Raw genomic sequence first — 70,264 nt, 5'->3', positions numbered from 1 at the left:
TGCTGTATAATCAAATTTGGCACATCTTTATGGGATTTTTATTGGTAGAAAACTTTTACCAGTTCTGTTCTCTCACACAGGGGGCCTTGTATAACCTGGGCTCTGTGGAGGCTCCATTATGGACCGGCTGTGCTGGGCGGTGTGGACAGCAGAGCACAGGCCTGTTCACGCATGGCCTTTATTTGAGGGTTTTACTGCCGGCTTTGCCAGTTTTTAAGGGTATCCATCTGGGTAATATCGACTAACAACCTCAACCCCACTGTCGCCACTACCCCTAAACCACCACCACCACCACCACCATCACACCCACCCCTGTCACCACCACCACCACCACCACCACCACCACCACCACCACCGCCATCACACCCACCCCTGCCACCACCACCGCCATCACACCCACCCCTGCCACCACCACCACCACCACCACCATCACACCCACCCCTGCCACCACCACCGCCATCACACCCACCCCTGCCACCACCACCACCACCACCACCACCACCACCACCACCACCACCACCACCACCGCCATCACACCCACCCCTGCCACCACCACCACCATCACACCCACCCCTGCCACCACCACCACCACCACCACCACCGCCGCCATCACACCCACCCCTGCCACCACCACCACCACCACCACCACCACCGCCACCACCACCACCACCACCACCACCACCGCCATCACACCCACCCCTGCCACCACCACCACCACCACCACCACCACCACCGCCATCACACCCACCCCTGCCACCACCACCGCCATCACACCCACCCCTGCCACCACCACCACCATCACACCCACCCCTGCCACCACCACCACCACCACCACCACCACCACCGCCATCACACCCACCCCTGCCACCACCACCACCATCACACCCACCCCTGCCACCACCACCACCACCACCACCACCACCACCGCCATCACACCCACCCCTGCCACCACCACCACCATCACACCCACCCCTGTCACCACCACCACCACCACCACCACCACCATCACCACCACCATCACACCCACCCCTGCCACCACCACCACCATCATCACCACCACCACCACACCCACCCCTGTCACCACCACCACCACCACCATCACCACCACCATCACACCCACCCCTGCCACCACCACCACCATCATCACCACCACCACCATCACCACCACCATCATCACCACCACCACCATCACCACCACCACCACCATCACACCCACCCCTGCCACCACCACCACTACCACCATCACACCCACCAAACTTCTTCTCAGATCAATCAATCAGTCCAGTCTTCAGCAGCGCAGTCCTGAGAGAAGCAGACATCTCAGGTCAATGGGGAATCGATCAAAAGTGCCCGAGCCCCACATCAGGGTTAACTTACGGCAGCACCGCCGACGGCTCGGGACTGCGCCGGGCTCAGGCGGGTCGCCCTCCCGAAGATGTAAATTCTGGGAGGTGCTGAACTCAGAGTCCAAACCCATTGGTTTTTACTTGACGTTAGCTTACAATAAATTCAAGTAGTATGGTGGGTGCTGTAAATGTCTGAGGTTCTTTTTGGTCCATGCAGATGGTCTGGCAAAGAGACAAAGCAAACTGGGCCAGGGCCCAAACTCAAACCTCTATTTCATGGCGGCTTAGCACATTCTCTGCTCTAGTGTACAGTGATAGGGCCTTAAAAGCATCGGGCCTTGATGAACTCATTCACAAAGTCCCATCCGCCACACTGACATTAATTCAAGTGCGATGAAAATCACAATCGTCGCCATGTAGAATAGCAGCAGGGAGCTGGAATTTGATTGGACGTGACTGCGATTGATAGTGAGCTGTGGTGTTAATACTGTGAACGATCAGGTGATTAGAACCATAAGTGCTTTAAGAGTGTGTGTGTGAGCGTGTGAGAGTTTGAGTGTGTGAGAAACGTAACACGAGGAGCGGGATCGTCCCTGAGGCTTTATGTGCTGCCTGGTCTGGAGATCATACACAGAAACGCATGCAATCACACTCACACACACATACACACACATATGCACAGACAGAAACATATATATATATATATGTATATATGATCTGAGTGGAATATTCTGGAGAGTGGGTACTGCACATATATATTAGGCACTAGGCCAAGTTCATCTTGGGGATTTGTTACTGGAAAGGGTAAGGGTCTAACAGACAAAGTAACATTATTTAAAACGGTTTAAAAAAGAAAGACTTATGGTGAATGCAGATGTTTAACACGACATGTACTTCTAAATATGTATTTACTGAAGTCAAGGGATGCAGATAGATTCATACTGATTCAGAGTGGGCATGTGGGCACGGGCATCCGAAGATGAATAAACCGCAAAGGCAGCAAGTATATATATATATATATATATATATATATATATATATATATATATATATATATATATATATATATATATATATATAAAAGAAGAGAAGACAACTGGGAGCAGGAAACGTGAATTTGTCTAAGTCTAAAATGCTTCTGATTGTCCAGCCCCCCCCTCTCTCCTCTCCCCTCTCTCTTCCCTCTCTCCTCTCCCCTCTCTCCTCTCCCCTCTCTCTTCCCTCTCTCCTCTCCCCTCTCTCCTCTCCCCTCTCTCTTCCCTCTCTCCTCTCCCCTCTCTCCTCTCCCCTCTCTCCTCTCTCCCCTCCCCCCTCTCCCCTCTCACCTTCCTGTGCTCCACAGCCCTGAGTCTCTGAGCTCCACAGGGACCTAAACTTCAGCTCCTCAGCCCAGCAGGAGGTGCCTGCATGTGGGGAAAGGCCCCGTGGCCAGAGCCCGCACAGCCCGCCACCACCGTGCTCCACTTTCACCAGAGATCGAGTGGGGTGCTGCACAGAAGGAGCCATTGTTGATTACTCATTACTTAACCTGTAATGCGTTCCGCCCCCTCTGTCTGCATGTCATGCTCCCCCCCCCCACACCCCCACCACCCACCACCCCCACCCCCCACCCTTTTGCCTCTTGACTCTCTCCCTCTCTTCCTAAATAAATGGAAAAATATTCCCAGCCCCGGGCTAGAACTGAACTTCTCACTCTCTGGATCCAATCTGGAGTCACTGCTCGCTATGATGTAACCCGACAGTCCAGCACAGGGGAGAGGCCACTGAGAGAGAGAGAGAGAGAGAGAGAGAGAGAGAGAGAGAGAGAGAGAGAGAGAGAGAGAGAGAGAGAGAGAGAGACTGGTGGTGGGGGGTGTAGACGAATAGAGTAAGTCAGAAGGTGCACTCCAGACCTCCAAGGTTGCATTTCTTAACCTTGCTATTTAAAATCCAATAACACTTTATGAATGTTCCAGTTTAGAGTCATTAATGCTGGCCAGCATCTGGTTCTAGAAGAACGCTAATGAGAGGTCCGTCTCAGGACTTCCCAAGCCACACCAGCCCCTCCAAAAGAAGACTTCTTCATATACTCCTCCTATTTGTCATATGTGTCTTTCATCCTTTATATTATCTTACAATTGGCATCTAAGGGGTGAACATTTATCACCCCTTGGTCCAAAATAGCCTGGACACCCATGATCAAAAACATGAAATTACCTGAAGAAAAAAAAACTCTAATCACATCAACACTGTAAACCTTAGGCAATCTCACCGAATACACTCCTCATGAAGCAAATGTCAGTAAACGTACTGTACATGCATTAAACATCTCAGTAATCTTATGGTGTAATGATCATCAGTGTCAAGGTCAGTGCGCAAAGACACCACCTTAAGCTCCATCTGCCGTGGCCCAGGCGCCCTTTACGGGCCAGGGGCGTCTGTTGGGTTCCGAGTCGTGGCGATTGAAACGGTCCACTTCTCGCAGGCCAATCTCAAGCATGACTTCATGGAGGGCTGTCGCCCGCCACTGGCTGGGCGCTCGCGTGGAATTGGAACCAGCGCGGTGGACACGATGCAGACAGAAACCACCGCTGTGGTTGAAAATGACTGCAAGCTGCGTACGGTTTGACATAATCAAGGGAGGGAGGCATGCGAGGTTCCTATCGGTGCGTTATTTCATTTCAGCCAGGAGTGGAACTCAATCACACTCTCTGGTGGAAGGGGGACGGGGAGGCCTGGGAACGCTGGCGATGTTTAGCGTGATGGCGGCGGCGAGGATGACGATGATGATGGAGTGTCCACGTGCATGACTGAAAGCAGACCCACTTCATTTGGCCAGCAGGTTTGGGAGGGAGGGACGCTTTGTTTGTTAGCTTCTGACCTCCCGTGTACAAGTGTGTGTGTGTGTGTGTGTGTGCTTGTGTGTGTGTGTGTGTGTGTGTGTGTGTGTCTGTGCAGTGTCAGGCCCATTATGTGCTGATAAAAACTCCCGGGCCAGGTCCATCCATCATGTCCCGCCTCTAATCAGCATGTTTGTCACTGTAACTAAACAGAGCCCTGAGCCGCGCTGCCACGCGATTGGCTGTGACAGGGCGAAATAAATCTGCCTCCAGCCAATCGGGGGCAGGCAGTGGAGCGTTGCAACAGAGGTGACAGGCGGTTGAGGTCTCAACCGGCGAAAGATTAGGAGAGCCGGGTCCAACCCCAGCCTCAGAGGAAACGGCAAACAGCCACCACACTGCCTCACGTTCAGACGCCGGGCTGCTGAACGAAGACACAGTTCTACCTAATACATGTTAGTGGAACCGAGGTCTCTCTGTAGTACTACAAATGTTTGTCGTGTTCACTTTTCCAGCTTGTGAGATACACTGATTCGACCTTGGTTCACAAATCCTATATTGTCAAGGGAATGTTTGTGCCTTCTGAATTAGTATAACAAACACTCTCTAAACACTGATGACTAAGACTAAGATGAACTATTTCAGCTGAACAACCAGTAACCACTCTCTACCGGGACCAGAGTCTGAGTCCTGCTCTCCATCTAAACCAGAGTCTGAGTCCTGCTCTCTACCTGGACCAGAGTCTGAGTCCTGCTGTCTACCTGAACCAGAGTCTAAGTCTTGCTCTCTACCTGAAAGAGTCTGAGTCCTGCTGTCTACCTGAACCAGAGTCTGAGTCCTGCTCTCTACCTGGACCAGAGTCTAAGTCTTGCTCTCTACCTGAAAGAGTCTGAGTCCTGCTGTCTACCTGAACCAGAGTCTGAGTCCTGCTCTCTACCTGGACCAGAGTCTGAGTCCTGCTGTCTACCTGAACCAGAGTCTGAGTCCTGCTCTCTACCTGAACCAGAGTCTGAGTCCTGTTCTCTACCTGGACCAGAGTCTGAGTCCTGTTCTCTACCTGGACCAGTCTGAGTCCTGCTCTCTGCCTGAACAAGAGTCTGAGTCCTGCTCTCTGCCTGATCCAGAGTCTGAGTCCTGCTCTCTGCCTGAACCAGAGTCTGAGTCCTGCTCTCTACCTGGACCAGAGTCTAAGTCCTGCTCTCTACCTGAAAGAGTCTGAGTCCTGCTCTCTACCTGAACCAGTGTCTGAGTCCTGCTCTCTGCCTGAACCAGAGTCTGAGTCCTGCTCTCTACCTGAACCAGAGTCTGAATCCTGCTCTCTAGCTGAAAGGGTCTGAGTCCTGCTCTCTACCGGGACCAGAGTCTGAGTCCTGCTCTCTACCTGAAGGAGTCTGAGTCCTGCTCTCTACCTGAAAGAGTCTGAGTGCTGCTCTCTACCTGAAGGAGTCTGAGTCCTGCTCTCTACCTGAACCAGAGTCTGAGTCCTGCTCTCTACCTGAAGGAGTCTGAGTCCTGCTCTCTACCTGAAAGAGTCTGAGTCCTGCTCTCTACCTGAAAGAGTCTGAGTGCTGCTCTCTACCTGAAAGAGTCTGAGTCCTGCTCTCTACCTGAAGGAGTCTGAGTCCTGTTCTCTATCTGAAGGAGTCTGAGTGCTGCTCTCTATCTGAAAGAGTCTGAGTCCTGCTCTCTATCTGAAGGAGTCTGAGTCCTGCTCTCTACCTGGAAGAGTCTGAGTGCTGCTCTCTGGCCTCTCTGTGGCCCTTTAATGATTTTGTTTACTTCTGTTTCCTCACGCACCACACAGGAGCTCTGGTGTCGATGACCACACACACGCACACACACACACTCACACACACACACACACACACACACACGCACACACACGCACACACACATAACATACAATAAGCCTTCTTTGTTATTTGTTTCGACTGGACAGTGTGTTTACCACCAAACCTAAGGGAACACCTTGTCAGTGGTTACAGTAGAGAAACTTGCCGTAAACATCAGGTGGCACTGTTATTCTGCACAATTGAACAATACATTACATCACACCATTATACACACCACACACACACACACACACACACACACACACACACACACACACACACACATATATATAGTGCCTGCAAATATATACACATACACTGCACATGTGCACTGATCATTTTTAGGCTTACACTCTTGCACACGGTTAGCCCTGTTTGTTCCCTCCTCCAACATGCCGTTAATGGTTTAATAACACGTCTGTTTTTTATTTTTAACACTGGTAGTTAGCTGGATCACATTTCTCACTCTACCGGTTAGGGAGCGAGGAAAAACGACCGAAAAAAAAAGACATGCACTCATTTCTGCAATGTAAAATGACACTATATCAAATCAAGCATTTCCATATGTTGGCTGTTGCCTGAGTGGCCGTCTGTGTGTGTGTGTGTGTGTGTGTGTGTGTGTGTGTGTGTATGTGTGTGTGTGTCACCATGCTATCAGGGACATGGGAAAGAAGGAGGCAGGATGTGCTGTGTTTGGGAGCCACCTACTGTGAAGAGTGGAGCGTGGCTTCCACAGTGCATGCTGGGACTGCAGAAACACACTTCGAGCCCACCGTCATCTCCGACTCACCCCAGCTCTGAGATCTGCAGCACACTCAGCTGATAAGAAACGCTCCCTTTAAAACGACATGTAGAAGCCCAGGTTTGGCCTTCATTTGTCACCACAATGAGTCACTAAAAGGTTTGAAATATAGGCTACATTAAATCTGCATGAATTGCCATTTAGGTCAGTGACTGGATGTACAGTATCTGAGCCATGAAAAACCACGAACCATTGTCTGGTGACACTTCGCGACAGAGCCACAAACTAAAACATAAACCGCTTAAATTTGTGGTAACCGGATCACCTTTCTGTTCACCAAAGGACTTTAAAAAACCAGTATGATTAAATGATAAACGACCACCACATCAACATCTCTGTGGGAGCAGTAGGATTTGAATACTAGTGTGAGTGTTTTTTCACCAACACGACAGGACAAAACCTGGCTCACCGACGTGTGATCCCCCGTCAGATGGGTCAATAGATGTGGTTAGAAACATTTGTGTAAGAAGACGTTCCCCTAAGAAGGGGGGGGGGGGGGGGCACACGGTAAAATGAATCGCAGTGAAAACACACCTTCCTCTCTTTAGGCAGAGAAATTAGGCAGAGAAGAAGAAAGACTAGCAGGGACCATCACTACCAGCTGTCCTGACCAAGCCTGTTTCTGCAGACGTCCACGCCAGGGGTTAAATGAAGAGTGAACGATGGAGCCGGGGAGACGAAGGTCTATAGGGAAAGATGGGTCAACCCCAACACACACTCACACACACACACACGGTGAATCCATACATTCAGCTGGCACAAGGGAAGTCCGGAGGTGCAGGAGACCCGTCCCTCCCGCGAGTGTAACCCAAAACCAGTGACACAACCAATACATGTCATATTCCCTGCGTCTACGTGAAAAGTTTATTTTTCAGGGAGGAATTTTAACTTAAAACCTGCCCCTCATAATTATCCTGATTTGCTCAAAACCGAGGCGGACGACCCTTGCCCAGTCACCTAAAAGAGACTGCTGTTATTCCAGCAAGAGATAAAAAAACAAGGAAAAACGAGACGAATGTTCACCAACTCTGCTCATGGCTCCAGCCGCGGTGGGATCTTCTCTGCTGGAGATTGGACCTGCTCCAGCCATGGTGGGATCTTCTCTGCTGGAGATTGGACCTGCTCCAGGTGTGGTGGGATCTTCTCTGCTGGAGATTGGACCTGCTCCAGGTGTGGTGACTAGTCAAAATCAGACAAGAAGATGATGAGCCCCGTTAAATCCCCAAGATCTGAGCTCCTGCAGCTCTAGAACCATAAGAATGACCTTCCTGAAACTGGAATATATCCCAGCGCTGTGGTGAAATAAATTGTAGGAAACACACTGAAACCAGTACAACTGGAAGGTTTAAAACGGTTATAAACTCTCATTTGTTTTTGTGTTGGGACAAACAAACAAAACAAAAAAAAACCTTTATCTGCCAAGACAAAAACCTTTGCAGATACAAGTAAGGCAAGAACACTGTTTATGGTAGTCATGAAAATGTGTGTCTCTCAGTAAGGAAAGTTGTCTGTCACTATTTCCCATCAGTCGCTCTCATTTTTTAGCAGTTACACTAAGTCTAATTAGAAAAGTCATTAGGCATTTATGAAGCTACGTGAGGGTTCATTCTGAACATTCATTATCTGCAGAAATGAGGTCAGCCATTGGCTACTTTTCCTGCTTTTGCTGTACTATCTAAATTACATATTCATGAGCTCATGAATTGTAATTAGAGCACATCATTATACAAGGTTATGAAATTAAGAATATACATCCAAAGAAAATAGCGTGTCTGCACCTTTAAAGGGTTCAGCGCGTGACTGATACCAACTTAGTGAGGCTTTGGATGAAAGAAAGAGAAAAAAAAAACATTTTTCGGTGTTTGTTCTGTGTAAAAACCCTGAGGTATTAGGGTGCACTAATCTTTAAAAGGTTAATTTATTCATAGAGATTTTGACAGAGATGTATGGCCCAGCCAACATCTCAGGCCCCTCTACCCACAGGGAGAAGCTTGATGTGAAGGAGGGAGAGGAGAGAGGGAGGGAAAGGACAGAGGGAGGTGGGAGGAGGAGAGAGGGAGAGAGGGAGGGAGGGAGGGAGGGAGGGCAGTCAGCTTGCAATAAACACAAAGACATAATTACCTCATTGAGCCAAGCAAAGAGAATGACCTTTAACCCTACACATTTTAAACTTCCTATTAACCTCATTTAGACTCCGAGCAAAGAGCATTCAGTAGGCTCCAGTCTACAAATGACTGTAAACAAAAGCAGTACTCAACCCTAATCAGGAAGATGTTTTTGTTTTCTTATGAATTTTAATTGAGCAAATGACCAAAAGCATAATCAATTCTAATCTATCTCTCCAGGTACACACACACACACACACACACACACACACACACACACACACACACGCCTGTGTGTATCTTCACACTTTAGCAAGCCAATTCATAAAGCAGATTGACCCAGCCATGGGTTACAAGGTGCGTGTCTGCATTACAGCGCACAGTTTAAACTCAATGATGAAGAAAGATAAACAGAAGTCTGGTGTCCCCATATTTTTTTATGAAGAGTTATGAAAAAATATCAACGTTTGTAAAAACAAACCGTGAAATCTAAACAGTCACGTCTTGGCGTGGCCCGTCAGAGCAGGGAAGCGTGCTGAGAGGCCGCGTTGGCGGCGTGGCCCCTGCGTGATGGCGGGGACCGTGTGAAACGACCCTTTGTGTGGTATTGTATACAACATCCATAGGAGGGTCCGATCTGCATCAATCACAGCTGTCAGACACTGTAAGCATGTATCCGTCACTGTTAGGTGAGAGATGATTTCATTGGCCTGACGTTGTGAATGGCCATGCATCGGTGATCAGGATCCGGGGAGGGGGCGGGGGCAGGGGTGGGAGGGGGCGGGAGGGTGAGGGAGGGGGTGGGAGGGCGAGGGAGGGGGCGGGGGCAGGGGAGGGAGGGGGTGGGAGGGCGAGGGAGGGCGAGGGAGGGGGCGGGAGGGCGAGGGAGGGGGTGGGAGGGGGCGGGGGCAGGGGTGGGGGGGGGGCGGGAGGGCGAGGGAGGGGGCGGGGGGCAGGGGTGGGAGGGGGCGGGGGCAGGGGTGGGGGGGGGCGGGAGGGCGAGGGAGGGGGGGCGGGGGCAGGGGTGGGAGGGGGGCGGGAGGGATTGTGCCAGCTATTAACCTTTTAAAATAAAACCTTCAACTTTTTAATTACCAATGAAACAACCCAATGGGTCCTTAGTTTTTATATGGCAAAGTTGGGACTGCCTCTTTAACGGGGACTTCCTGTGCAGAGCTGTGGCGATCTGCTGGGCACACGCCAGAGAGACGGGGCCATAACGCACAGCTATTAGTGGCGTGTGAACGGGGCGACTCTCCGCCATCTGTTCCCCAGTGGAGCTGGAAGTGGCCGCAGAGCCAGGAGAGTAGCACCCTGCTGCCAGCTTAGCTGCTAACTGTCCTCCTATCCACCCCAGGGAGGCGGGCCCCAGGGAGGCGGGCCCCAGGGAGGCGGACGCCAGGGAGGCGGGCCCCAGGGAGGCGGGCCCCAGGGAGGCGGGCCCCAGGGAGGCGGACGCCAGGGAGGCGGGCCCCAGGCCGCAGCCTGAACCAGGGCCGGCACTGTGGCACTGACAGGACCTCGCGGGCCTTGACGGGCCCGGCTCCCCCGCGTCCGTGTAACTAAATGCATTTCTTTCGGACCTTTGCCTCGCTGTAATATAAACACATACTTCTCCTTTTCAGTTTGTCATAAGTAACGATTTGTGGCAGCTTGGCTGAGGTGCATTAAGGAGGCAGTGGTGGAGTGATTTAGAGCGGCCGTCGCACGCTCAAACGGTTCTTGTTTTCTTGACAGGCTGCACGGGCTGATAAGATTGACATGGAGAGGCAGAAATTATGCACGTGCCATTTTTTATTATGCCCAAGCTGTAAAGAACGCTCTCACCCCTACCAGAGAGAGTGCTTCGTTACGACCCACTTCTTCCCATCCTGCCCAAGAGAGGAGGTTCTTTATGCGGCCCGTCAGATGAAACCAAGCGCCAGCGACATCCTCCGCCCGCAAGGCTCAGCCTGTTGCCTTCTATTAGCACCACTCAGTCGTGACCCCGAGGAAACACACCCCCCAACCCCCCCCCCCGCCCCCGCCCCACCCCCGGCCCGGTCCGGGGCTTTTCTCTGCGCACTCCCTCTCTACCTGCCCCACGTCTCTCCGCGGGTCGCCCCGGCTGCCTCGCCCAGGGCGCGTCTAATTGAAAGTTCCGCCGCTCCCCTAATCCCGCGCCGGGCCGCGCTCACATGGTCCCAATTACGGGCCCACACCGATCCCTGCGCCCCTCTCTCCGCTCTCTCCGCACGCTTGGCCGGGCCTTTGCGGGAGTTTATGTTATTAAGCGTGCGCTGCACGGTTCCTGCCCGTCACGGGGGCCGGGAGATGTTATCGCCGCCACCCGACGTATACTGTTACCTTGAAAATATTCCATAAATTAGATTGGGATTGGCAATTCAGGAATATGGAAGTGGAGACAAGGAGGAAAAGAGGGAAGGCTGGCCGTTAGGAGCGGGACAATAGAACCTCCCGCTGTTTGTTTTGGACAGAGGGGCATTAACAGAAAAGTCATGGACAAGCAGGAAAGTGAGACCTGCAGAGAAAAAAAAAGCGCTCAGGGGTCTTTTGGAGTTTTTTCAATGCCAAAACAGAGGAGACAAAATAGTGTTGTTTCAGAGATTCTTTGGGTCCAGCCCTAAATGCAGGGGACTCAGTTTGGACTGTGTTTCTGTCCTATGATAGGCGTACATCCTCCTTGTAATCAAATAAGGCTGTGTTCAGGCTGGGAACTTTTCACCTCCGAGACTCTGCTCCCAGCTGCAGCATCGTGCTGAACCTTCCTCGATACATTCATCAAGCTTGAAATGCAATTCTGTAAGGCACCGATCCAAAGAATCTGACAAGCGAGTGCAAAAATCCAAGTTTCGCAATTTCCTTTTTTCGTACTTTCAAAAGTGGGAATGTTCCTGAAATATGTTAACAATTAAAGATTAAAATCTCAAGATGAAGTTCAAATCTGACTGTTTGATCCTCAATACAGTGATATCAAAGCATATCTGATACCGTTGATCATCTAACGTTTCAAAACACGTCAAAAAAAAAAAAAGGTTAAATGGTGGAAATTTGTCCCAGGTCATATGATCTAATCAATCCATTACTTACGGCATAGCTACACTGGATCAGTACCTAAATACATAAATACATACTTAGAATTTTAATTGGTTAAAATACTTATGACTAAAGTTGATTTTTCATGTGTCTGCTGGTGTTTTTATGCAGCATGTGTATCCAGAAAGTCACTGCTGTCTTGTTACAAGGTGCAATATAGAAATCCACAACCCTGTAACTTCCTAAAGAAATCTATAAATCTATGTTTACATCTCATAGACTATGAAAATATATGTGGATTGCACTACTTGTAAATTATATATGTCAAAATAGAATTTGTAAAGTGAATCTGTGAATTATTCAGAAAGTGCAATTTGATCGGATTACGTTGAGCTAGTAGTTTCAGGTTCACTTCCTGTTTCAGAGAAGAGAAAGCGTTTTCTTTCTTTTGTTCAAAGTTAGACAATCACCATGTAATGCAACCATGGTCAGTCAGCTGTGTCCATCCCAGTGGGGTCTGACTGCACCATGTCTCAGCGTGGACACCTGGACACAACTCGACTCCATGTCCATGTTGGACAATATACAAGATTGCCCCAAATCACAATTTAGGGTCTACAATTTTAGACCCTTTTTAGACCCTAAAATTATAGGGTCTACAAAGATCCTTGTGGCTTTTATATAGTTGCACTATGGATTCAACAGTAATTAACTGTTCTAAGTCACTGTCAGGTCAGAATGGGAATGTGGTCTATGGGAACTTTCTCAGAGAACTGCTATGAATTGCTAGTACCTCCAGCTCTTCTCCACACACACACACACACACACACACACACACACACACACACACACACACACACACACACACACACACACACACACACGCTTACAGTCACAGCCAAAGCTGGGCAACTGAAAGGTCAGGGGTTCAAGTCTGGCTAAGGGCAACTTATGCAAATGCTAGTACCTGTTTGGCTGTGTCTCCACACACAGTTGGCAGGCGCACTGTAAGCACCTCACACACACACCCTCCTGCTTGAGTCAGGACTGTAATTGAGTCTTGAAAGCTTGCCACATTTGAGAGGCCTCTCTGCTACATGCTGTGCAAACCTATGAGGGATAATTGCGCTAGCACTTAAAGGCATCTTTAAACAAAAGCAGAGAAACGGATTCAGCACCAACCTACTTTCACCGTTTCCTGTTTTATTTTGTATTTTCTGCACACCAACACCCAGGTCCCGTTACTGTAGATGGAACACATTAGCTACTTTCCCCCCTGGTTTTAGTTAAGGAAGCACTAATGCTATTGCACCTGGTAAGACAATCGCTAAAGTCTGCCCCATTGTACCGGATGCAATGTGTAGATTTACAGATGTGCTCTATAATGCCCTAAATCAATTCACGAGCTTTAAGAATGAATTGGCATCGAATGTATGTAACAGAAGTATGATAGTCTATAACACAAAATCAACACGTCGAGAGTGGACAACCATATGAAGCCATCTGCAAATAAATATTTTGCAGCTGTAAAGACAAACAAGAACATGCACTGGGGGGAAATTTGCGTAAGTCGCTGTGCTTTAAGTTACATCACTTAACGTGACACGGTGAGTTGTGAGCGTGTCAGAGGAGTCCGCAGAAAGTGGCGCGTGTAATTGTGCTTCAAATATCTGCCCATTCCCCTCTCTCCCTCCATCTCTCCCTCTCACTATCCCTCCCTCCCTCTCTCCCTACCATTATCTCTCCCTCCCTTTCTCACTACCACTATCTCTCCATCCGTCCGTCCGCCCCCCCGTCCCCCCCCCCCCCCCCGTTGTCCAAGCAGCACGCCTGTAATGGCGTCTGATAGGAGAGCGAGTCTGTGGCACGCCCCCTCCTCACTAACCCCGCCCACCCACTAGTGATGGGATTTTCGGCTCTATTTTGAGATGCGGCTCTAATGGCTCTTCTTACTGTGGAGAGCCGGCTCTTTCGGCTCCCAAACGGCTCCCCATATATATTTTTTACATTATTAATTAATAGCTTAAACCTTAATTTTTTAACATTTTGTTTCATTATTGACATTGTTAAGCACTTCACTTGTGATGAGTAAAAATGCTGCATAACAATGCTTTATAAATAAAACTTTTATTATAACCAATTATTAAATTATCACAAAATAGAACGCAATACAGCTTGGCCAATTGCCTGCCGTTTCCACAAAAAAAGTGGAGACTTTTTTTTTTCTTCAGTGTTTCCCCACCACATTATTAACTGAAAGATGTGTGATTGGTCAGATGTGTGGAGCACACGTTTGACATGCGGGCAGTGGAGACATTCTTTGCAGTGTTGTCCGAAACGATATGTGGTAGTGTAAAGAAACACCCCTCAAAACAGGGGAAGGAACATTTACCTGACGAAAATTAATGTTGCATTGTGTTCCAGGTTTGGAAAGTGCTAAAGTAGGCTAAAGTACTTGAAAATGTAACTGTATTTTGTTTCACAACAAATAGATGTCTGACTGAATCGATGTGATAAAAAAGCGAATTATTTCGAATAATTTCGAGTATATGTATAAATATTTAAGTTTAAGGTGCTGGGAAATATTGAAAATGGCCTTTTTCAATAATGAAAAGTGACGTACAAGTGCTTGAATTCCACCTTGTAAAGGTGTATGAACCCGGCATACATAACTTTGTTCATTGCGCTGAAGATGTGCACGACCTCGCTTCGCACGGGGATCCTCACGCAGGGGCGGAGCCACCGCGATTGCGTCATTTTCGGCGCACGGACCCTCACGCTGAGGAAATAAACTCTCCGCTCTATACCACTGGCAGAAGCAGAGGAGGGAGAGGGAGAGACAGCGAGGCACCGAAGGACAAATAAAAACGATGTTGGAAAAAAACTGTGGCACTTGCAGAGCACAAGCGCAATACTGAAGGAAAAGGCGGCTCCCAAATAGGATCCTAAAACGGCTCCCATTGCGGAGCCGGTTCCAATCGTTCACTTCAAAGAGCCGGCTCTTAGAACCGGATCGTTCGCGAACGACACATCACTACCACCCACACACCCCCAGCGTGAGTAACTACACACTACGACACGCGCCCTGTACTTCGCAACATGTGGTTTTGGTTTCAGAATATTTTACTGCCGAACAATGTTTTTGCCTTGGAGCGCAGCAGCACCACTCATAAAGACTATATTGTCCCTTCATGCCCACACAACACACACACACACACACACACACACACACACACACACACACACACACACTGTATGACATCAGCAGTACTCGGGCTGGTACAGTCAGCTCACATCAATAAATAAGCTATGGTGTTAATAAATCAGAGTGGATTACTGCTGCAAATCTATCTATCTATCTATCTATCTATCTATCTATCTATCTATCTATCTATCTATCTATCTATCTATCTATCTATCTATCTATCTATCTATCTATCTATAAACAGGGCACACACAGCTACCACAAGCCAACTCTCAAATTAAAGTAATACGCGATATATCCACTAGGTGGCGTCATATTCGTTCAAATGAACTCGAGCCCCATTCCCATGTCTCCTGAATTAACCAGTGGATGTTGCTACACAACCAATAAAGTGAGATTTAGTGGATCTGGAGGGCACATCTACAACAGGTACTTGTTGACGTACAACGGACTAGTAGATTTTAATATAAATGTATGCCTGGTTACACTATATACTTGATAATATACAGACTATTACGGCACCTCATTAGGTCTGGTCAAGGGATTTATGTTTAAATATACCTTAGTCAAGATTGAAGAAACACCACGGCTAGTGGTCAGGTGAAAACAACACTCGGCCTATAGAGTCCAGAAGGTTTATTAATAACACTGGTAGACCAGAAACATACAGCATTATGATAGACTTCAGCGTTTATTTGTAATGAGCATTTGCATTTGTGTGAAATACAATGAGAAATGCAATTATGATGTGCACAAGTGACAAGATGTGGAGATTGAATGAAACAGTTTTGAGAATTTCAATTCTGATCTGAGAAATGAACCAAATCGACTGAGAAAAACTTTAATACCCGTTTCAAAAAGACTTAAATGAAAATGCTGCCCTACTGTAACACAACTCTACACTGAACGAGTGAGGTGAGTGAGGTAAGAGGACTAAACCAGTCAAACCTCTTTCTAACAAAACCGCACAGCAACTTTCTTTAATTCTTTTGGGTTTTTCTGATATTTCAAGCCTACAACAAGTAATTGAGATGAGCAACACCACGAGACATCATGAAGGCACCCCAGGGAGTGTGTTAAATACGGATCACCCCAAAGTGTGTGTTTACCAACAAAGTGTCATGTGTTATTGTGTCACATCAAACAGCACACAGAAAGGTCCACCTGTGCAGATTCATCCATGCTTTTCTATATCTAGTAATGTCTTTTGTTGGGAAAAGCAATTTAATCCATGATGATTGGACTTCTACTTCCAATGTTTAGATGTAGTCTGTTGTAAATTTAATTATGTTTTTACTGATTCTTCAGGTATATAAACATTTGGAACTCAAGATGATTGAGATGCTAATTTCATTTTTATCATCACTTTTACTGCTAATGATAATTAACATGCAAATGAGCTCATGGAATGGTGAGTATTAATTCTCCATTCATTTACACTTTAATTATTATGTGAATATGAATTTTATGAATATTATGAAAGTTATGAATCACATTGCTGCTCTACTTAAGGTACAGGACCCAGTTATACTTGTACATTGGCTTAGGTCTTTTGACCAGAATTCAGCTTTCTTTACAAAATACAGGCACGAAAATCACCCAACTTCTTGAGAATGTAGTTATAGAACTCAAAAAACATTATATCTGTAAAAAATATTTACTTTAATCAATAATGTCCAGACTACGTTAGTCAAGTGTAATTGTTCAATTAGAAAGCATTTTTTTCAATATTCTTATATCCTATTTGTCTTTAATTAGCCTGTCTTAATTAAGCAGTACATTTAACTTCAGTCCTTAATTAGCTCTCCTTAATTGAATAGTATGTTAAATTATACCATACATGGATCAAATACTGCTACTAGTATACAACAAATGATTAATTTTAAAACATGCATTTTTAAAGAAATGTAATAATTGAAATTAAGAATTGTTTTATTTTTTCCCCTAAACTGCTACTGCATCCAAACCCATATACATACTCGTAGTGTTTAATCTTAATAAAACAAACTCTTAAGATTATCAATTTTATTTCATTTGCGGGTTACAAGATCAAATTACAAGTCATTGCGTGCACAACTATAATTTACTACTGCTGTGGAATCTCTAGATGTTTTTTCTCCCATTTGCTGAACACATGGTATACGATACAAAAAGGTCCAAAAGAAAAAAAGCAGCTAACATGTACGAGTCAAGAATTCTTCAGATCACTTAACTTCAACACTTAAAGCACAATCCATAATCCAAACTCAGCAGGCCACATGTATGGGAGGCAAGAAAGATTTAATGTTGGTTTACACACATGTAAGTTTGGTACATCTATTTGAATAGGCCTTCTGTATGTAGTATATGCTGATATCAATCTCAGTGTAATTCCATCCATATTCAAGTTAATTCAAATATTAAGTATTCTTTTGTAAACAAGAAATACATGGATGTCATTGGAAGAGGGTTTTATGCTTCATCACCATTCATCACATGGTAGAACTGGCCTCCTTTCATTTCCCCGCTTTCTAATACAATAAGCCGCCAGGAGCCAAAATCAAACCTTGAGTTTTTAACCCATTCCTCAAGCACCCCAGTCAGTGTAGTGTAATCCCAGCTCACTGGAGCTGTACTGGGAGTCCTGGCGCAGGGGTTTCTGGGAAGAGCGGAGGAGCCTGTGGAGATGCTGCTTTAGCGTTTACACCACAGCGTGTCTTCTCTCCTTGATCTTCTCCACTGCCACGCGATGCTGGTCTGTGGTAGCGAGTACAGCCGGGGACTGGACATCCTGAACGCTGAGTGCAAACTTTCTGGAATCCTTCTAGATCTGCAGAGCCACGCTGGGACCATCTGCAACCACCGACCTGGTCTGGCGCGCCAGTGAAAGCTCGTCGTACTTTATACTGAAGGAAACTGCAGTTGAGTGGAGTGAGACCACCATCATAATGCCTCATTTATGCAATGGCAATCGCTGTAGAAATTTGAACGACTGAACTACGTGGTTTCATTTCTTGGTCAATCCATTTACAACACACAACATCAGAACTCGCCACCCATAGGCAGGCTGCAAATGTGAGACCAGAGAGCGCCTATCACATCGATCTCATCAGTCTAGACCAGAGAGCGCCTATCACACCGACCTCATCAGTCTAGACCAGAGAGCGCCTATCACACCGACCTCATCAGTCTAGACCAGAGAGCGCCTATCACACCGACCTCATCAGTCTAGACCAGAGAGCGCCTATCACACCGACCTCATCAGTCTAGACCAGAGAGCGCCTATCACACCGACCTCATCAGCCCAGGGAACCATCTGGTGTCATACCCAGCGGCCAGACGGAGGGAAGGGAAGCCCACACTCATCACCTCTTCGTATTTCAACCTACTCTAGTGCAAACAAGATCATTGTGAAACAAGCAGACGTGACCTAGAAAGACAACAAGGATAATTACAACTTCAAATGAAGTCAAATGTAGTGAATAAATAATTGCGCAATCGAGCGTGCATCTCTTCACAAAACAAAAAAGACGCATCAGATCACCCTTCAGCAAGGTGGCACGCCAGTACACTACCCTCTGAGGTAGCAAGGTGGCACGCCAGTACACTACCCTCTGAGGTAGCAAGGTGGCACGCCAGTACACTACCCTCTGAGGCAGCAAGGTGGCACGCCAGTACACTACCCTCTGAGGCAGCAAGGTGGCACGCCAGTACACTACCCTCTGAGGCAGCAAGCTCACTTCAGAAGATACAAGAAACAACAAAGGACTGTCGTTTTAGAAATCTGATGGCAAACTGACTTGGTATAATGAGACAGCTGTCCTGTCCTATAAAAGCATGGCTGAAAGTCATGACGGTTAGATCATCTGGATAAGAATATCAGCAGAGGTCCAAGAATAGAGTATATAATGCGAGTGGTTCTGATTCACTCCACTCTGTGTTATGTAGTAGTTAACAGTGCTAGTGTAGGTCTTGGTCATGGTGTTCAGTCTTTGGACTAGCACGCTTCTATCGCCCCTGCTGAAGGTACTGCTGGGTGAACATGTTCAACTCACTGTCCAACCAACCTGCTTTATTCCTGCAGAGGAGAAGACACACACACACACACACACACACATCACATCAGGCTGTGTCCAGCGTACGTCTCAACACAACATTCACTTTTCAAGTTTGTTCTGGTAAATTCCCCAAATTTTAAGCCCCACACTGCTGCCGAGTCACTCTAAGCAGAACGGGGGAGCCACGCAGGTCACGCGCACACACACACACACACACACACACACACACACACACACACACACACACACAGATGGGGAGAGTCACCTGAGCAGTTTGGCTTTGCTCTGGAGGGAGTCCAGCTGTTCAATCTTGCGGTTCATGTCCTGAATCTCGTCCTCCAGCTGTTGCCGTGTCAGATCAACCTGCTGACAGAGTTGGGCAAAGGTGCCCGCAAGCTCCCTGTGTGGGGCGCGCGCACACACACACACACACACGCACACACACAAAAATATAAATGGACCCACTTTCAGATCTGAGTAAATCTGAACTTACCCCCAGTTGATAACAGTATGTTTTTAGTTAAGGAAAGGCATGTTCATGAAAAAATAATATGAAATCTGTAAAACATAAATGTAAAAACTTTTTTCCTCAGTGCATTTATAGCACATTGCTTCTTTCTTAAAAACACAACAGACACATCAGCACTGCCACACAGTACTACTTGGACATGCGACTGCAGTGTATAGATTTCTCCACTAGATGGAGGCAGTGAGGTAAGTGCTTAGAGCAGGGGTCGGCAACCCAAAATGTTGAAAGAGCCATATTGGACCAAAAAAACAAAAAACAAATGTGTCTGGAGCCGCAAAAATTAAAAGCCTTATATAAGCCTTATAATGAAGGCAACACATGCTGTATGTATCTATATTAGCCTACCATCAAAATGAATAAGTTAGCTACAAATACGTAATGAGCATTCATGATTAAATGTTTATTCTCCCTGCAGTGTGTTCTGTAGAGAACGACGCACCACGTGACTGCTCTGTTGTAGGATGCCGCCTCAAGTTTAACTTCATTGCAATATTAATGAATTATGTTTCATTGATTTGATGAAATTAAAGAAATTTAATAAATCAGGGTTGCCAACTTTTCAAGATCACTTGGAGTGAGATTTGAACCTGGAGGGGGTGGCGAACATAAATTGTTACCGAGCGGGGTGTATAATGGACACAAATTAAGTATTATATCGCGATCGATCGATATCCAGTGGTTGGCGCCAGAGCGAACTAGTAACTCAATGAATCGTAGATGTGGATCAGGCTATTTGGGCACTAAACAACCCGTTTAATGTGACTTCTGTTTTCGGACATCAGTCAGCTTCTCAACATCGGGCATGTAAGATGTAACTTTAATCTTGACGCAGGACTGCAAACTCTCATCTGTGAGATATTTTGATTTGATGTAGTTCATGTTTGAAAATATCTGTTCGCACAGGTATGTTGATCCAAAGATGGATAATACCCCAAATGCATGTCTTCATGTTCCTATAATTGTCAGGAAGAGCATTCATGTGTCATAGACAAGTTTCTCGGGTGTTGGGAGGGTTTCAATTTCGCTCCATTTGTGGCTTTGGCCAAGTTGAGATTTCTGGCGAGTGACGTCTTCAAGCTCGCCGCCGGTGTGTTTACAACAGCCACCTGCCTCATCTCGCCCTGCTAATAGAAACGTGCGTCGCAGGCTACGACACAAATCTTCGTTGAACTTTAGTTTCATTTATTCTACACATTCTTACAGCATTGGAAAACGTTAGGAATGTTGGTGTCATGTTTGTCTCCTACAAAAACCATATTAAAACAAAAAATATATTTCTCTCCCTCATCTTTTTACATTTTCAAACATTTTTGAAAAAGCTCCAGGGAGCCGCTAGGGCAGCGCCAAAGAGCCGCATGCGGCTCTAGAGCCGCGGGTTGCCGACCCCTGGCTTAGAGCAACCAGAGGCAAACCACAAATCTGTGTGTTAGATCTGGGTTTATGTAATAACAGTATGGCCAAGTGGGATTTCTATTAGGTTTACAGTGCAAATTTCGCAAAACCCACAAACCACCACGACTGGATTTTACTCCAGTTCTCAGCAATACTGAGAGGAGGAGGGGGGGGGATGAGGGTGCGTGGGGGGGGTTAGGGGGGGTGAGGGTGTGCGGGGGGGGGGGGGGGGGGGGTGAGGGGGGGGGTGAGGGTGCGTGGGGGGGGTGAGGGTGTGCGGGGGGGGGGGTGAGGGTGTGCGGGGGCACGTGAGGTTCAGCAGGTGGAGGCTGACGTTGCTACACTCACTGCTGCACTTGGTGGCTGCAGTTGGAGCCGGTGTAGCTGACGATGAGCTGCAGCTTCTCGCTGGCGTAGTCCACAAACTGCCTCTTGAAGCTGCGCTCCTTCGCCCTGGTGGTCCACGTCAGCCTCTCGTACACGTACAGCAGCCCGTACAGACCCACCGAGAGAGCGATCAGCCTCCAGCCCACCGCCTTCCAGATCTACACACACACACACACACACACACACACACACACACACACACACACACACACACACACACACACACACACACACACACACACACACACACACACACACACACACACACACACACACACACACACACACACACACACACACACACACAGTCTGACTCGGCCCCAGGGCGTGATTCGCTGCGTTATCCTGTGAAGGTGACCAACAGGAGCGTCCGCGGTCTCTTACCACGCCCCCCACCACGATGATGCCCATGGATGTCCGAGAGGTGAGGGAGGCCAGTCCTGTCACCATGGAGACCATGAGTTCTTCCTGGGTCATGGAGCCTTGAGGGAAAGGTGGCATGGCAGTGCTAATGGGAGTGATGGCCAGGGGCCGAGGAACCTGTGGACACACACACACACACACACACACACACACACACACACACACACACACACACACACACACACACACACACACACACACTTAAAGCCACTACCACCACCACCACCACATAGAAAGGTCACCTGCTCACATTCCAGCTAGAACCATGAGGCTTAGAAAACAAAAAATGCAGAACAAGAAGTTTCACTCTGAATGACAGGAAACACACACACACACACACACACACACACACACACACACACACACCACACCCACACCCACACACACACACACACACACACACACACACACACACACACTCCGGGGGGAGGGGTTGGGCCGTACCTGGTCGTTGTAGCCCATAAGGGCCCGGCGTGTGTTCTTGGGCCCCAGGAAGCGGTTGACCAGCATGGTCCAGCCCAGGGAGAAGTGGAAGCCCACGTCCTCCTGGAAGTCGCCACACAGCTTGTCACAGTTGAGGTCGTAGCTGAGGCTGAAACACTGGCGGGGCACCATCTTGTCCACCTGCTCACGCACCGCGGCTGGCAGCAGCGGCTTCAGGCCGTCTGTGGGGGGAGGAGCACGTTAACATCCGACACAAGGACGGCCATTTTGGCTCCGACACTGCAGTGGGGCTTTGTGTTGTCACCAGCAAAAGAATGAAGGTGTCAAAGCCGAAAGATGAGAACGGCACGGGTCTTTCATTAGCCATTCTGTGCGTGAACCCACATGACATGTCTAAAAGGGACAGAGTCATACAGGCTTAAACCATTAAAACCATTTGCTGTCGAGAGTTTTGATAGTTTTGCTGTTGAGCGCGTTCACGTTTGAGCGTCTGGTATTAGATGTCAACCAACGCAGCTATTAACTGTCAATCACCTTATCGCCACACCCCTTTAAATAACACGTAATAACTTCTATAAAATCTGTTTATCGTAGAGAAAAACACTGGGAGAGATACTAACGCAATGGGGTCTTATAGAATTGACAAAATATAATTGCTCAAAAAACGTATTTTACGTGTAATAAAAATTCAAAGTTTCTCGTCCGGCCAGTTCACTTACATGGGAATGGGCGGGGTTAAAAGTTGTACTGCAGCCAGCCACTAGAGGGCAGCTGACACACGGAGGCTTCACTTTTCACTCGTGTCGTCCAGTCCACTTATATATACGGTCTCTGGTTAAAACCCTTTAAACCGTTAAAAGGGTCACGGGTCCACTTCAAATCCAGTGTGCTCGAGTACGAGTCCATCACACCGTGCTAATGCAGGCCTGTGTCTCCACTTAAAGACACCAGTGCTAGGTACATGAGGACAGTGGTGAACTAGGGCATATTCAGTGTGACACTGACCAATCATTTCACTCTGGGTGGTTTGGAGCGCAGACGTGATGGCGTTGGAACACCTATCAGACATATTCCTGCCCAGGCCTTCCTCTATGTGCTTGTGAAGCTCCTGCAATCAAACACACACACACACACACACACACACACACACACATTTGGGCATTTGGGTTTGATATTAGTCTCAGAATTCTCTCGTAAAGCCACACGTGGAGTGAAGAAGCTGGAGAAGCACCCAGGCTGAGCTGGCGGCTCACGGCTCACTCACGTTTTTGTAAACCTTCAGCACCACTTGGGAGGGGTGGAAGTCCATGTGGAAGTCGTCCACGAGCACGTGCAGCCTCCTGATCTCCTCCGCCATGGCGTTCGACACCTGAAACGGATTACGGCAGCGGGGATGACGACGGGGCCCGACGCCCCAACATGCGCCTCAGCACGTCAAAAAAAACGGAAGCGTGTGGCGGGTGCCGGGAGCGGGTTGGGTCGTGCTGTAGCGGTGCGGCTCTCCCAGAATACCTGTTTCTCCACCTCCTCCGCGATCTTCTTGATCTTGCTCTTGCAGTCCTGGGTGAGGAGGTCCAGCTGCTTGTCGATGAACTCCAGTCGGTCCTCGCGCTCCTCCCGCATCTCCATGCAGTGGATCCTGAACACAGAACCACAGTCAGGACCCAGCTGCAGGATCTGGGCAGCCCCGACTGGGGGGTCAGGGGTTGGGGGTCGGGGGTGCACACCTCTGCTCCTGCGCCGCCACGTGTACGGAGTCCATGATGAGTCGAAGGGTTTCGGAAATCTGCTTGGCCCGCACGGTGTGCTGCTCGAACTTGGTCTTCACCGCCGACTGCGAGATGCACTCCTGCGAGCAAACACAAGCCCGACACAGAGAGTCAGCCCGTCGGCCCTTTCTCCCACGAGCAGGTGAACCCACATGCGGGATGGTCAGGCGACTCCCGAGCGCTCACCTCGAAACGCCGCTCAAAGTTCTGGAACTCGAACATCCGAGCCTGGAAGCCCTCGGCCAGAGCGCCACCTACAGGACAGTGGGGAGCGGTGTTGAGGTTATATTACAGGATCCTTCTGTACCTCACTAGAACCACTGCAATTGGACTGCAAACTGGACTGTACTAATCTATTATTGTCTCATGCTGGTCAAAGCTATGCGGTCTTCAAAGGTTCTGTTATGTCTTTAAATAGATGCGTTTCTAGGCCTTTATGTGCTTTAATATAATTAATGAATGTCTGAGAGCAGCAGGTGTGGCCCAGGGCCAGAAGACCTGCTGATGATGTCACCTCTTCCCTCTGCCTTTTCCTCACAATCCTGCATGAATGTTTGGATTCATTAATTATTAATACTTGTGCACTCAGCAACTCAAAGTTTCGTAAATGTGTGTCATGGTTAGCAAAGAGATAAAAGATTATTTGCTTTTGTAAAGCTACATAAATTCAGGACCTGTCTGTTATATTCCTGAGGGTGAGGCCGAACCAAGATCTCTCCCTGACCTGTTACTGCAGCAAATATATACTCTTTGAACAAGTGAACACGCTGCAATATCTGCCGTTCTTTCCAGACAGAAAGGAGAGCCTCCACACCCTGCAGTTGCACGCCATCAGCCCCACGGGTGTAGGGACCAGGTGAGGGGTTGGGTGTTGGTGTAGGGCTGGGTGTTGGTGTAGGGACCAGGTGAGGGGTTGGGTGTTGGTGTAGGGACCAGGTGAGGGGTTGGGTGTTGGTGTAGGGACCAGGTGAGGGGCTGGGTGTTGGTGTAGGGCTGGGTGTTGGTGTAGGGACCAGGTGAGGGGTTGGGTGTTGGTGTAGGGCTGGGTGTTGGTGTAGGGACCAGGTGAGGGGCTGGGTGTTGGTGTAGGGACCAGGTGAGGGGCTGGGTGTTGGTGTAGGGACCAGGTGAGGGGCTGGGTGTTGGTGTAGGGACCAGGTGAGGGGCTGGGTGTTGGTGTAGGGACCAGGTGAGGGGCTGGGTGTTGGTGTAGGGCTGGGTGTTGGTGTAGGGACCAGGTGAGGGGCTGGGTGTTGGTGTAGGGACCAGGTGAGGGGCTGGGTGTTGGTGTAGGGCTGGGTGTTGGTGTAGGGACCAGGTGAGGGGTTGGGTGTTGGTGTAGGGACCAGGTGAGGGGCTGGGTGCAGGTGTAGGGACCAGGTGAGGGGTTGGGTGTTGGTGTAGGGACCAGGTGAGGGGCTGGGTGTTGGTGTAGGGCTGGGTGTTGGTGTAGGGACCAGGTGAGGGGTTGGGTGTTGGTGTAGGGCTGGGTGTTGGTGTAGGGACCAGGTGAGGGGTTGGGTGTTGGTGTAGGGACCAGGTGAGGGGCTGGGTGTTGGTGTAGGGACCAGGTGAGGGGCTGGGTGTTGGTGTAGGGACCAGGTGAGGGGCTGGGTGTTGGTGTAGGGCTGGGTGTTGGTGTAGGGACCAGGTGAGGGGCTGGGTGTAGGGACCAGGTGAAGGGCTGGGTGCGGGTGTAGGGACCAGGTGAGGGGCTGGGTGCAGGTGTAGGGACCAGGTGAGGGGGCCGGGCGTGAGCGGCTGCTCTGTGAGGCCGGGGTCTACCTGCTTCAGGCATGCCCTGGGCCTTCTGTACCCGGGCCTGCAGCGCCTCCTTGGCGGAGACGAAGAAGATGCGGTCGCTGGCCTGCGCCCGGTCCACTACGCCCAGCTCGTCCACCAGGAAGCTGCTGCAGCGGTCCATGTGCTGACGTCTCACCTGCGGGCCGAACCAACACACCTCCATAAAGACATCGTGTTTCATTCACCCAACACGCTCGTTTCATAGGCTGGTCTCGGCGAGGAGGGACGTGCAGCGGGACGGGGGCGGGGCCCAAGAGTGCCCGCCACCTGCGGAACCAGCCTACCTCCTCCATGTACTCGGGCTCGCTGGCCGAGGCATCCCAGCGGTTGTTCAGGATGAAGATGTTGGGCCGGGACAGACGCTCGTTCACCTTGTGGAAGAACGACTTCTCCTACAACAGGAAGGCGGAGATTCAGGGCGGCGACAGCGAGCTTAGTCACGTGAGGTTTTATAGTACAATGTCAGTTCCTGCTCCAATGAGTATCGATCTACCACATAGCTGCAATCTTGGTAATGGTCAAGATGGCAGACATTCTTTAAGCCGCTTTGATACACTACAAGCCCTGTGCAAAACCCCTCCTGTTTGGACCAGATACAGATAACGCAATGTTTTACTGTTCCACGCACTGTTTTCTACTGGCAAACACCACCTACAGTTCTACCTTCACACACACACACACACACACACAGAGAGAGAGAGAGAGAGAGAGAGAGAGAGAGAGAGAGGTGTATTCTGTACGCCAACGCACTGTTTGCATCAGTGTGGACTCTGAATTGGCCACCAGAACAAAAACATCAGCGTCCAGGCAGAACTTGTCGATCCAGCTGTCCAGCTCTGTGGTGACGTCAATGCCAGGGCTGGAGGAACCGAACCAGAACATCCATCACATCCACCCAGACAAAACAGAGACAGACAAGTGATCAATCCAAAAACAGAGAAAAACAAATAATTTAATCTTGCACAAATCATCATGTCACTGTATCCTTTTAAAAGAGCTGATACAATTCCCAGACCTGACCTACTGCTGTGTGTGTGTGTGTGCGTTTGTGAGCAGGGTTGCTTTACCTGTCCACTAGCACCAGGTCATCCCGCAGCAGGGCACACTTTGCTTTGGGCCACATGACACACACCAGACTGCCTGCATCCAGATCCTGGTCCTGATGCAGGGCGTGGGCCAGCTGGTTAACAGTCTGACACACACACACACACACACATCTTAAAACATGCACCTTAATGTAATCTCTTTTTATGATATTTCTATTAATAAAGGGGTTTCATTACCATACAAAAGTGCAGATTCCTCAAATTACAGGAAAAAAACAACACACGACATTCTCATAATGAAATTCTAAAAATGAAAATATTGATCGTACATCTTCATGGGAACATGGTTGCGTAATTATAAATTAATAAGCAGACATTTATCAGGCTTTGAAGCGGATGTCATGCGTCTGATCACTGCTGAGCTACTGCTGGACACAGGAGTGACACAGCAGAATCCGAGTGAAGGGACGTCAGGGTGCCGGTGCCACCAGCGACCCGGCGGAGGAGACGCAGGTTACGTCACACACACGGACCCGCGGGGCAAAGATCAGAACCATGTTTCCAAAAGCACCACGGTGTTAAGATTATCTTAATGTAGAGAGAGTGTATGTGCTTTGTGTGATTGTCACTCTGCCTTTTAACGCTGATCTTTACGTTACGCTACTTGTAGGAAACCCAGTTCAGACTGTAAACCTTTGGACATTCTGATGTACTGTATGCGAGGAATAAACTCAGAAGATACGGGGGGAATCGATGCTTCTCAGAAGCCTTCTCTTAATACGCTTTCAGTATGTGCTGCGTCTAAATGCTGGTGGAAGTCCACCGTGTGGAGGGGGGGGTGGTGTGGGGGGGGGGGAGGCCAGGCTGAAATACGAGGTCTTCGCCAGAGGGCATTTGTGTTTATCATTAGTCTGCAGGGCGTGCAGCTTGGCAACACTGTAATGGCTGCTCTTAGTCATAGGAGGTGTGTGTGTGTGTGTGTGTGTGTGTGTGTGTGAGACGTGAGAGTGAAACGAAGGAAGGCATTAGAGGTGACCTCTGCCCCACATCTTCTGGAATGCGCACACTTCCGGCCAGCTGCTCGTGACCTACTGTGGTCCCGCTGCGTTTAGCGCAGGACGGGAACTGCGTGGGATTGCCAGGTGTTCAGGTTCGCCTGAGCACCACAGACCTCACTGCCCCCTTAGCTGAACATCAAACTCGAGTACTGCGGTTCAAACAGCAAAATGCTAATGTGGCTGTAATAACATTCTACAGAGGACACGGGCAGCGTGATGGGGGGCCTTGAAGTCATGAGGCCTGGGCTCAGATGGCAAAAGCGTGTGGCCCTGTGACAAATGGCTGGAGTGAGCACTAATCTCAAGACTAATAATAGGCCTGGGAACCAGTCTGGGGTCATTCCCCAGCAGACTGGATGCAGTAAAAGACACCAGCAAAAGGCTTTAAAAATGCACTTAGCTGGAGGAGCTACATTTGATGCATAGGAAATTGTACCAGAAACTAGAATTAACCCAAGTACATGCATAACAAATGACCTTGTCCACTGAACAGCTGTCATTGGTATTGAACACTCGTTACGGCATTAAGGTAACGGTTTAAAAAAGATATAAAGTAGAACTAGTAAAACAAGTCAAAGTCAATCAAGGCTGACACAAAGTTCATCATGGCTCTGGGAACAGAGACTTCACAAGCTTTCAAACTTGGGCTTTTCTGAGTTCTGGGTATTATCACTAACACTTCAAAAAAAAAAAAGCTTTAGAAAGCATGCCATGATTCCACAGAGCTGAGTCTTTCCCAGCATGCCGTGGAACAGCATTTCTGGTCAGAGACGTGATCAAAATCTTGGATTCACCTCCGAAGTCAACACGGAGCCTTCACGAAGCCGTAAAGAGCATTCACGAAGAATTAACGTCTCGTTTACGCACGACTGACTCCGAACAGCGGCGCTCTCGCCGTAGTCACCGCGTTCCTCCGACGTAGAGGCCGCCACTCACTTTGACGTTTTTCTTTTCCTCCGACCCCTCCGTGAGCAGAAAGGCCTCATTGCCATCGGTGCCCTCCACCCGCAGGAAGCAGTTGGTGGTGTGGCCGATGCCCGACGGGAGAACCTTGTCCCACAGCATGGCGTTGATCACGGAGCTTTTACCATTGCTGGTCCTATGGGTGCGAGAAATCCAGGGATGTTCACACACGGCAGAGAAAATGTCCAGGAGCGTTGAGACACCACAGAGATGCGCTTAAATTCCAAGCAGGATTTTAGGGAAAGGACATGGAGACGATGCATTTAAGAAAAGAGAGACCGGACCAACCAACTAATGGTGTGGAATCAAAGCATCTGTCTAAACTTCAGCTTAATTTAATGTAAAATAATGTAAATGTAAATAATGTAAAATGTAAATTTAGTGGACAACAGCTTCTGGCTTAAAGCTGCTTCTGGATTAAAGCATTTGAAAATAATGAACATAAATACTTAATTTCCCACTTGTGGGATCAATAAAGTTTATTGTATTCTACAAATTTGCAAATAAAGGGCATAGACTTACTCAGAGGATAATGAGCATAACAAAGCATGTGTAAAGGTGTACAGAGACCATTTAAGGAACAGGCTGTACATACCTAATAAAGAGGAGGCATGTGCAGACATGGGCACCACACCCTTGATTCAATAAAACCTCAGGTCTCTGAACCTGAACCTCCCCTCCTTAAGCTGTAGTGAATCCTGGCTTATGTTTGCCGAACTTTAAGGAAGTCACAGAGGAATGCAGAGACGCCCCAGTGGCTGAAGTTGCGCCATGCGAGGAATGCAACTACACACCTGCCAAAAAACACCACTTTCATGTGCCTGCGTGAGAGGACCTCGCCGATGCCCGCCACCTTGGACAGGTAGCCCCGCACCTCCACCACCTGCTCCTCGGTGGTGACCGGATCCAGCTCCTCGCTGCTGTAGGTCTCTGTTAAGCAAACGCAACACGTTGGGCTATGGGTGGTAGATCCACCATGTGACCACGCGCTGGAAACATGTTCGGAAGCTCCGTCAGGAATGGGAGGGATAACGTCGTAGCGCTCCTTAAGGTCTTAGACAGACGGGGAGTACGGTGTGTCCGCCTAGTGCTGCTGGACATTCGTTTGAGTTTATGCTAATACACTGTTCACTGAAATAGACAGACTGAACAGAAACTTCATTAGATGACCCTTCTGTGAACTTCCCAGCCAGGCAGCGAGGTTCTGAGCTGCAGTGACTGGGGCGGGGTGTCCAGGACGAGCTGATGCCTCTGACCGCTGGGTCTGGGCAGGGAAGAGAGAGCTCCCTGCTGGGGCTCAGACGTGGAGCCGACTGTATCCCGTCTGTGTCGCCACGGGCCCCCCGGAGGAGCGAAACGCTGCCGAGGCCCCGTCTGTTACACCACTCGCCTGCTGTACGTGCAGTTTCACACCTAATATCAGTGTGCTGTTTTACCACTATGTGAGAATAAGAGATTTACAAAGATGCCCTATGGCAGGGGTACTCAACTGGCGGACCGCGGTCCGGATCCGGACCCGAACGCAGTCCTGTCCGGACCCAATCTCATTCCTGATTAACTGGATACGGACCAAAACAAAACCGTAACATTTATTTCAGGGCTATTGAAAAAACACTCCGTCACGAGTGTACGTTTGCCACCCCGCTCAACAACTTACGTTCGCGCCCCCCCCCCCCCCCCCCCCCCCCCCCGTCACGAGTGTACGAGGGTCAGCGCGGCGAAAATAACATAATCGCTGAGGCTTCGCGTGTGCGCGAGTGCCTCGCGCGCTGTCGGTTCGCGAGGTCGTGCACCTCTCGAATTTTGTAACTTCGCGCCGCGCTTCAGCGCAATGAACAAAGTCACGTTTTCAGGGTTCATACACCTTTATAAGGTGGAGTTCAAGCACTTGTACGTCACTTTCAAGGTCCATTTCAATATTTCCCAGCATGTTAAACATAATTAAGTTAAATATTTATACATATACTCGAAATAATTCGCTTTTTATCACATTATTTAATGGTTGTTTATTTTAAAAACGCCCAATCTTCACGTCTTCACGTTCTCATGTTTCGTCCTGGAATTACAAGAGGCTCGTATTTGTTAACCTAATACAAGAGAACTATTCAGTCAGACATATTTGTTGTGAAACCAAGTAGTTACAATTTCAAGCATTATAAAGTACTTTAACCTAAATTCCAGCACTTTTCAAACCTGAAACACATAGCAACATTAAAATTGGTCAGGTAAATGTCCATTCCACTGTTTTGAGGGGTGTTTCTACCACATATCGTTTCGGACAAAACACCACAACCCCCCCCCCCCCCGGACCTCAGGTCAAAGGTATCTGCCAAAATTGGACCGCGGACAAATTTAGTTGAGTACGCCTGCCCTATGGCTTTCCTACTGTAAGAGGCTTCGTACATGCATGCTGTGTGTGAGAGAGGAGTGTGAGATGGAGATAGAGCGGGGCTGGAGCACACACCCTCGAGAAAGGCAGAGCTCTCCTTGATGTAGGCGCCGAGCTGCTCAAAGATGCCATTGATCTTCTTCTTGGCGGTGACAAAGTGCTTGAGCGGGGAGGCGTTCACCTCTGCCATGAGTCGCTTGTCCTTTTTACCGATCACGCTGGTTTTGGGTCGCGGGAAAACCAGAGACATTGCACTGAAGCCAGAGAGAAAACACACACATGTGGGAAAAAAATACCATTGTGCTGTTTTACTAGATCGAGAATGAACATTTATTGAATAAATGTCATTTATTGAATTAAACCAAGTCAGAATATTGCATTCCTTGTTCTGGTTTAAGCAGCCATCTGGTTACATGCAAATAATGTTTATCTCAACAGATGCACAGACTAAGTGTTCACAAGCACTGGCTAAAGGCAAAAAAAAAAAGTATTCCAACTCAAGCAAGCAGAATATGACACGACAGGAGTTATCAGCTTCAAAACAGCTGCATTGCCAAGTCTAGATAAACACAGAATTCTGTAATATGATTAGTGAAGGCTGTAGTGTTGGCTACGGTTTCGAACAATACGGGCAGATTCACATTTCCCTAACTATTTTGATATACAGATTAAGGAACTGAAAACACAGCAGTCAAATCCCTTAAGAAACTTTTCAGTCCTTAAGAAACCAACATTCACAGGCACAAATGAGTCTATACATCACTGAGCCCAGAATTAATGAAAGTTGTTCCTCCAAAATGGTGTAAATAATGCACAATCAACACCCTTCCAGTTGTGCATGTTGGAAGTTTCCAGATGGTCTCTGCTTCCAAACACATGACACTGGCTGAGCTGAAATGCTGGGGTGCTCTGGACTTTACCTCAATTATTAAACTACTTAAAAAGCTGCAGGTCATATTAATTCACATAGAAACATGCTTGATCATCATGGGGAACAATTTTAAAGCTGCCCATTCTCGTGCTGAGAGAGCAATGATAATATTTGGTGCAGGTAAGATAATATACAAAAAAGAAAGGTGGTTTCATTTTAATGTCCCTCTCTAGATGTGAGTTTGCAAGACAATGCTGCTCACATGTCTTGAAAAATCACCTTAAGGACTCGCACTGAAGACAAATACCAAAGATGCAGGTGGGCCAGCCAGTACGTCTGTTATCAGATACATGTAGAACAGTCCTACCCTGGGTTCAGTCCAGAGGTGAAAGATCCAACACGCAGAAATGGTGCCAACATTAATGATTGCAGGAGCCAAATTTGTTAAACCACCAGCTCCCAAAGACCGAATAAGGCTTTTGGTTCATGGGTTCAACCTATTCAGGGAATGTCAGCTCTGAAATGGGTAGATTAGGTCCGTTTCGATAAAGGCTTCCCAACCATCACGGATCATTTTCGCTAGAACATATTTCAGTTACACGAACATGTGTCTATCAACATATTTATGTGACGCTTTGCCACAAAGTGTCCAAACACTGACAAAAAGGCAAAAGGTGTATTTTACTTTCAAGCGCTTAAGCATACAGCCTGGCCAACTGCTGTCTAGCTATCTGTCTTATTTTGTATTCATAAGCGTTATCATCGAATATCTGAATGTAATGAAACCAAACGCATTTATTAAAAATGAATAAATTGCATATGAATGTCGATAAATTCGCCTGATTATATATAAGCTATGTTTCTAAGAACAGTTGTAGATGCTAAACATCTAGTAGCTAATAAAACGCCTCAGTGCGTCACTGTTATAGAATCGGCATATAATGGAAATAAAGATGACAAAACTGCAACGTTAAATATTACAGATAAAGATCTGACGTTACCTTTTAGTATAAGAACAGTCTTGCGATTAGAAAAGTGTCCGGGGACATGGACAGGCTGGCTTGGATCGCTAACCCTGGCTCTGTTGGTTTGAGGTGACCGACTCCGGCTTGACCGGCGTGTTTCGGTCAGGCGGAACTCAGATAAAACAAAGACCCGTCATGGCGATAAATACTTTAAACTAGTTTGATGGATAACAGCCAGTTTGTTTTAATAAAGCGCAAACGCCATCTAAAGCATAATGTAGAAGTACGCTTTCAATGTCACGCTGTCGCGCAGTAGTCTCGACTCCAGCAGACACCGGCGTGCTCTGAAGAGCCAGTCAAGTATCTTCTGACCTAGCGGGGTTAGCTACGTTAGCTAACATTAGCTAAGGTAGCTAACATTCGCTACGTTATGTTAGCTACGCTAGCGGGGTTAGCTAAGGTAGCTAACATTAGCTAAGGTAGCTAACATTAGCTAAGGTAGCTAACATTAGCTAAGGTAGCTAACATTAGCTACGTTATCTACGGTAGATATGTTAGCTACGCTAGCGGGGTTAGCTATGCTAGCTAACATTAGCTTAGGTAGCTAACATTAGGTACGTTATTTACGGTAGATATGTTAGCTACGCTAGCGGGGCTAGCTACGGTAGCTATGCTAGCTAACATTAGCTAAGGTAGCTAACATTAGCTGCGTTATCTACGGTAGATGTTAGCTACGTTAGTGGGGTTAGCTACGCTAGCTAACATTAGCTAAGGTAGCTAACATTAGCTACGTTATCTACGGTAGATATGTTAGCTACGCTAGCGGGGTTAGCTACGTTAGCGGGGTTAGCTAGCGAGCGCGGTGGTTTCTTGGGTTCGCTGCGGGTCAAATGTGAGGGTCACACCCCACACACGGAGGCAGGTACAGGCGTCAGTTGTTACGGTCTAAACTCGGGCAGCACCGCTCAGTGTGGTGACATGACAGGAAGATAAAGCCCTGGTGTGGAGTGTGAAAGTATAAACGGCCTTGGCACTGTCGGCTTTTCAAGTGAAAGTATATTTTAGCTAAAACAAACAAACTCATTGTTCAGTTACAGCACAACTAGTTAGAATAACTATAAAAGCACAACCATAACCCACATTAACAGCTAGTTATCTTAATATTCTAACGCAGACTTCTGTCGGTTAGACTTCTGTAGCCTGTTAATATTAATGGACCTTGACAGGACAGGAGACAATGTTTAGTTTACCTGGAATGGTAGCTACACGTCCAAACAAGTATTAAAGCGCTGTGATTCATATAAACCACGCTAGATATAATATAACTGATATGATCCTAATATATTAGGCTACGGACACCTGGTTGAAGCTCGCCTGGGATAACTAGCGTAGTACAGCCCAACGAGCTAGGATGCTAGCTTACTAGCTAGCAACTTACCACAAAAGGACCGATTATGACAAGTCTTCAATCATATTTCACTCCTTTGATCGTGTCCTCGTATCTGAATTCTGGTCTTCCAAATATATTGTCTTTCCGAGCAGCGTCTGTGGCGTTTATAATCACCGATGAAATGAAGCCCCAGATCCGCCTGGGTCGCTCCCCACACTACGGCGTTGCTATGGCAGCTGGCTAACCATATAGAGAGTGAAAGTAGCTAGCTGGCTAAATTACCTACGTATTTACATTTCGTTCCTCAGTCCAGTACGCAAAGTGAGACCGACAGCAATGGGAAATACCACGAATACAGTCAATTTAGAACATATGTCCAACAAGTCGATAAAATAATTTCAGCACACCGCTGAAGTAACAGTGTAATGTGCATTAGCTGCACTGCCTGGCCGCCGCTGTCATCATAGGGAGGCGCCGCAGGTCTAAAGGACGCGGGGTGAAGTCCCCTAGACGTTGTGTAGCTAGGTATTTAGAAGGGTGGACGTTTCTTTTCAACTAAACATAGAAAAATTTCAAGCTTTAAAAGGCTTGAATCTACCTTTGTAACCCGTCACTTTTTCAGCCATCTATAAATGACACAGAGGTCGCCCCTAGCTCTCAAGACATGGAACTAATCCAGCTGTGTGTTTTGGGTGTGTGGCTGTTTGCTTCATTCACCTTTTACTGCCCAAATGCAATATGGATATTATAGTCCCAATAATACTGTTCCAGTGTTCCATTGAATTTCTTACACAGTTTACAAAGTTACTTAACTCATTAGTATTCAGGTTTATCAGCCGGCCTTCACCAGTTTATTGCAGCATAAGTGTTACCATGGTCAAAATGCATGAAATTGAAATGACCAACATGGCTTTTAAAACATTTCAAATTTACCATGGTGGGATCTTTGAAGTGTTATAGTCCAGCATGCAGACATCATGGGCATCTTATGTACAGTCAGGTAGTGGGAGATTATTCCACTATACACGCCAATACAGAAGAGTCTTGAGGCATGTCTTCCTTGTCAAGAGGGGCAATGATTCAAGACATGCTACCCTTGATACATGATACTTGATATGGTGTGGGAAGAACCACGTTTGGTCAGAGTTGGTGGAGAAGGTCACTTTGGGGTTTGTAGACAAGTAGGCTACTAGGGTTGGCTACAGGAAGCCCATTCCATTTATCATAACAGTGCTACATCGTGACAAACCACTGCATACAACATAACCAAAATAATTCCAAAACAAAATAATTTTATTGAGGTTTCTTTAAAAAATACTAAAAATATAAAACAAAATGAACAAGTGAAAAAGGATGATGTAAGAGAGCAGGGAGGAATAAAATATACATCAGCCTATTAATAAACAGTAGCACCTTTAGTCGAAACATCAATAAAGAAAAATAAACAGCATGAACGAGGGTGCAAATCACTGAAAACTATATGGATATTTTGCTGAAATTGCTTTGAAAATTTGATCAATAAATAAAGACAATGTTTCTGAAAAGGAGGTACACACCGCAACTGTCTCAACTGAATTTCAAAGTACGCCTGAGTTCAAGAGCCTTAATTACACCTTAGTATGACGTTACATTTAAAATGGCAGCACAAGGCGCTGTATCTATCGGCTCTTTCAATGTCAAACTGATCGTCTCCCTAGTCCTGTCTAAACTGTTTGACCACACACTAACCATCCTGGAACCTGTGAGTAAAGCTAACGATGGTAGGTGGGACACTCCTCTGGAGATCACCTCAGGGGTCCACGAATGAGACGACGATGTATCTGGTGCCCGCGGTGGTGGGGAGGCCTTCGTGGTAGTGGGTAAGGCGTCCAGGGTGCATGAGAGCCCAGCCTTTCCTGGTAGCTTGTACGGAGCAGTTGTACCTAAGGAACCGACTGCCACCACCCTGGATACGTTGGGGGGGGGGGGGGGGGGGGGGAGGATGAGACGACAGGAAAATGAATGACGGCCCTGACAACACCACACTGCCAGCATGCACCTTTAAAAGCATTGACCAATCAAAAGCTATTCAGCACTTCAGTGGCTGTGGACATCCCTGACTGACCGTGGAGTAAATATATTACCGTCTTTAAAAGTATGCTATTTTGCCATAGATATTCATTAGTGCTCTCATTGTAAAATGGGCTGTTACATTTGTTATAAGATATCACATCAGACTAACGGTGATAAATAAAATTCCACATGAAAAAAAATACATTGGAACCCTTAATGAGACCAATATTATCAAAATGCTTGGGGAAAAAAAGACCCTTCTCTACATGTTTTGAGCCTAAAACTGCAGCACTATTGTACACATACATTATTTTTGTTTGAGTACTCTAGACCTCTGTGGCACAATTACAATGCATTATTTAGCTATGGATTCCTCACTAAACATGTACTGCAAGCTCAGTGCCCTTGTGGGAGGGTAATAAAATAGTAATGACATGAATGATCCATATTGTTAGCCATGCATATCTGGCAGTCAAAAAATAGCAAGGAATGTTAAAGGGCCTAGACAAGAAACACAGTAACAACAACAACAACGTGTCTGAATGCGCAGTGGTCTTCGTTCAGAGGCTCTAACCCACCTGGAAGTCCACACCCACTTGATTAAGCGCAATATTAATGGTAAACGTGGAGGCGTCGTGATGGGGCCGTAGAGACGGCTGTTCGTCAGGCTTATACCTGACGACGAAGGCCAGATCAAACAGAGCCTGCATGGGAAGAAATGACAGACAGACGCACAGGTCAGGGAGTCAGGTGGTATTCCCCGTCCAGACAGGGCAGGGCGACAGACTTCTTTTTCCCCATAAGTGTTAGGCCAAAGAGGAAAAAATGGGATGAGAATAAGTTAGCCCCTCCCCCTGTAATGCCGCCACAGCTGCCGGCTGCCGGAGGATCCCTAGAGATCACACTGCAGCTCCGCCTTCGAGTCGAGTTAGGCTCCGCCTCTTTACCTCATAGTCAACCCCTCTGGTATTGAGCACCGTGTTAATAGTAAAAGTGAAGGCACGGTGATGTACCTCACTAAGGAGTTAAGGCAGGAGTTGCACAGGTGGAGGAAGAGATGGATTTGAGTCTGACATAAAGGTGACTCGGGTTCTTGGGGTTTAAATTCAAATCACTGAGTTATGGATCCCCAGGCAGAAATTCAAGTTGCTTATTCGACCCTAGTATTCTGCATATGGTTCATTTCAAAACTCAGTGGTTAAGTGAACACTTAATTGCGTATATAAAATATTAATAACAAAAGAAAAATAGAGCTTACCCTTGTGTAATACCCAGGAAACATTTTCTCTGTGATGGGCGCGACATATTCCAAGAGGAACTTGTGCCATTCTTTCTGATAATTGATCTGATTCATGTGAATATCAATTGTTGGAACATTCTCATAGCCTCCCTGGATCCTGGTGTCCTAAAAGGCACGAATAACACGTATTCATAAGCATGTGCTTAATCTGCAATTTGAGTGAAGACCAAAGCACACATGCTGATCTGTAGATACAACTGTACTGCAACTGGTATACTTAACTACAGCCGCCTTTTAACAATCTGGCAGACTAAATATGTTACTACAATTAATAAAAGAGGCCTAAAAATTCAAATGTAGCAGAAACAGTATATTTTCAGCAATTTCCTTCTTTCCGATATCAGAGTCCAAAGGATCCCATGTTGGTCACATTCTAGCTGCAGAAGAAGAGCGTTCTTCATACCACGTTGCCTCCTCCTGACCACTGGCCAAAGTTCTCCATTTCTTCAATAAGGTGTTTGCAGGCTACTTCAGTGAAAATGGGGAACCAATATACATCTGGGCATGGCTGTATGATAAAAAAAGACATTTATAGTAAAAGTAACCATGGCTGAAAACATCCTAAGGAAGACTATGATTTTGAAAATAAAACTGAAGACAAAAATGTACAAAATGTCCTATCAGTTCAGTCTCCTTTACTTACAGTTAGTACAATGTCCTCTTTCATAATTTTTGAGTAATTTCCATGAATGTACCGTTCTTCCCAGTCCTGTAACACAAACATGAGGGAACAGGTTAAAAAGTGAAATTACAGAGGCAACATTTATCTAACGCCGAAAATCTGGTGTGGCCTCATACCACGGGGTTTTCAAAGATCTGCCAAAGATCGTTGTGCAGGTGACTGGTCTGGTAGTTTTCTGTATTTAGGACTCGGCCAAAGGTGTGCATGTTTGTTACATGCATGAAGACTCCCTTAAAGAAAAACCAGACAAAGAATGAAACAGCCACTTTACTGATATTGCGGTCATTCACAAATGTCTAAACTAAACCCAAGCAGCTCAATTACAGCATGGATCAGCACAAACCTGCCCCTGGATTAAGACACATTTAGTTCTGTCTACAAAACCGAGCCCGTGTCAAACTCCAGTACATGCAGTGGCTGACTACATGTGCACCACGGTATGCTCTAAACCTGATACTTCACTATGTCACTTATTTTTGCAAAGACGTTTTAACTTCAGTAAGCTATAAAGATAATTATTTGAATATTTGTTATGTTACGTTCGTAAAAAGCCGAAATAATTCCACTGACCTGATCTCGCACTTTTGAGCAGAAGGCCATATCTGGGTCAAGGGTCGCAGACTGGAAGAGGTCAGGGGTGTTCAGCTCACTCCTCAGAACATCCGCCCTCACCAGGTAAACCAGGGACACATATGGAACATTCCAGATACCCCTGAGCAGGTCGCACAATAAAACAATTCACCAGAAATTAAAATCGAGAAGATCCTCGAAGAAGATCCTTCCACCGCCCAATGACAAGCCCAGTCGAGGTGAGCAACTCCCCAGCATCAGAGGACACAGTCTGTCAGGTCCACCCATCAGACGACAGCTCAGCCCCTCTGAGCGTCCAAGACACACGGACACCAACGATGTCTACAAAACGATGCGACTACAAAATCCATCATCGAACTGCCTAAGGTGCCATGTGCACTTGTGGACACCTTTGCCAGATTCAAATAGGTTAAAAATAGACAGTAACATGACTTACACTCTGCGTGCCTGAACAATGTCGACATAGTCCTCCGACCTGGCATAGTACCCATCAGCACTGAGAGCGCCCCAGAAGTTGGTCCACAGGCGGCCCGGCTTGGTCATCATTGGTGCTATAAATGCCCTGTTGAGGGCCAGGGTTGGTGGTTCCGAGAAACAACATTAAAGACCTGATCCTCACTGCGTGTAGCTGGCCATTTGCATTCAATCCAAATTCCCACCTCTTACCATTGCCATCCAACGGCATATAAATTACACACGACGCAAAAAAACTGCATAAACTCTATCTGGTAGTTTTGAAAAAAAAAATTCTAACCCAAACATTTGCTCAGAAGGTCTAACATTAACAGCAGTTCCGTCTGCTGTCCTGAAATCAAATCACTCACTTATTTTGTTCGATGAGTATCTTAAGGGTGTCTTCGTTCTTCATAACCACTTCCACGTCCACACTGAAGAAGTATTCGCAGTCAATGTCATTCCGACACATATCGCTGCCAGAGAAACAGAGACAATTAGACAGATAGAAAGACAACAGAGTAGGACAATTACCTTCACGTTCCAAACTCGTGCAGTACAAGTCAAGCCAACATCAAGTGTTGTAAATCAGACCCTTTAAACAGATGCTGTTTTGGGGGGGCGACATGACGTGAATTCAAGCTTCGTTCTCATGAAAGCGAAAGCAGTTCCTGGAAACTCACAAGCCCATGTTGCGTGAGGTCATGGGATCTACTCCATCATCTGGACCAATCAGCTTCACAGCCTTGTACTCTGTATCGTGGTTCTCGAGAAAGGAGCGGATGTGTCGGTCATGATGAGGCTCCTGGGAAAAAAATTAGAACATTATTACAGAAGCTGAACCTAAAAACATTCAGAAATTCAGAGACAACAACAAAGCCTTGCTTAATATGCATTAGTAAAGCTCAAAAATATTATAACAAGCATAAAAATTGTAAATATATCATACTTAATCCATGTAAATCTGTATTACCTTTTAAAAGTACCAGGGAAAATACTAATACTTCAAAATTACAAGTGGAGTAACGTCTTAGTCTTATTAGTAAAGGTATGAATGCACAGACCAAATTGCACAGAGAAATTACATAATGAACAATTTAAACATGAACATATTCATATATATACAGTGCTCTCAGAAATTAGAGACATGCTCAAGAATACTCTTGAAATTAGATATCTGCTTAATTGTTTGAAACCGAGTTAGTTAAAAGTTAAAAGGACAGTCCACTCTCTTGTTCACTATTTGGTCTTACAGCAGAACAAAGCCCCTGACAGCAGGTGTAAAGTTACACATGTAGACCACCTTTGAGACCACCTTTGAGGACCATCCGAGGGGCTTGCTGTGAACACGAGCCGACCCAGCGGGTCGCTTCGTCTCACCTGGTTGTAAATGAAGAGGCTGAGGCGGTCTTTGGGGTAGCGGAGCTTGAGCAGACGCTCGAAGAACACGGTCACGAAGGGAGTGGGCTGCTGAATGAACACGCCGATCACCACCAGCGGGTACTCGCTCTCCTGCAGGACACGGGAGGAAAGGCGGGGTCAGTGTCCGTCCTTCCGGCCACGCCCTGCCTGCACCCCACAGCACCGATGTGTCCAACGTGTGAAAGCTTGCAGTGAACCCTCAAATATAGCCCCTTCCACATGCAATGACTGGGACACAAATGTTTAAGTGTATGATTTGCGTGCATAGCATTGCTCCACAATGTTGTTGAGGTGAATGGATAAAGTAGATAATAGATGTGTGTAATTAGAGTTAATAAATAAATTAATCATTTATGTTCCCATAAACACTTGCACCGGAAACGAGGACAAAAGAAAGAATCAATAAACAACACATGTAAACATCCCTTCTAAACACATCCAGAGCAGCGAGCGTTTAAGACTCAAACTCGGTCCAAGTGGACGAATGACCGGGATTAGCCATTGGTCAGGAGTACGAGGACACTCCACCTTGAGTGCCGACAGGGGCCGCAGGTCCTCGCCGCACACCGTGCAGCCCGTCTCGAACGTCCACACCTTCGGGATGTAGTTCCCCAGGTAATTTATTTGAAGCTGCAAAAATATTTTTAAAAAGATCACGCAGTTATGGAAGTGCGGCCTGACGGACACGGTTGGACATCGGGAAGGACGGGATGGGAAGGTCCATCTACCTTGGTGGGCCCGTTGCCATGGATGATAACGGGCAGCGTGTCATGCATCACGTTCCTGGCCCGCACCCTTCCATCCTCAAACTTCAACACTACTTCATCTGTTCATAAATAAATCAAACAAAATACCCACAGGTGGAATCAATACTCTCTTGTCTGTATTTGCAGTCGTGATCTAGGCAGCATTACACTCTGTGTTGATCTCCAGAGCTCTGTGTTGTTAAGGGAACCCAGAAAGTTGGTATTCCACTGGGACACAGAGAGAAAGGCCTTTTGTGCTTCAAAATTTTACACCGATCTGAACACAAGATACCTTTTATGTGCCTGGCGATCTGACCTGTAATACAATACCATTTGTACAGCCAAGCAGGACACACAGTGTAAAAAAAAAGACACAAAAGTGCAAATGACCTGCTGTTTACAGGTTTAAATATTTTAGAGCCTTAGCTGACTTCATGGCAACACTGACCCAATGTTGATTCCTCAGTACTCCTCAATACTTTTACAGTAAACACTGGGGATCACAAACAACAAAAAGTGATCAACACGAGGATTTACTGTGACCTCTTAGTTTAAACGAAGCAACCGTTTGGCTCCGTTTGGAGCCGAGACAGATGTTTACGGTGCTTATAAAATGCGGCTCTTCTTCTTGAGGAGCTCCAGCTGGGTTCTCCTGGCACCTAGCTGCCGGCTCCGAGTAGCACGTGGCTGAGATGAGGAGAGCTGCCTCTCTGCGCTCCCCTCGCCGGCCTACGTGTGCACAGGCACATCCTGCAGTTGACTCTCACATTCCACTGTCGAGACAACGGACAAATGAGGGCCTTTCTGAAGTCTCCGCCCTCCGCCCACATAAGGGGAGGGGAAGGTTGGATTGTGGCTTCTTCACTCCAGAGGAGATAAGCCGCATCACATGTGCGAGTAATCATCATGTCAGCCTCCCATGTTGCCATCAAAGCACGCAAAACCTAAAGGCTCATTATAGAGGACATTTTTAAACAGCTAAGGTGTTTTTTCCCCCAGCCCTGTAGGGATCACAACAGGGTGGGTTTTTTATATAGGATACAGCTGTGGCACTAATGCTGCAATTTGGAGTTCCAAGGACAGGTTTACTGGTTTTAAAGGCTGATGCCAGCAACTTTGGTTCACCTTAGTGCAGTGCTCTCTGGTGAAACCCTGCTATGTCTGTACTGTACACAACTGAAAGTAATACACTCACCAAGAGCTCCGTGGAGATTCTGGAATAACCTGCACTTGCTGTCCAGGGTTATATTTATAGATTTCTACAGAGGAAATGACAAGGGGAGCAGACCTCAGGACACAGCACAAAAACCGCTGCAGAACGTCTTATTAAAATCTAGATTCAGGAATGTGAGAAATGCATAGTCATGCAACAAAGCAATCACCACACATCTCTGCCCCGGGGCATCGTGGGTAAGAAACGAGGGGGCTTGAAGAAGTGCTCACCCGTTTCTCTGCGTCGATGTAGATCTTGGTATAAAAGAGCTGGTCGCTTTCATCGTCTTTTCCCGACCAATCAGAGACCATCTCTTTGACGTTAGCGGTGTAGCCGATGAATCCTAAACGAAGAAAACGGAAGAGCTACTTTGAGACAATAGTCCAGAAGAACTAATGACTTTAACTTCTGGTCTCTGTTGCAATCAGCTTCCTACATCTGATTTAGTACTTATGCATAAAATATGGAGGGAACTTATTTCTAGGTGGACATGGGCAAAAGTTAAGAGATGTTCCACAGCTGTTTCTTGCATCACATCAAAACTATGTAGCGAAGTCACAGTCATTCCGAACATGCTCTGGACCGTCAGATAGGGAGTGTATGAAAAGAGGCTCCTTCAGACTTGCTGGTGGAACAGTTTTCACTGAATATCAGCCACAGTGACATGAAAATACTAAGAGAATTACTGCATTGCCTAAATCAATACCTTCAATGAATGTGCAAGAAAATGTGTTTTGTCTGTATATGGATATCTCACAGTTCTCATTACTCCTTAAAACAAATGCGCCGTTTAATGTCAAATGCAGTGGTGGCTCATGGAACTTCCACCTTGTCTTTTCATTATGTTACATAAAATAACCTCTCTAATGTACTAATCTACTAGCCCGTTGCTGCAGATGTCCAAACAGACGCTTTTCAGATGAGACGCTTCCATCAGCAAATGCTAAAGCAAGCCTTGGTCATGAAGGTTTTGGATAAGATGTGGTAAAGCTCTGTTTGCTGTGGATGAGACAGTGTGAGGTTCAGAGTACTGATTTCCCTTCTAAATATCAGCACTCAGTACCTCGCACCCCATAAACCGAGTCAGTAGTGAGATGAACACATGCCTCCAGCTCCAAGGAACCTCTTTCCCTCCCTGACGTGTGGGTGCTTGTCCTCCAGATGGCGGTCGGGCCAAATGAGCGTCTCGGCGGAGAAGACCACCTTGTGTCTGGCCTGCTGGAACTTCTTCAGCAGCTCTTTCGGACCCGAGGAGAAGATGACGTCATAACTGCAGGCATGAGAAAGAGCGATGACCTCATGAGTTCAGAGAGAGCACGTGGATGTAATGCACATGACGGATGACATGGAGGAGCTCCTACCTGTCTATGAAGAGGATGATCTTATCTTTCTCTTTCAGGTCATCCAGGGCGGACTTCAGCAGACGAACCTTCTGCCCTCCACCTGGGGGTGAAAGGAAACCGCCACCGTTCCATTTCTCACCTCTCCCAAGAACCTGCAAAATGGATAAAAATAAAAGCACATTCATCCAGCTTTATAAAAGCTTAACAACTTTCAGCAAGCAAGAGTCGTCACAGAACTAAACAGACAAAACAGCACACTGGTGTATGTAGATGGTGAGGTTCAAGAACCACTTATACACTCAAATAGTTACTGTGTAATTAAATACAGCATGATCGTTTCTATACCTTAACTGTGTCATTAAATACAGTATGATCATTTCAATACCTTAACTGTGTAATTAAATTGCTGTGCAGATCTCATGAACCGCTTAAATCCATCAGTTTCTTTTGTGGCTACAGTAAATACGAGGAGATTTCCTGTCAAGAAAAGCACAGAGATTAATCAAATAACACGATGACCTATTTTAAAAATAATTTTGTATACATACATGCTATGAACAGAACTCTTGCCAGGTTTCTATATTGAGAGCATTTTAAGCTAATCTGTGGTTATTGTTAATGTTATTGTTATTAATATTACTACCAGAAAAGAGGAGGTCTATTCATACTGGGATCTACAGTAACCCGTTAAGCCTACGTGCTTTAAAGGAGGCGTATAATGGGGACACCGCTGGGTTTGGACCAGTCTCGGACACTCTGAGTAACACAAGTACGTTGATCAATAGAAGCAGGAGTTTACTTTGCCGGAAAAGCAAAAGGGCGCATTTAATCCCAAACCTGCTACTTGCAAGATTTGTTTGGTCCTTTCCCACCACAGACTTCATGCCTTTAAAAACGGGAACCAAAAAACGCAGATGGGAAAAGCGCTTCTTGTTAAATACAAGAACTCTTGTGACAGAGTTCTGTTAACCCTAGGACCTAGTTTATGATTCAGACTATCATCAATAAAAAACAATCGCCGAAAATATTAAAATGAAACAACGTATTGAGAAATCGTTAAAAGGAGAAAGCAGCCTAATTCATGGGTCTATTATCGAGTTATCGGTGATTTCGAGACGAAACAAAACGATTTAACAGCATCGACTTTCATCCATTTAAACGCTCGTCGCCGTTCTTATCGAATCGGAACCAAAGTGGCCCAAAGGCGCAGCAGCCTGCCGACGCTACCGCAACTCTTATCTGGATCCCCGAACACATCTCCGGGGCTTCGGATCGGCGTGCAGGGTCCACGTCAGCGGACACAGCCCGGCCAGATCCACTGCAAACCCAATCTTTATCTTTCAGTAAATCCCGTCATTACAACATAAGATCCGGTATCACACAAGAGATCATATTATAAAGACCTAAAGGGCTATGCGAGTTTAATGCTGCACAGACTACATAAAGCGGTATTTAGAGATGAATAAAATCGTCTTACCTTCGGGAATAGGCCCCTTTGGATCACAGTGTACCGGGGTAAATAGAGACAAACAAAAACAGGCAAAGGAAAGTGTCAGTGTTTGGGTTCTCATCTTGGAGCGCCTCTCTGCTGCAGGATAATGCGTATGTTGGGAATACTGACGGCCTTTCGAGTAAAAGTTATCCAAAGTTACAGGCTACACCCCCCAGTAAACAGCACCCACTTCCTCTAAGCCCTCCACCACCCGGGCTGAGACTGCCCAGTAGCTGCAGTATTGCAGTGCGCTACGTTGCAATGGAAAGAGAAGGCGGAGGATTGTTTCTGGGGTCTACACTTTTCACGGTGGATTAAAAAAAATTATATTCTCAAGTAAATCTCTAAATATGTGGACGCTTTTGTAAAGCAGTCCTTTATATGTTACTGGAGCCTAAATTAAAAATGTCATATACACGTTTGATGTCTAAAAATCTAATTTCATAGGTGAACTGGGATGGTATGCACCAACAGTGGTGAGGTTTCACATTCAGGTAGACGTGTAGATAGGAGGTAGATACAGGACGTGGCTATAGCTCTTATTTGCCTGTTTCGTTTACTTCCAGCATATTTGTGCTATAGCTCCATATTTTGACTATTCCCAAGGGCAAAAACGAAAAATCTATCAATAATTAATATAGCTGGTTATTTAATTTAAATTAACTGTAGTATTTGCTTTTTAAACATACGCACTTTAAATCTGCGAGACACTTAGTTAAATGAAGGCTCAACCATTTTTTGTTTAATCTAGCATTTGAAATAAAACTTGAACCCCTATCATTACTTTCCCATTATTTTCAAAAGAAGGCCTAGCCATATGCTAATTTACATGTGTGCATTTAAAAAAAGCTCAGCAAAACAAATATGAACAACGGTTTAGGGCCACCTGCAATGTAGACACCATTAAAGTGTAAACGTTATGTTCACTAAAATAACGGCTCTTAAAAGATTTGGGACGCAACAGGGCCGCTCAGTTGAGAGCGCTTCACGACATCTTTCTCTCATCAACCACGACACTTCCGGATTTCGTCCAACCTGCTTTACGGCAATTTCTGTAAACCAGAAACGTCAACTTACGATGTTGACAGCTAGCCAGACAGAGTCTAAAATCGGGTATTCATGGATTAAAAACAGGAAAGAATTTGGTTAAAATCAGAAGATCACAAGGACTGAGGACACATTGAAAATAAATGGAAACATCGTTGTTGCTACGTGAGAAATTCGAGTGATTATTGAATAGACAACGTTAGCTAGCCGTCTGGCTAACTGCCCGCCCCAGTAACTCAATGAGCGGGTCGGTCAGCTGACTAGCTAACTAGCTAACTGGCTAACTAGCTAACTGGCATCTAGTAAAGTTACGAGAGTGACACGCAAAGTGGTGTTTCCATGATAAACATTATCGTTGTAAATTATTCATCTCTTTTATCCAGGTTGCTGTTTCGGGACCTTCAAAAGAAGTGTGATAGTGTCTCCTTGCTAGATAGCTGTACTGTATGGCAGTTATCTAACTTGGTGTTGAACTAACGTGGACCTTCGGGTCGGTACTGCTCAGTTAGTTCGGCAGAATAACGAGGCTGCATATTGTCTCAGGTTTTGGCCTCGTTCGCAAGTTGTTGGTTCAGGGTTTAGAACAGTAGCTGGTTAATATTTAAGTAGTTCATTTCTTTGCCACTTCCGTCTAGTGCTCTCAGGAGGTAATTTAATGACCCGTGTAGTTTTGGACCTTTTATAGACTGGGTCACCTCTGAGGTAGACTAACTGGGTTTGGGTCGACCAAAGGACAATCAGAGAAGAAAGGAAAGCCATGTGGCTTCAGCAGAGATTAAAAGGATTTCCTGGTTTGCTTTCGAGCAGCTGGGCTCGACGTGTTCTGGTTGGCTTTCTAATTTTCCTAATTTTTTACTGGTACTTGAGCTCAGATGGGGTTCCAAGGTTGCTACGTATGTTCAGGGATGATGGTGGGCCAGCTGGACTGTGTCTTCAGACTGATGTTAACAGATGGACTGCACTGGTGGAGCGTGGAGAGGGCGTTATTGCTTCGCCCCAGACTGAAGCTTCAGTTCCGTTTGTCACAGGTAACGGACACATGTTGGTCGATGTGGATTCCAATAAACTATGGGTGACCTCAACTTCACAGCCAGGTTCTGCCCCAGTGCACCAGACAGAATATTCACCTGTAGTACGATTGCATGTAGCAGGGAAGCAGTCCGAGGCCCAGGCTAAAATGCTGTGGTACCGGAAAGGCTCTGTGGTCTCCTCTCGTTGCATCCTGGTGGGCACTTCGAAGTCATCTCGGGACTGCGTGGTTGTGCGCGAGGAATACGTAGCTCACCGCAGCAGGCCAAACGTCTACCTTCAGCGGGTCCACATTAGCAACCCCACAGACAAAGCCGTCACGGTCGAGGTGTCCACGGAGTCACCATCGTTCAGGAGTGTCACGGAGAAGGTGGATGACCGGGAGCTGGTGATGTTCAGCGGGAAGGTCCTGACGGAGAAGAAGGACACCGTACTGGTGGTGGTGGCCTCGAAAAGGTTGAGCTCACGCCTCCAGGTTTCCTCCAAGTCGGAGCACACGGAGAACATAGTGAGCGTCATTCACACCTCTGAGCCCATCGAGGTCTCCAAGATGGAGGAGACGTACGGCAAGCTGTGGGAGGCCGCCAAGAGGGAGATGATGGAGGTGCTACGAGCCAACATGGAGGATTTGGTGCAGGAGCACCAGCAGGCATGGATGGACCTTTTCATATCAGGCAAGTCCACCAAACACCAACGTCTCTTACTAGTGCTTTGTGTTTCCTATTTGATCAAACCTTTTTCACCAAGTGGGATGAAATATCGTTTAATAACCCAGAGTTTGCCTTTACCAAGTTTTTTTTACCAAGATAAATAGCTAAGAGGAATTACAGTGTTGCTGTCTAACATTTTAGGTGTGGAGATTAGAAAAATCACCGATGCCCACACTCCGTCCAGCCGCACGGTCAACACCACCCTCTACTACATCCTCTCGGCCTCTCTGGCTCCCCTGCTGGACGCCGGCGTGTCCGTGGAGGAGCGGGAGCGTCTGGAGGTGAGCCTGAACTACGCCGACCACTGCTTCAGCGGCCACGCCACCATGCACGCCGAGAACCTGTGGCCCGGGCGGGTGAGCAGCACGGCCCAGATCCTGCAGCTGGTCAACCTGTGGACGCTGACGCTGCAGAAACGCGGCTGCAAGGCGCTGGTGGCGGCCGGCGCTCACGGCCTCATGCAGGGCACCGTGCTGAGCTTCGGCGGCCTGCAGTTCACCGAGCACCACCTGCAGTTCCAGGCCGACCCGGACGTGCTGCACAACAGCTACTCGCTTCGCGGCATCCGCTACAACGCCGACGCCATCAGCCTGGCCGTGCTGCAAGACGCCGAGGGCAAGCCCTTCCTGCACGTGTCCGTCAAGCCACAGGAGACGCCCGTCAAGCTGTATGCGTGCGAGGCCGGCTGCACCAACGAGCCCGTGGAGCTGACGTCGGAGGCGCGCGGACACACCTTCCCCGTGCTGGTCACGCAGCCCATCACGCCGCTGCTTTACATCACCACGGACCTGACGCACCTGCAGGACCTGCGGCACACGTTGCACGTCAAGGCCATCCTGGCGCACGAGGACCACATGGCCAAGCAGTACCCGGGCCTGCCCTTCATCTTCTGGTTCAGCGTGGCCTCCCTCATCGCCCTCTTCCACCTCTTCCTCTTCAAGCTCATCTACAACGAGTACTGCGGCCCCGGGGCCAAGCCTCTCTTCAGGAGCAAGGTATAGACCAGAGGGAATGCCGGTGGGCTCTTGGGTGGTGACTCGTGGTGTCAAATCCCCGCCGTTTCACTCCTGTTTCAGCCGCAGACTCTCAAATTCTGCTTCCGGAGACATTCGCACCTCTGGAAACGTCACCGTTATGATTGGTTTTGCTAATTGGGTCAAATGTACGATTCGCCAAAATTTGGCTTTTGCAGAATTCTCTTCAATCATCAGTCTGGGTGGTTTCTGATGTGAACTTTTCGCTAACTGGAAACGCCAGTGTTGTTGAGTCGGCTCTGCTGTGTGAAGCACTAGATGGTCTTGCTCAAGTTTTTCTTATCATCTTTCCTCTATTCTCATCTATACAGTTTGAAATCGAGTCATAAAGTAACTAAATATTTATTTTTTTATGCAAAAGCTGATGTATTCAGTATGCAGAATACCTAGTTGCAAATGAGTCTTATTGCACAAATTTCTTGAATGTAATTTGCATCTTGATTTGAAGTAAAGACTTGCTCCTCCTTTTTCTCAAGTCAACCTAGCGTTTAACAATTCAGAGAAAGGTGCGATTAAAATTGGTCCTTTCGTCTGGTGGCGATCAGCACGGCCCACTACAGTTTATTTGTCAAGAAATTTGTGCATAAACTCTTCACTGGTGCCTTCAAACCTTTCCTCTTCCGACTGGGAGCACTGGGTTCTTGGTTCTGTGCAGTCCTCCTTTGTCCATCGCCCTTAATTACTTGTTTGTTTACACTCGACTCCTTTCAAATCAGTTGTTTTTACCACCTTCGTTTATCTCAAGTTTGAAAGTAGAAATTAAGGTGACGTATCAGAAAGCACTACAGAAGTCACTACACATGACATTTCTGTGTATACGTTTCTTAAAAATAAGAGATTGCAGACAGTGAAATTGACAGGGGTTTGTAAATCTGTTTTTCCCCACTCATATCACCGCAAATAACATTTGAGGTCTTTGAATAGCATTTTTAATACTTGGTCCAAGGGGCCAAATGCAATGTAGCTAAATAGTCAACCAGATTGTCAAATGTCATTCAGATATGTCCTACAATGTTATTTATAAATGACTGACGTGTCTGATGTGTCTGTCAAAAAATAATACATTCTACTTTAGTATTTGATGAAAAACGCAGTCCTGTAAATACCTAAACTGTAACGACTTTCATTTAGTGCTCTGTGCATCTTTAGATTTTATTTGAGGAAACATGTGCTCCATCAAACTAAGCCAAGTATTTCATTATTCACAGGTGGTACAAACTAATTGGGGGGGGGGGGGGGGGGGGGGGGGGGGGGGGGGGGCGCTTTGGTTTGTTGTTTATGATTACAAATGGGACGCGTTGTTTGCACCACGAGTGACATATTTGGTATCAAAGAGGTGAAAATTCAGGGTGAAGATGTCCTTGATTACTTCCTGTGTCATTCCTTTCTTCTTTTTTTCATTTCCTTAAGTGTCAGCTTTGAAATCCTTGGGTGCAGACCTTTTGTGGTGTTTGTTTTGAGTTTTAATTTGCTGTGTTTTTTTATTGACTCACTATGATTAAATTAACGAATCGGTGATGATGGTGGTGTTCTTCCTTGAAGTCTCCACTGAGATGCATTCCAAAACAATGATGTAATCTCATATTGCCATCACGTAGTGTGGATGTTATTAACTAGGTCTGGCCGATATATTTTGCGCAGGATATCACGATACAGCAATCTTGCGATGATGTAAGTATTACCCATCCAGTGAAGTATAAATATTTATTGGTTTTATTTATAGCATTTTAAATAATTTTAGAATCTACAAATAAATACTATTGCATTTTGAACTCAATGAAAATGCATTGTTAAAATGAACTCTGAAACCACCCCAGACTGCTTATTTTGCTACCAGTAATGTGTGAAGCTGAGGAATTTACTGTGTTAAAACCATTACATAAATGTCTTTTTTTTGTCTATACTGCCCAGCCCTGTTAACATGATTAAACAGGTTAATATTTTAATATAACCCTTTAATACAGAATAGTAATATTAATGTACTCTCAACACCTGCAATGCACAGAGACACACTGTTTTATTACAGAATAGACCAAAAAAACATGTGTTTTATTTTTCCCTGTACCATCTAGTTCTAACCATACCTGATTGGATGTTATTTGAGTGAAGGGTGGTTCTCAACACAGCCGTGACACTGATCTGCAGGTGACATGGTACCAGGTGTTGTGCTGGCATGAGCTCATTGGGTGTGTTCTGAACTTTCAAGTCCGTGTCACTGCTGGGTTTAGAGCAGCCTGCCACCCCAAATCAGCCGCGTCCAAGAGTCCTGTGGCCATAGACTGATCCCTGAGCGTTTAATATAAATGTATAAATGGTCTATCTTTTCCAATGGCATACCTACCAGGTGTCATTTCTATATATATCTTATATTAATAGCTGAATTATCCACATAAATTTTATACTTGGTATGTTGTAATGTAGGAGATCTGGAGCTCATGTCTGACACCTTCCTGTTGACTGTCTGCCTCCAGCATGCTGATGGCGTCTGACGTCAGGTAAAGAAGACGGATGATGAAGTGCGTCCGTGAGACGAAGGCTTCTTCTGCAAAGGACAGCGGAGCGGATCAGGTCGTCCTCGTGTCCGATATTCAGAAGTCACAAAATATCAGGATAAAAACAACTTTATACAGGGATTTATGTAGGGATATTTACCCTTTTAGGTGCTGAAATGCAGTCTTCTTGACTTACACCACCAAGCTTCCATGCCTAATGGAAAGGAAATAATATCATAAGTAAGGACAAGGGAAGTGAGCATAAACCCAGCTTTGTGCTTGGTTGGGGGGGGGGGGGGGGGGGGGGGGGGTTGGCGCTAACCCTGACTCGAAGGATTTGCTGCCAGAATCCGTATGACATTTGTCTATTCTCTGTTCTGAGATTAGACATCATAAACTAAATTAGAATATAGTGATTCATTCCCACTGTTTTTCGTTGTTTTCCTAGTCAAAAAAAGTTTTGTTAATGACTATCGAATAACGTGAAGCATTTTTCCGTGTGAGGTGTAGGTTGTACTACTAATAAATTCCACAAGGTGGAGAACTGCATTCTTTGCTTATTGTGGTAGAATGAGATTCAGTCTGTTGGTGTCTCCAGACAGAATACATTGCTGTATGTTATGAAGACTTTAAACACATATGAGAGAGACTTTAGTAGTATGATGTAAAATGCGAACGTGAGCTTTGAGGTCATGTTAAGTACAGTGTGATAACTTGCTTTCTAGTGTTAATCAATCATTTACGTGACACTACAGCCAAAACGCCTCTATATTCTTTGTAGTCTATGTTTGCCACAGACAGAAGAATGTAAATTTCGTTTTTTTAATGAAGTAGCGTTATGTAACTGCGGCACGGTGATGGTGTAAGTGTGGCCAGTGGGGTTTCAGCCTCCAGCAGACGATTAAAGGGAGAAGTGTGTGCAATTACATATTTACGCAGGGTAAGGGACATGGGCAAAATGTGGAAAAGTGTGTTTTAGGGATTGTGATCAAATAAAAATATTGGTGTCTACTTGACTGTGATTAACACATCTGTATATCTTGGGCGCTGAATTTGAATCGGATAATTTACGGGAAATATTTATTGGAAATCTTGTTTTGCTACACTTAAAGTCAAATAAAGCAGTGTTTCCCATTAAAGTATTGCATTTACTCCAATGTGTTTCTTTTCAGCATTCTGTAAAAGATTAATGTTGTTTATTATCCAGTATAAAAACGTCAGGTTTCTGAACCGCGAATTATTTTACAAGACAATCATTTATAAGTAAGCGGTCATGATTATTGTAACGAAATTGTGAAACAAAAGATTTTAGCACATTTTAAGAACTGGTTAAATCACTTGATATTTTACTGAGCTCACCGGGGCAAAAGCAACAGCGATGATTGCCACAAAGAATTATGCGACTGTGTTCCTAAACGCAATTAATGCCGTTGAGTAATATTTGTTCGACCTTTCTGAATATTAGACTGAATAATTAAAACGAGACCTTAAAACAAGTTAAATATAATTCCAATGTATTTACTGAGTTAAATAAGCACCAATGTAAACCAAAGCTGGGGCCTATGCCAAATAAAAAAAATCAAACTAAAAAATAAAAGTAATAAGATATGTTTACCGGTGCATACGAAATATTGTTCCATATATTAGGAACTAGCGACTCTGCTCAATCAAAACCCGGACTGAGTAATTAATAAACCTACGTCACAGGCTGAATTCTGTTATGCCAAGACAAGAAGAGGAAGATGGTCGCCTGAGTATATTCACGAAATGGAGACATATTTTACAAAGTAATAACGACCAAAAAACAACAATTAAAGCTTAGTTGGTTAAACTGCATAAATAACTTTAAGTCCTTTCGCGTAGCATAGTATCTCATGACATCCCTGGAGCACATGAAAAAGGACTGTTTGGCGTCTGGGACCCTGTCATCGACCTCTTTAAAAGGCACTCTAAATAAAATCCACAGCAGAAAACACAAAGCTCGAGCAAGGTTTTTAGCAAACGGACAAGAGGAGACGGAGGGAGAATGTGATATTTGCAGGTAAACGAATTAACTTTCACTTTTAAGCAAAACGTACACTATTTAGTTCAGCTGTTGTGTAAAGCATCTCAAAAGTACCTCTGTTGATCATTTTTATCATTTCAACTCATGTTAGGGCTTTCTCACATCTACGGAAATTGATGAATGATTCTAAATGTAGCCTATGTGTGTTTTGGCTGTATTTTATGTGGCATTAGCAAAGTCATGTGTCATTTGTACATAGTGATTCAATGTTGTCTGTGAAGCCTGATTTCACTGCTGTGATCTGACATGTCTGCTGTTACCTCCCTTCACAGTCTCTCTCTTCCTGGATGTGGTCGTAGCAACCGCACGGTTCGCAGGATCCTGGTCGCCTGCGTGGTCTCCTTGCTGGCTCTGTTTGGCGCTGTGTCCACGGACTTCGGCTCCGGTCTGTCTCAGTGGCGGGCCGCTCAAAGCAGCCTGAGCCTGTTTGTCTCGTGCAGGACTCGTGCTGCGCTCCGACTCACTGCCGAGCTCCAGACGGCCAGAAACGTGTGTCGGGCGAGAGGGAGTGGTGGTGCTGAGGTCAAGGCGGTCTCGAGCTGCTCGTCTGACGTCCTGTCTCTGGTCAACGGCCACTGCCCAGGGGCAGACACGGACGGCCTGGGGAGGCCGTGTGGCCCAGAAGTCTCAGAGTTTTGTGGGCGGCTCTCGTCTGACTTTTCGAAGTTTGTTAATGTGACATGGAGAGATGAGCTTGCAGGTGGCAATGGGACCCCCATTTTCACTCTTGCAATCAGAAAGATATTTGAGTCGTCAGGTGTCAGAGACGTGGACATTGGGTTTCTGAAGCACAGTCCGGACTGGGCAGATGCGCTCGCCCTGAAACTTCTCCTTGCATTCCAGGAGCTGAACTACCAGTGGATGTTGGGTGAGGGTGGACCAGACTTCCAGCATGAATGGTCACAAACAGTGGCCACTCTAATGATCCTCCAGAATGTGTCCGAGAGCTTCCAAATCTGCTGGATGGAGAACGCTGATCTCCACCCGACCATCCCAAGAGACTTCCGCTCCCTCCTCTTCCTCCACGGGTCTGGTTCCTCTCCAAAGGGACCCTCCACACTCGTTGTGTCTCTGGCCAGCGTGCGGCACTGCTTCCTGGCCAAGGCCACGGCCGCCCTCGCCCTGAGGTCGCGGGACATCTCCTCAGGGCTCAGCCTGAAGGTCTGCCTGCTCACCATCACCTGCATCATCTACCCTGTCGTGCTGCTCTCCTTCAAGCAGATGACCGAGTGGATCCAGGGCTATGCACACAACCTCCGGGAGAAGACGGAAGACCTGAAGACCCAGAGGCACCTGGCTGAAGACCTCCTCCACCAGATGCTGCCCAAGTCTGTGGCCAGGCAACTCCGCAAAAAACAACATGTAGAGGCTGAGAGCTACGAGAGTGTAAGAGCTCTCCTGGAAAGTAACAACGTAGTGTTTACTACTGCAAACCTCTAGTGCAAAGTATAGTGTGAACATCATGGAGCAATAAACTGAATTAGATTGTAGAATAATTAGATGGTATGGGTTTCAACTAGTTTTACTGGGTTAACAAATCAAATCGAGGTTCGCAAAACAAGCCCATATTCATTAGACACGTTGGCAAGATTGCAGTATACAGAAGGAACACATCCTCCCATTTTGTTTGGTGTTTTTGTTGCAGTAATTGCCTGTAATTATGGTATTCCATATTCATTAGGAGATAAAACAGCTTATGAGGGACACGGGCAAATTGCGTGTCTCTCATGGAGGAGTGATTTTGAACCGCATGCTCATGGCAGGTCTGGTTTACTCTTTGCTACGCCATTAATGGTATTCACTTTTTCACTATTTTGCTCAGTAATGCAAATATAGTTTATGAACTATAGGGTGACACTCATAGGGCTGGACATTGTATTTTCAGCTTGTGTATTGTGGACTTTGGCAGGAACAGAGAGTCAGAGAGATGAGAGCTTTAATTTGAGTTAAATGATGTCACTGGAGTGGCAGACAGTCAGAATCTAAAGCAATATGAATGAGCTTTTATCTTGTACTTAAATTTGGAGAGAAGGTTGGTATGACTGGTGCATTTAATTATGCATTTTCAATGAATTATTTTATCGTCTGCATTAGGGTTGCAACGGTATGAGATTTTCACGGTATGATAACCGTCTCAGAAAATACCGCGGTATCACGGTTATCACGGTATCACAGTTAGTTTGTATATTATTAAAAGATACACTGACCCTTAAAGAAATTACAAGTTTTTTTGTTCAATTAACTATTTATTGTAGAAACCTGGAACTATTGTAGCTATACAAAAAGTCTCCTTTAAAAAAAAAAAAAAAAGCTGTAAACATGTTTATATAAATACTGCAAAATTAGAGAAACCTAAATCATGTATTTCAGTACAATTATTTAAGTTTAAATTATTTAGTATCTGATAAACTCAGCCTGGGTCAGTGTCTGATCAACAACTGTTGTAAACGTCCGTTGTACTGCCAAGTTAGAATATAACCAGATACTGCAGAAAGAGAGGATTTATTTCTGACATGACCGTCACAATAGAGATTTCTATTTTAAGGCGTTCACACCGAGTCTGGTTTTAACATATGAAAAACAGACACGTTAGAATTTGAAAATGAACGCATGTAAATTAATGGCGTCTTTTACATCCAGTGAAAGCAAGGACCATAAAAAGCTAGAATTATACTTTCACTAGTGACCGTAGCGCGCGACTCGGCACAGTTCTTTTGTCTTACGTTAACAAATACGAGCCTCTTGTAATTCCCGGACGAAAAATGAGAGAACGTGAAGACGTTAAGATTGGTCGTTTTGAAAATAAACAACCATTAAATAATGTGATGAAAAAGCTAATCATTTCGAGTATATGTATAAATATTTAACTTAAGTGTTGGGAAATATTGAAACGGACCTTTAAAGTTACGTACAAGTGCTTTAATTCCACCTTATAAAGGTGTATGAACCCTGCAAACATGACTTTGTTCATTGCGCTGAGGCGCGGCGCGCATAGTGCACGACCTCGCGAATCGACAGCGCGCGAGACCCTCGCGCACGGGTGGAGCCAACGTCATTTTCGCCGCTGATTTTAGTTTAGCTTTTTTTTTTTTTTTTTTAACATTTGTTAAGTCTGATGCACTTTCTGTCATTCTCACCGCTGTGTGCTGAGTAGCTGAACCGGAGCGGAGTTGCGCATGCGCGGGTCAGTTTCTCCGCTGGCTTGCTTTTTACCGGTAATAAGCAGACGCACACGGTATGATAACCGTGCATTTTAATACCGTGGTATACCGTGAAACCGGTTACCGCTGCAACCCTAGTCTGCATCGTTACTGCATAGCCGTATGTTTATCTATGCGTGTGTATAGGTTGTATGTGGCAATTCCAGATCGTTCTTACTGATACACAGGCTTCTTTTCAGGTGACAATTTTCTTCTCTGACATTGTGGGTTTCACGGCTATATCTGCCACCTGTTCGCCACTGCAAGTGGTTGAGATGCTAAACAATCTCTACATGTGCTTTGACACGCGCATCGACTCCTACAACGTCTACAAGGTAACCTGCATGAACTCAAATGTAACGTTTCTCCAATCCCTGACAACCTGTCAATCCCTTGATTAAGCAAGCGGGTGGTTTCCGTTTCAAACAGTGGACGCCGCTTTCTGTCGGGGGGGGGGGGGGACAGGTGGAGACTATAGGTGACGCGTACATGGTGGTGAGTGGACTCCCAGAGCGAAACGGAGACAGGCACGCGGACGAGATCGCCAAGATGTCTCTGGATCTGGTGGCGGCTGTGAGACAGGTGTCCATACCCCACATGCAAAGCAAACGCCTTCAGCTCAGAGCGGGCATACACACAGGTTTGTGGGCCTTTGAGAAAGGAAGTCATGGCCTGTGAGTTTACATGTTTTGCCGTTGTTGAAATGCTTATGTAAGTAGCAGTATTTCAATAGCAGAAACGAATTACCTTTATGCAACAAATATAATATTATTTGATCCCTCTGTCATATCAAAGCAATATACATGTCTGATTTCATAGCATATAAGACGTACATAAAGAGTAATGTAAACTTACAAATATCTCAAGTAGTCTAGATTATACAGCATATTCATAATGTGTTTTTATGAGCATGTGGGTGGATGTTTGGTGGCTTTGTATTTGTGCCCCAGGCCCGTGTGTCGCTGGTATTGTGGGCTACAAGATGCCCCGGTACTGTCTGTTCGGAGACACGGTAAACACCGCCTCTCGGATGGAGTCCACCAGTCTGCGTATGTATACCACCTTTAACGTTTCCTTTTTGTACGTTTTAAATGTAGTAACAAAACAAAAACACAGACGCCCAAACAAATCCAACCAATGAAATGAAAGCACACCCCTTACAGAATAAGCAGCCCCTGGCTACATCTGCACCGTCTCGCCACGTGGTCTGGTAGTGGTCCGTCTTCGGTGGCACTGCTCTGATACGTAGGCTATCAAATGCTCGTCTCTTGACATCTCTATAGAGCAACTGGTGAATGCCTGGCGGTTATGAAACTTTATTCCTGGTTGCGTGTACTTGAACCCTGAAAGCACTGGGTCTGTGTTTGGGCCCGACGCTGCTGAGGCGTTCATGAATATTTTCAGTCACTACATCACCATAGAGACAGACAGCCGTTTCAGTCATGGCTGAATTGTTCCTCATTTGTTCTTAGTTCAGAACATCAAAGTGGTCTGATTCTCCCCTTGCATAACACCTTGTGCCATATTACAATCCTATCTAGAGCCAGTGTGATGTAAAGAATGAGACTAGTTTGACAGGTATGTAGTTACCGAAAGAATTTAAAAACGTGCCCTCGGCCTTGAAGGGTGGTATCCTGCCGTTTGTTACAGCTCAGAAGATCCATGCGAGTTCAGCAACGTACCTGGCGCTGATGAAGGACAATTCATACGAGCTCCAGCTGAGGGGAGAGATCGAGGTGAAGGTGAGAGTCGGGTCCGCTATATCAGGTGTTTTTGTACACTAGAGGGAGCCCCCCACCACGAACCTGCTCAGATGATTAAACTCAAGACCAAACAAACCATTTATGCTTTTTAGTGGTTAAACGAATGTTACCCTTGATTTTCTTAATACGAGTGTGATTAAATTAAGGCAATTCCATAACTATCTCTTCCTACTATTTTTCTCTCAATTATTTTCAGGGCAAAGGAAAAATGAACACCTATTGGTTGATCGGTCACAAAAACTACAGCGTCCAGAATGACAGTCTGGTGTGCCACTGGAACCCCAACCTCTGCAGGAAGAAGAAGACCCCCATAGGGAGCAACATCTCCGTGGGGAACGTGAGTAGGCCTGTGAGGGAACATCTGAGCACCTGGGCCGTCAAGTATGACACGTGCTACGGAAACTGCGTCTGAATCCAGGCCAGGCCACAGCGGGGCTCGTAAACACTAATGCCAGGCCTCACACACTGGGGATGAGTGAGATCAGATGTGTCAGTCGGATCAGACGAGTAGAGACGAGACCCAGTGAGGCAGGTCTGGGGCTCTTCAGCCTGGGCGTGAGAAAGAGAACGCACAGAATCCAGAGAGAGGGCATTCAAAGAGCAGGGTGGGCAAAGTTTCCATGACAACAATGGCAGGAGATGCAAAGTGTTCTGAAATACCGAGACAGGTGTGGTGTGCAGCTTTCTGGCACTTCACAAAATAGTTCCCTTTGACGTTAGAAAGGAAAAACAAAGTTAGCTGAACGTTAGCTTAGGCTAAGCAGCTGAAAGAGTCTACAGTACTCATGTCAGGGTGCTTGTCTTTTTCTCTGCATGTGGAACTTGCAGTCCAGCGCAACGGTGCCGAGCGGGAGCACCACGCCAGTCCCCGTGCCCGAGCCCCCGGCCACACCGGGGGTCTCCGAGAGCACTGTCTGCGTGGCGGCCCAGGTGGAGAACCAGGCCGGTGCCGACAGAACGCCGGGCCCCAAGGTCGGCTCCCTGCAGGGTGAGGAGGCCGGTCCTGGCTCACACGGCCCGGGAGAGTCTCTGCTGCCGGGTCTGGTGCCGCACTGCTAAACTGGTTGGACCTTTTAAAATAAAAAAAAGGCACATGGGGTTTTGATATCTGAACATGGAAGGGATCAAAGAGTCTCAGGTGTTCTGCTTGTAGTTATTATTACTGAAGATAAATGTCAGTTAGGCTTTTCAAAGGTCTCTCATGTTCCTGCACCATGTTGTCAGTTGTGTCAGCTTCTTAACTTGTGTTTAAAGACTTCTGGGTGACTGCAGGGAATTTCAGGAACTGTCATTCTGACTGGTTTATTCTCAATCCCTCAAGATCAGAAGCAGCAGGAGAAATATTCAAATATTATTATATTCCGACCTAAGGGCACCATTTTAAGGCCTTTCCCTGTATGAGCGTCCCTCAGGTACAAGATAATTGGGTCAAAAGTTTGATATTCATGATATTCAAAAATGTTTGATATTCATCGTTAGCTTGTTTTCTAGCCATGCCCCCATATCCACTATAACCAGTAGCACAGCAGCATCAATGCCAAGCACAAACGCTCACTCTCATTACTGCGTTTGTTCCTTGAATTACCACACCCACTGTTTCAAGCATCAGCCAGACTGCTGTGACTCATCTCAGAAAAATCTCTCCATCTTGTCTTGTGTAGTGAATCCTGTCCCAGGGAGCCCACACTCAGTCGTTCTGATAAACACGTGCGCCGCACTGGCTACGCACATCTGCCATCTGCTCTAAATGTAAATGCAGAGGACAGCAAAGTTTTTTTTTCTTGGAGTGCAGAGATCTAATTTTTAAAACCACTATACAACTTTATCAATTCTGGTTTGCTTCAGTGTTAGAATCATTTAGGTTTTATGCTGCCTGTCAGGTGATGTGATGCTGTTTCTCTGGAATGAACATTGTTTCTTCTCTCTGTGTTTATTTGTCCTGTTCTTTAATTTTTTTTTCTAAATTAAAAATCCTCCCAGTCTTTTCATGTTGCACGTGAGTGAATTAGCTCATCAAAATGGCCATTCATTATGCGTTTTGTTTTAAACCTTTCGGAACGATTATTAAATGCATAGACCCTAAGCTCCTGTAGCCGCCGTCTCCTGCGTTGCTCGCCCGTGCCGCCTCTGCCTCCGTCTACGCCGTCATACCCCCCCCCCCCCCCCCCCCCCCCCCCCCACCCCAGCTTCAAAGACCGCTAACCAAATGAGCTTCATTAGTGGAAGTGGAATGCAATTCTGTGGAGAAAGTCCCAGTCCTTATAACACGGGGGATTTGGGAAAGAGCCCAGTGCTAACGCACTGCAATAAGAGTGAGGGATAGGTCCAGGAGGAACCATTGTGCTCCTGTCAAATGAAGGCTGCTGATAATTGCTTGGCTCAAGCACACTCCACTCCTGATACGTCCAGACATCTGGGGTAAACCAAACACACCGAGTTGGGGGTGGGGGGGGGGGGAGGGGAGGCACATGCTGGATTTCTATTACCATGGTTTCAACACACCGCCCAATTCTTTAAGATTCAAATGTGGCTGAGAAAATATTTCATGATGAAATCATCATTGAGGAAATCATTAGATCATCAGCACAAATGAAATCGTCTTACTGCCTAAAATATGATGAATATGATTAATGTTTAAAATATGATTTCCGAATAGTGCAAAAAAGTAAGAGAAATATGAATGAGAAACTTGGAAAAAATGATGGTGACTAAAAGTTAAAGTCCTTTCAAAACAGCTTCTCTCCACCAAACTGATCTTTCATGATTTTGTTCTTTCACTATATTCTGTCACAAAAATGGTCCCTCAAACCAAGAGAATAATTATCAAACATCAATATAGTATATATGTTTTTTTCTGTGCAATGAAGTTTGTTTGAAAGGCAGATAGAAAGGAAACTTAGACTGTCACTTCTTACAAAATAAAACATTTAAAAATGTAATATATGTACAAAAACATATGACAATTCTATTTAGATTTTAGAACATACTAACATACTTTCTGAAGAGTTATAATACTTATAAGTAAGTACTTCAAATGTATAATGCTTAAAAATAATACTTACTTGAGGGCCCAATATAATTACTGGAACAACTGAATTTACAGAATCTATTATGTTATTAGCATTAGTATGTGCACACACATCCAGGAAATCTTAATTACTTTGCAGAAACTGTAAGTCTTCTTGGACACGTCTCCATTAGCTTACCTGGATTTAGGCAGTTCATTTTTTTTATCCTGATTGGATGGCGAGTGTTTGTGAACGTCCATCTTCACATGTTTCCCCAGATGTTAAATTGGGTTTAGGTTTGGGTTTTGGCTGGACCACTTAATGACATCCAGAGACATGTCAAAGTCAAAGTCAAATTTATTTATAAAGTGCTTTTCACAACACATGTTGTCACAAAGCAGCTTTACAATCGTATGGGTCTAGACATGTCCTGATATCACTCCAGTGTTATTTTGGCTGGCTGCTTTGGGTCATTGTCCTTTTGAAAGGTGAACTGTCGCCCCGGTGTGAGTGTGCACACACTCTGGAGGTGGTTCGGTCCCTGCTGCTGAGAGGCTTTGCCATACCACCACCATGTTTTACTATAGCAGTGGTGTAACGTACAGTTTTTCATCAGATATGGTGTTTGTTGTTCAGGCCAAAGAGTACAGTTTTCATCTCATCAGACCAGAGTATCTCTTTTCACATGTGGTCAGTGTCCTTTACATGCAAACTGCAAAAGTGCTTTCATATACCCCGTTGGTCAACAGTGGCTTCTCTCCTACCACTGACACAGACGTCTGATTCATAGTGTCTCAGAAATGGTTGCCCGTCCAACAGAATCTCAATCTGCTTACTACTTCCTTATTACCTCTTGGACCAAGTCTCCTCTTGTCCGCATGCCCAATTTGGTGTGAAGGACTCTAGAAAGATTCCATTTCAAAGTTACTGAGGCAACTGTGGCCTGGGGAAGACTTCAAGCCTTAGACACACTGGCTCTGTTCGAAATAGCATACTAGCATACTGCATACTGATTTGGGGCTCAATCAGTACGCCAGTAGTATGTAGTAGGCTATTTCGAACAGAGCCACTGTGTTCTGTCCTTGCCCTGATCTGTGTCTTAACAGAGTACAATCATGGCGATCGACTGTGGTCCCTCATTGACCCCAGTGTGTGCCTTTGCATGATTGGACAAATACGTTCAATCAATTCTCATCAATTCTGCATCAGGTGGACACCAAATGAGTTCCAACAACACATCTCAACGATAATTTAAGTACACAGGATGCACTCAACCACAATATGGAGTGTCGCACAAGGGTGTGCATACTCCTGTGAGTAAGAGACTTCAGTTTTTGATTAATTTTCTAAACTCTAACAACATGTTTTCATTTTGCCATTATGAGTGATTAAATGTATATTGATAGGAAAAATGGCAATTATATTCATTCAAAATCAAATCCACAGTGCAATAAAGTGTACAAGTATAACAGTCTAGAACCTTTCTGAATCAGAATATATTGATGCATGTAGAGGTGTTAAACATTCAGTGTAATACCTATCAGAAGGAGGTTCTTCATCAGCTGTCCAAACAAAGTTATTCTGAGTTTCTAGGAGGTGACAGCAGTTTATAATAAAAACAGCAGTTGTTTCAATCATAGCACTTACTCCATAGGGCTCTAAACCTCTGACAGTATAGATCAGTTCGTTCAGTTGTCTAACTTCATCGCTGCCATAGCAACAACTTGCAAAGCAAACAGAATTTTCGTTAGTGCAGTGTCCGTTAGCATTATAATGCATTGGCTCTGGAAATGACAAATTCTTCATTCTGATGGTCCAGTGTTCCATCTAATGATCATCAAGTTCGCTTTCTCCCATGTAAAGAGGTAAAGCTAATTTCACCTGTTGCAAGAAATACAGAAGACAACTCCTGCAGTAAAGCGTGAAGAGTGTTGAGTGACAATGGTATATGCTTTTGTGCTGGTTATTTTAATGGCAGTGTTAATAAACGTACATGTAGTACATCTACACCAATCGGAGGTTAAAGAACCACAGGTATTAGTTAACTGGTCATTTATTTTACAGTGTTTGTCTTTGATGTTTAGTTGGAGATTAGTGGATGTATGTCCAACATCCTGGATAAGTTTGTGTTTAAGTACAATATTAATATGTATATTTATGATATTAGCAACAGTTCTGTTTATAGGATGATAAGTTTGCACAAATTAATTCTCATCATCTGAAAGGGATGGTATCAGGTTTCTTTCATATTATATTTTTCTTTAATGTCTACTTAATATGTCATTATATATTTTCAACATCTTTGTTTGTTATTGTGCCTTTAAGATGGATAATAAATAAATGAGCTCTGTCCTGATTGGCTGCCATGTATTGTGTCCTGTTCAAAAAGCACTCAAAACTAAAATACAAAAATATTATCCATTGATATTGTTAACTACACTGAATCAATGGCATCTAGCCATTTCTGGTGTTAGCATGGCCCACACAGATATGCAGCTAATTCTTTCTTTGTACACTAGGGGACAATGTTGGTTTAACATAAGGGTCATTTTGCATTGCACAAATGACTTATTGTAGCAAAAAGCAATTAAATGTTAGGAACACATTTGGTTTTGCAAAGATAGTTAATCTCAAAGAATTCAGAATTCATTATGTTGACATATGAGATATATACTGCGCATTTGATGAAATTGTAATGTATTTACATACTCGATACTGCTCACCGTGTTGACTGGCTCTGTGTTCATTCGTGGCTGTGGGGACAGTCCAAACACTGTTAAGCCAAGTCATGATAAATGAGCATGACAGAGTGAGTCAGAGAGGGTTTAAAAGGCCCCAGTAGAGCTTTACTCAGTCTCTTTGAGGACTTTTCCCACTGAATGAGGCTTTGAGAACAGAGCGTAGCATTCGACTCCAGGCTTGTCCTTGTAACTGAGAGAGTCATGCAGTTATTTTTCCAATTTTTCTACAAAGCAGGTCTTACAAGTCATAAAAAATTAAAAATATGTGCATGTGCAATGAAAAGCTAATTACAGGGAGCGCTCGCCCCGAGAGACCCTGCTCCCACGCGCGCTTTGACATTTCTATTGTTACATTTGCTGAGCTCAGAGGAAACAACATTAATTAAAATAATTAACTCAACAATTAACCTCTACTTCCCATCTTATTGAATACAGGGATTCTGTGTCAAGATAACATCTATTTCTCTTCTTCTGTCTCTCTCTGACTCTCTACCCTTCCTTCCTTTCATTCTCTCTCTCTCTCTCTCTCTCTCTCTCTCTCTCTCTCTCTCTCTCTGCATGTCAGCCACACTCACTTGGTGGTAGGTGTGGGAGTTGGCGTCGTCGTTATTGGAAATGACTCTGTGCACATTCCGATAGATAATCCGGCTGTCACGGGGGTGGTGTGTGTGTGTGTGGGGGGGGGTGTGCATGTGCCCTTCCTCCAAACCCCACGGCCACCAGAAACAGTTCCCTTTCCTCTCTGACACATTGATACAGCCCACCAAAAACTCACGCACAAGTTACAAAAACAACTCCCCCTCTCCACCTGTACTACGTAAATGGATTCGGCTTGACATCATTTCAGGGGAATATCAGTTCGCTTTGTCATTTTTACATGTCTGTTCCCCAGAAAGTCTGTTTCCCCGAGTGGACCTCACACACCTGATCCTCTTGTTGAAGAGAGGATACTCGATTGCGTCTCAGGACGACATGATGGGTATCAGAGCGCATCTCATTTTCACACGATGTTCTTGCTGTGTGACCTTTCAATGGGACGCAACCACTCACGCTTTATATACAGTACTAATCTTTTTTGTCGATATACTCATTTACAACGCGTCCCTTTCACAGCTTTGTCTATTTCCCAGTAGATTACACCAGTATATTGCGGGGAATGATGCCTTCCAGTTTTAAAGGGCAGGTTAATGCATGCTCAGACACCATGGCAATAAAGCCTGGGACCTTTATGCGCCAGAATGAAGCAGCATCACCATGGTGACCATACGAATGATGCCACTGTCCAAATAATGCTTTAAAGGCAAAACATTCTTCTCCCGTCAGGCAAATATTGATTTTGTTATTTCACATCCACTTCATAATAGCACAGGTCAGAGGAGTCAGTGTGGGTTCCCTCTTTTACAGTAATTTGTTCGGTCTTGCACTGTTTCAAATGTAGCATCCTTTCACTTAAATAATGTACAGTATATGCTTTTTTTTAATGAATGGGAAAGAACTAGAGAGAAGTTTACACCAGGATCTGTGAGGAGTTTACATAAGTTTTAAGCATAATTACTTGCGGCCATAGCACAAGCTCCCTACCTGTGGGTCCGTACTTGTGGGTCCCTACCTGTGGGTCCCTACCCGTGGGTCCCTACCCGTGGGTCCCTGCCCGTGGGTCCCTACCCGTTGGTCCCTACCCGTGGGTCCCTACCCGTTGGTCCCTACCCATGGGTCCCTACCCGTGGGTCCCTGCCCGTTGGTCCCTACCCGTTGGTCCCTACCCGTGGGTCCCTGCCCGTTGGTCCCTACCCGTTGGTCCCTACCCGTTGGTCCCTACCCATGGGTCCCTACCCGTGGGTCCCTGCCCGTTGGTCCCTACCTGTGGGTCCCTACCCGTTGGTCCCTACCCGTTGGTCCCTACCTGTTGGTCCCTACCCGTTGGTCCCTACCCGTTGGTCCCTACCCGTGGGTCCCCACCCGTGGGTCCCTACCTGTGGGTCCCTACCCGTTGGTCCCTACCCGTTGGTCCCTACCCGTGGGTCCCTGCCCGTTGCTCCCTACCCGTTGGTCCCTACCCGTGGGTCCCTACCCGTTGGTCCCTACCCGTTGGTCCCTACCCGTTGGTCCCTACCCATGGGATCTGCCGCATCCCACCCCAAAAATGGCAGCAGGCACGGGGCACAGAACACCACCCGCGCTGACACGAAGCCACAGACACCAGAGCTGAGCGTCCAGGTCTCTCGGCGGCTCTCGGGTGTGTGATTCTACGACCCGGCCGCGTCTGCACTTGAATGGCACAGCCGGAGCCCCCTGGGCGTTTGGCCCAGTTTCAAAAGAGGTGCGCCGCTATCTTCCACATGAATCGAACAAGGGAGCGCCCTTAATTACCAGCTCCCCTCCTGCGCCGTGAGCCGGCAAAGTCCCTCAGAAAAGGACCCACAGCAAGACTAATTACAGGAGACCGCAGCCGTTAGTCATAAGAATGGGAAATGCACAGTGGAGGAAGAAGCCAGAAGGCCTGAAAAGCCCACCGCCACACGCCACCGGGATCGGCCCACATGCTCGTCCTTGAAATGTGGCATTTTAAAAAGGACGATGTTGAGCTGGGGGACATACATGTCTTATCATGGCAGTTTTCTTTTTGTTTTTTTTTGTTTAACACACTGCCGCTCCAACACCAGCCTCGACGGGGAGGCCCTGAGCCCACGGTCAGACATTTATATCTGTCAGCACACTCCTGGGGAGCATGCTAGGAGCGCTAAAGACACTTTAATGATTCTTACAGGAGCGCTAATGGATTTATGCGATAGTTGAGTGTACAAACTCGGGAAACAAATGGGATATGTAACAAAGAAGAGATGGAGAGATGTTACTTCAGCGTTACTTCATCTTAACGTTGGGTCGTGGACTCACCGCGGAAGCCCAGAAATGTGTTCTTTGAAGAATAAGTGGGTTTTTTTTTTAGATATTCTGTTCGGCTATGGGCTATGCCATTAAAGATCATGTCAGTGAGATGGGAAAATGTTAAAAAACATCATTTCAAGTGTCGTGTAGGCACTTGAGGCACTTACTGACGCGCATACACACACACACACACACACACACACACACACACACACACACACACATGCAGGCACGCTCTTTATGTAAAATGTGGAAATGTAGATTTGACCCAGCTCTCTGTGAAGCTCCACAGGAAGCCTACAAGATTTTATTCCCACACACCCTTCACTGTAAAAACACAGTAGATGTTGCTTCAAAATATACTAGAGTTTATGGTGTTTATAGTCTAGCGGTACAAAGTGTCATTTCTGGATTCTGGGTAGGAGGAGCCTGATGACTTAATTAGTTCATTTTTCTTTTCTTCTCTTTCCTGTTCATCGATATGCTCTACAAAAGGGCCTCGAGCTATCGTAGGGGCCCGCAAATGGAACAACGTCATTCTCGTCTCATTAAAACCCCATGAGCAAGTTATCTGTCCCCATTCTATGGTGCAGTGGTTTCCGCATTATCGTGGCCTTCTGTGTGAGAATGGAAACTAAGACTGTTCCTAGTCGACTACATTAAGCTTAGGTTGTTTCGACTGGAAATATTCCTCACAGTTTCTGCATTGCATTGGAGCTGCATTACTCTAAGCATGTAGATCAGCTAGGATGATGCACTTTTTTTTCTTCTATACATCATCATTTATTAATTTTTTTAGATTGTGACAACATAGTGTGGTGACTGTTACTGCAACTTGAATGTCGTTACTAAACTACTGTTCTGTAGTTTTTTGTAGCAAGGGTCTGTGCTAAGTGCAAAAAGTTATCATTTTGACACCATATATTATCTTTAATATATAATATACAATATGATTTTGGTGGTAATCTGATGAACAAACACACATTGAAGTGGCAGGCTAAAGATAGCCCCAAAGGAGACTAAATATATACAATTAGGTCTTAGTTAAGCTAAAATAGCTTTATCTCTTTGAAAGGCAAAGGCACAGAGGTAATAGTCTAACACTCGTGTCATGCGGGGGCCTCTTAACAGGGCAGCAGTTATGATGAGAGTTATGATGTAACGGAGTGGGCGGGAACACAGACGCCGTGAGCAGGCGCGGCAGGTCCCCGTGACCAATCATCTTCTCGAGCGCTAGAACACCATTCCTTTTATCGCACCCCACGTGACACCACGTAGCAGTCTCAGACAGCACGGGACACAGTATTAATAGCTGTTAACACCTGCAGCCCGAAGATGCTTCAGCAATGTTTAACTTGACCAGTCGGGTTAATTTTTTTTTGTTGGGTCCAGGCACCATGAGTGATCAAATTTTTAAAGATCCTCTGGTACTTAGCTTCAATTCTCCAATTTCATTCCAGAATTTTTTAAGCTAATCTCTGTGTACACAACATTTGATTTGAAAGTGTTTTTGCAGTACCTTGGTTGACATCACATTATTAGCACGTTATTAATGTCTAATTTTAGTTTGCTATTTGAAACTGGATTCCAGGTTTTTTATTTTCAAGAGGTCTGTTCTCACATGCCCCCACCTGCATTTTGGCTAAATGCAAGAATTCCTCTTTTTAACTAGTTCTCTGAAGTCTTTCAAAAGTACCTGGTAGTTACATCATTTGTTTGTACTAGTCACCAAATAATTCACTTGTATTACCATTTATTTTGCTGGTAAATACCAAGACCTCAGGAGATTAAAGAGCATATTGATGTTTTTACACTTAAGTACACGGGATGAGGAAATGGGGTTGTTTTTGATCCATGCCCGATCACAGCCTGATTCATTGAACAGGTATTGATCAGTTAATTAACATCTTCACCGCTGTTGTCCCCTGGGTCTTCTAGAGCTCAGCGAGTGTAAACCCAGACTGTTTAATCAGTCATTACATGGATGTCATGACTGCTACTCCACAGTGAAAACCAAAATAAACCCGAAGGCAATGCCTTTCTGCAGACGGTTAAACGTCAACCAGACTTTCACGGCTGTGTTCAAAAAAAGTTCTTCCTGTGTATTTTTAGCAGTGCCCCTTAATGATTTGTGAATGGAGAAGGGAATGTTGGTACGGCGCTACGGTCAGTGGCTTCTCATTAGGGGTGACATTCTTCCTGGACTGCGGCGACGTCCCGGTGATAAGACTGGCGATGTCATCCAGCGTGCGGACATGCTCCTGACAGCTTCAGTTCTGGAAGGACACGCAGGACAGCGTCTTCCATTATCAGCTGTGAGATTCCTCCGGGAGACATGAGGATGTGTGAGTAATTCCGCGGGTCAGAGTTCTCATATTTAGGAT

General features: G+C 46.0%; 5 protein-coding genes across 11 annotated transcripts in view; 3 read left to right on the top strand and 2 right to left on the bottom strand.

Annotated features, from left to right (window-relative positions):
• Positions 1-17,155: 17,155 nt before the first annotated feature.
• Positions 17,156-35,103, bottom strand: mfn2 (mitofusin 2). 2 transcript variants are annotated; one of them, XM_076988979.1, is made up of 18 exons: positions 34,660-35,103; positions 31,461-31,639; positions 29,791-29,926; positions 28,970-29,132; positions 26,997-27,121; positions 26,680-26,788; positions 26,214-26,321; positions 25,912-26,065; positions 24,313-24,380; positions 24,085-24,206; positions 23,870-23,996; positions 23,622-23,726; positions 23,363-23,465; positions 22,358-22,578; positions 21,875-22,030; positions 21,452-21,648; positions 19,448-19,582; positions 17,156-19,202 (listed from the first exon to the last, which is right to left on the bottom strand). In XM_076988979.1, the coding sequence occupies exons 2-18, from the start codon at positions 31,633-31,635 to the stop codon at positions 19,133-19,135; spliced, it is 2,274 nt and encodes a 757-aa protein (XP_076845094.1). In that variant the 5' UTR covers positions 31,636-31,639; positions 34,660-35,103; the 3' UTR covers positions 17,156-19,132. The 2 variants fall into 2 exon arrangements, with proteins under 2 accessions (XP_076845094.1, XP_076845093.1); XM_076988978.1 differs by lacking the exon at positions 34,660-35,103 and adding an exon at positions 33,258-33,610.
• Positions 35,104-35,433: 330 nt separating this feature from the next.
• Positions 35,434-46,151, bottom strand: plod1a (procollagen-lysine, 2-oxoglutarate 5-dioxygenase 1a). The gene is made up of 19 exons (XM_076989021.1): positions 45,891-46,151; positions 44,799-44,890; positions 44,432-44,565; positions 44,177-44,340; positions 43,301-43,413; positions 43,053-43,116; positions 41,840-41,937; positions 41,640-41,741; positions 41,070-41,201; positions 40,373-40,494; positions 40,061-40,165; positions 39,673-39,798; positions 39,216-39,357; positions 38,762-38,875; positions 38,607-38,672; positions 38,367-38,471; positions 37,922-38,068; positions 37,242-37,367; positions 35,434-36,556 (listed from the first exon to the last, which is right to left on the bottom strand). Exons 1-19 carry the CDS (start codon positions 45,982-45,984, stop codon positions 36,401-36,403), a joined length of 2,202 nt encoding a protein of 733 aa, XP_076845136.1. The 5' UTR covers positions 45,985-46,151; the 3' UTR covers positions 35,434-36,400.
• Positions 46,152-46,944: 793 nt separating this feature from the next.
• Positions 46,945-52,505, top strand: kiaa2013 (KIAA2013 ortholog). Of its 6 annotated transcripts, XR_013124929.1 has the most exons (5): positions 46,945-48,655; positions 48,833-49,686; positions 51,367-51,396; positions 52,197-52,293; positions 52,386-52,505. XR_013124929.1 is itself a non-coding variant. In XM_076988989.1 (4 exons), the coding sequence occupies exons 1-4, from the start codon at positions 47,710-47,712 to the stop codon at positions 52,212-52,214; spliced, it is 1,848 nt and encodes a 615-aa protein (XP_076845104.1). In that variant the 5' UTR covers positions 46,945-47,709; the 3' UTR covers positions 52,215-52,505. The 6 variants fall into 6 exon arrangements, 3 of the variants coding, with proteins under 3 accessions (XP_076845104.1, XP_076845105.1, XP_076845103.1); XR_013124931.1 differs by lacking the exon at positions 51,367-51,396; XR_013124928.1 differs by having other exon boundaries at positions 51,367-52,293.
• A 1,426-nt stretch (positions 52,506-53,931) lies between these two features.
• LOC143490322 (uncharacterized) lies at positions 53,932-61,231 on the top strand. The gene is made up of 8 exons (XM_076988987.1): positions 53,932-54,258; positions 54,555-55,668; positions 57,683-57,817; positions 57,948-58,122; positions 58,433-58,531; positions 59,133-59,224; positions 59,442-59,582; positions 60,074-61,231. Exons 1-8 carry the CDS (start codon positions 54,092-54,094, stop codon positions 60,302-60,304), a joined length of 2,154 nt encoding a protein of 717 aa, XP_076845102.1. The 5' UTR covers positions 53,932-54,091; the 3' UTR covers positions 60,305-61,231.
• Positions 61,232-70,085: 8,854 nt separating this feature from the next.
• nppal (natriuretic peptide A-like) overlaps positions 70,086-70,264 on the top strand; it is a 6,220-nt gene continuing 6,041 nt past the window's right edge. Inside the window, exon 1 of the mRNA XM_076989020.1 lies at positions 70,086-70,225. The gene's annotated coding sequence lies outside the window, so the exon portion shown is untranslated. The remainder of the gene's footprint in view (positions 70,226-70,264) is intronic.

This window comes from Brachyhypopomus gauderio, unplaced genomic scaffold (genome assembly GCF_052324685.1).
Source record: "Brachyhypopomus gauderio isolate BG-103 unplaced genomic scaffold, BGAUD_0.2 sc65, whole genome shotgun sequence".
Lineage (NCBI taxonomy): Eukaryota > Metazoa > Chordata > Actinopteri > Gymnotiformes > Hypopomidae > Brachyhypopomus > Brachyhypopomus gauderio.
The sequence above is the reverse complement of the archived record's forward strand: the minus strand, read 5'-3'. Positions and strand labels throughout refer to the sequence as shown.

What these genes read in the sequence shown, in the direction of transcription:
- mfn2 (XM_076988979.1), bottom strand. Translation starts at nt 31,635, where the DNA reads ATGTCTCTGGTTTTCCCGCGACCCAAAACCAGCGTGATCGGTAAAAAG. An exon ending in GACCTGGTGCTAGTGGACAG is followed by an intron (nt 26,789 to 26,996) that starts GTAAAGCAACCC and finishes CGGTTCCTCCAG; the next exon opens with CCCTGGCATTGACGTCACCA. An exon ending in GTGGCGGCGCAGGAGCAGAG is followed by an intron (nt 23,997 to 24,084) that starts GTGTGCACCCCC and finishes TTCTGTGTTCAG; the next exon opens with GATCCACTGCATGGAGATGC.
- plod1a (XM_076989021.1), bottom strand. Translation starts at nt 45,984, where the DNA reads ATGAGAACCCAAACACTGACACTTTCCTTTGCCTGTTTTTGTTTGTCT. An exon ending in GGCCCCTGTCGGCACTCAAG is followed by an intron (nt 41,202 to 41,639) that starts GTGGAGTGTCCT and finishes CGTGTCCTGCAG; the next exon opens with GAGAGCGAGTACCCGCTGGT. An exon ending in ACCTCACGCAACATGGGCTT is followed by an intron (nt 40,166 to 40,372) that starts GTGAGTTTCCAG and finishes TTTCTCTGGCAG; the next exon opens with CGATATGTGTCGGAATGACA.
- kiaa2013 (XM_076988988.1), top strand. Translation starts at nt 47,710, where the DNA reads ATGTGGCTTCAGCAGAGATTAAAAGGATTTCCTGGTTTGCTTTCGAGC. An exon ending in GATGGACCTTTTCATATCAG is followed by an intron (nt 48,656 to 48,832) that starts GCAAGTCCACCA and finishes CTAACATTTTAG; the next exon opens with GTGTGGAGATTAGAAAAATC. An exon ending in AGCCTCTCTTCAGGAGCAAG is followed by an intron (nt 49,687 to 51,366) that starts GTATAGACCAGA and finishes TATTTTGCGCAG; the next exon opens with GATATCACGATACAGCAATC.
- LOC143490322 (XM_076988987.1), top strand. Translation starts at nt 54,092, where the DNA reads ATGACATCCCTGGAGCACATGAAAAAGGACTGTTTGGCGTCTGGGACC. An exon ending in AGGCTGAGAGCTACGAGAGT is followed by an intron (nt 55,669 to 57,682) that starts GTAAGAGCTCTC and finishes GCTTCTTTTCAG; the next exon opens with GTGACAATTTTCTTCTCTGA. An exon ending in GCAACATCTCCGTGGGGAAC is followed by an intron (nt 59,583 to 60,073) that starts GTGAGTAGGCCT and finishes TGGAACTTGCAG; the next exon opens with TCCAGCGCAACGGTGCCGAG.